The sequence below is a fragment of the Calidris pugnax genome, unplaced genomic scaffold, assembly GCF_001431845.1.
Source record: "Calidris pugnax isolate Ruff unplaced genomic scaffold, ASM143184v1 scaffold73, whole genome shotgun sequence".
NCBI classification, from domain to species: Eukaryota; Metazoa; Chordata; class Aves; order Charadriiformes; family Scolopacidae; genus Calidris; species Calidris pugnax.
This window is the reverse complement of record NW_015090806.1, coordinates 1076835-1131898: the sequence shown is the minus strand read 5'-3', so window position 1 is coordinate 1131898 and position 55064 is coordinate 1076835. Positions and strand designations below refer to the sequence as shown.

At 39.2% G+C, this 55064-nt stretch overlaps 2 protein-coding genes across 3 annotated transcripts; both read right to left on the bottom strand.

Moving 5' to 3' along the window:
- Positions 1-5613: 5613 nt before the first annotated feature.
- Positions 5614-32788, bottom strand: LOC106885813 (cysteine-rich venom protein TEL1-like). 2 transcript variants are annotated; one of them, XM_014938311.1, is made up of 8 exons: positions 32716-32788; positions 12108-12169; positions 10239-10373; positions 8840-8930; positions 8155-8300; positions 7464-7558; positions 6699-6787; positions 5614-6065 (listed from the first exon to the last, which is right to left on the bottom strand). In XM_014938311.1, the coding sequence occupies exons 2-8, from the start codon at positions 12165-12167 to the stop codon at positions 5938-5940; spliced, it is 744 nt and encodes a 247-aa protein (XP_014793797.1). In that variant the 5' UTR covers positions 12168-12169; positions 32716-32788; the 3' UTR covers positions 5614-5937. The 2 variants fall into 2 exon arrangements, with proteins under 2 accessions (XP_014793797.1, XP_014793798.1); XM_014938312.1 differs by lacking the exon at positions 32716-32788 and adding an exon at positions 14180-14277.
- A 6043-nt stretch (positions 32789-38831) lies between these two features.
- LOC106885815 (cysteine-rich venom protein pseudechetoxin-like) lies at positions 38832-48032 on the bottom strand. The gene is made up of 8 exons (XM_014938313.1): positions 47934-48032; positions 45327-45388; positions 43929-44048; positions 43364-43451; positions 42054-42199; positions 41138-41232; positions 40235-40323; positions 38832-39761 (listed from the first exon to the last, which is right to left on the bottom strand). Exons 2-8 carry the CDS (start codon positions 45384-45386, stop codon positions 39751-39753), a joined length of 609 nt encoding a protein of 202 aa, XP_014793799.1. The 5' UTR covers positions 45387-45388; positions 47934-48032; the 3' UTR covers positions 38832-39750.
- Between the last annotated feature and the right edge of the window lie 7032 nt (positions 48033-55064).

Below are 55064 nucleotides of genomic sequence, written 5' to 3'. Positions count from 1 at the left end.
GGAAACAGGCTCCAGGGAGCTGATCCCATAAGACCTCCTGCCATGTGTGGCACTTTCATCATTTATATATTCATCAGCCTCTCAAAAGCTGAGCTGTAATGTTCTTAGTGGCACAGCAGCGAGGTACCATTCAGTGGCAATGCATGAAATAATTGGTCTGACTGACACGAGGATTTGTCAAGACAGAGAGATAGTAAATATCTGATTTCGGTGACTCGATGAACGCTGCAAACTCTAAGCCACACCACAAGTTGAAACCCAACATAAACTGTGCATTTTGTACGTGTTAACAGTAATCCACAAGTTCTAATCAGTACGACCTTGGCACAAGTTGCAAATGTAGGTAGAACAATCAGCACATAAAAAATTCCTACAAGAAACTCCCATAGAGTCTGCATTTCCTATGTACAACTAACATGTCCTTCAGTTGTCTGAATATTAGGTAAGTAGGGATTTCTTTGTTTGTAGCCTGAATGCTGATCAAATAAAAGTCATTATTTGTGACTACAATTAATTTACAGGACTGTTTTTTAGTTACAAGGAAGTAGGTACTAAATCACCAAATAACCAGAAGTAGTCCTGTGCTATTGAACTGACAAGATGAATTTATTATTTCCTTGCAATGGGCCAAGCACAAATTCAATGAACAACTGCAACCCAACTTACTATCTAAAATACAACACCCCTTCCGGGACAAGCCAGCACTGGAGGTGCTTTAATACCTGCTAGGAATAGGGTTTAGCTGAGACAAGAGTGTACTGGATAACACCATTTCTGCATGCAAGAAGTCCATTCAGTATAGATACCTGAGGAAGGAGAAAGGGTAAAGTGTTGAGTTTCCTCCTCCAGGTATGGAAAGTGGTAAATAAAACTCTTTAACCTGTAACAACAGTTCTCTGGACAGTCACGAAACCACAGAATTCCAGGAAAGCCTGCCAGATAACCACCAAGTCACAACAATAGTGCCTGCTTTGGAAAAAATAGCAGGGAGGAGACTCAAAACCTGATTTAGATCTGGAAAGGCTTGGGAGTAAAATATGTCCAGATTTACCAAACTTTCAGATGTGAGTTGTTTGCCTCATTTCCTGCTATTGTCTCAGACACTCAGATTTTGCCTGGAACCAAAAGAAAGAATGCTGTTCCTACACTGCCAGAAGAGTTAGAATGTGTGCAAATTAGGTGCTCCCAGATCTTCATCTGGACCTTACCAGATGTTAACTGACTTGTTCTGACACACACTGTTGTCACAACCAATTATTAGGCTCTTCTACTTACTGGAAATATTTATGGCTAGAATCTTCTATCATTAGACCTTATCGATCAAGATGGTGAAAACAGAACTTGATTTTGAGTTAGTTTACCTGTAGATGAGAAGCCTGTATTCATACACCAGTGGATCATACTACCAATTCCTTCCTATCTGGATAGACAGCTCTTAGTAGCCAAAGAGCCTTTTTGGTGACATTTCCAGCACTAAAAAAAAAAATGTCTGATGAAGGACACTTTTTGCTGCTATAAGCTTCTGTGCAGTAGAACTTCTGCCAGAACACAAATGTTGGAAGGTGAAAATTCTTCACACCTTTGAGTTGACAAGAATATACCCATAAATCATTCTAACATTCAGACTGTGCTTAATTTGATCTTAGTTTGGCATCTTGAGTTTTCCTCCTTCACTTCCATAGCTTTATGCAGAAGTGGGAGAAGAGAGGAAAGCAGAGGAGCGCTAACGATGCAAAACACAAAGAGCGAAATGTCGTTCGGTTTGAAATGATAATTTACATTACTGTGGAAAACCCCCAAAATCTGACAATAAGCATTTTAAAGAGTCATTTTCAGTTACACGTGTTGAACACTGTGTTGTCCATCAGCAACATAATGAACGTGGGTCATTTCCTTAACGTATGTAAGAGTATTTCCATGCCAATCTGTTACTTCAACTTTTCCTAAAAATTGTCTTTTTTCAAGACTTGTTTGTGAAGGTGTCAGAATATCTCTGTTAGCCCCAGGGAACAATCCCATGGCTGCATCGCACAGACCCAAGAGCAGACAACAGAGCCCAGTGACCGGCTGGTGAACCGGTGGGTCGGCGCTGGAGGGAGTGTCGTTTCCTCACTTGTATCTCCTGCTGCCCCCTGTCCCCTTGACTGGTGGTTAAATTGAGATATAATTATACTGGAGGTGTGGCTACCAAATGTGATATTATAATTAACAGGTCTTAGTGCTTCAGAGGCTCTTTCTCAGCTTTCACTAATTAATCTTCCTTGCCCTGTCTGTGTCAGTTTATCTCTGTGTCGCAGTCAGTGAGACTGAAGCACGGAGGTTAAATGTCTTGCAGCTTGCAGCCCAGAGCGGAGACACTAGCTGTCAAGTAGCTTCTTAATGAGAAAGTCCATCTCCTGTTTTCACAGTTTAACTGTGGCCTTTACACTTAGAGGAATCCAGTTTTTGGCAGCCTGGCCCACAAGAGTTGGGAGCAACCCAGGGGTGGGGAACATCCTCGTCCTGTCCCTGCTCTGATGGCCGTTTGGTGCTTGCTCTTGCTCAGGCATCTTGCTACAGTTTTGTTCCTTGGGCAGCAATTGGATATTCTGACAACACAAATTTCTAATGGAATGTCAAGGTTTCCAACCCTTGCTTTCCATTTAGTATAAAATCTTTTCTTTATCTGCTTAACCTGTTGCTGTAGGTGTGATATGTTAAGGGCATGAGTGAGGGAAGATTTATGGAAGAGTTGTTCTTCTCTCCATAGATGGAGGAAAACAGAGAAAATTTAAGCCCATGACTCTCAGCAAGACTTTGTGATACTGAAAGTGAAACACCTCCCATTTTGCTTAGCCCAGAGGCTGATTCTCAGACAGCCAAATTAGATAACGTGACTACAGCAGTTGGTGCATTTTAAATATCAGACATGTTTTTTCTTCACAAGCTGTAAGACTGTTAAATTTACTTCACAACATTTGTTCAAAACTCTGTGTTTAAAGTCCTTGTCATGTGAGTTAGCTGCTAAGAGCTCTTACATCATTCTCCACAGATAAGACTTAGACTTGTGCCATAGTAGTTTCTCTTATCATCTCTCAGCATATGCCTGTGAGTGTGTCTGGAACATGGAAATTGTAAGAAATTCTCAGTGTTACTCGCTTCTTGCCTGAGCTACACATAAAAAGTAACACAATTCCGTAGATGTAACTTCAGCACATACCAAAAAAACATATGCTAATACCACAAAGGAAACAACTCTCAGGGCATCAGTATAAAAAAAAAAGTTTGTGAAAAATCAGTCAGAGAGTTGAGAAAAATGTTATTTGACATGCTGGATCTCAGTGAATGTCATATTGCTTTTACCTCACCTGCATATGGGAAACTCATATTCAGAAATAACTCAGCTTTCCCGGGACATGAACAACTAAGTGGAGTGTTCCAAGCTCTCCTTGAAGTCTGTATTGAGAAACAGGATCATCCAGGTAACATTTCATCTCACCTGCTATTTCTTCTATTCCACATCAATAGAGAAGCAGAATCTTTTAGAATTCCCCATGAAAAGAAGAAGGTCAATGCCTGGATTCCCTGCAAGTAGCCAAGCAGGATGCATGATGCTCCGGGGTTGCACTTCATGATGCAGAAGGTCTTTTCCAGCTACTGCTTGTGCCACACTCAAAAACCATAGCTGCATATTGAGAGCACAAAAGCTGCCTCTCTGGGGAGAGAGCTCTCAGAAATATATGACAATAAGTCCATTCCTCTTTAAATATTCACTGGCCCAGAGAGAGAGGGAGGAAAGAGAAAGTGTGTGCATGGAAGGAGTTTTAACACCCGTCTCCTTGGTTGCAAACAGAAATTAAATCTTGGAAAATATCCCAGAAAACACCTGAGAGTTTTACCAAAATTATGTATCCTCCTTATTAGTATATTAGTATTTTCTGAGGAAAATCTAGGTTTCTTAGGAAATTCTCACGCAGCTTTGGTTTGAATTACACTTTCTGCAAATGTTGCTGTGTTTGTGGGAAACTTAAATAGTGGCACACAGTCATTATGGTGAAATTGAGCTTCAGGCAGGCAGAAAATCAAGGCTACCAGCAGTAGTCATTGATACCCTGGAAGCCATAAATTACCTTCATTTGACAGTATAAATTGCTTTGATATGATAGTAATTTGGCCAGCAGAGACAGGATGAAAAAATGGAGAGGAAGAAACTGCTACCAAGCTGTTTCTATAGGCAGTAATTATTTATTCGTCCAGTATTAACTAAGAAAGTCTATGCAAGCAAATGTTAAAATCAGTCCAGGGTAGGTCCAGAACTTTAATTTCTAGTATAAGGAGGAGCCCTTTATACAGGTTATAAAAGGAAAAAAAAAAAATAAAGTGCAGCTGAATGTCTGGGTATGGTTCACCCTCTTGTGTTTTTAACCAGAATTGCAGTCCTATGGAGAAAATGATTTTTACTGGTCTAAAATAGGAAGGGAAGGTGACGAGTGGGATCAATCCCGCTCAGGGCTTGTGTATGTGACTCAAGAGCCATGGGAGACCAGCACCCATCTTGAGGGGCTGCTGGAGGTCCAGTGGGAGACCCTGGTGCAATCTGCATGGCACCAGGATGTATCAGGGGGCAGGTTAGAGGGAAGGTGCTTCTCTGTTCAGTGAGATGCTGTTCCAGATGTTTGTTGATTTTTTAGCATCTATCAAAACTTATAAACTGTAATCAAAGAGCTTCTGTTTCCTCTGTATGTACCTTTTTTTTTAAAGTTAGAAATACAAAGATCAGATAGAAGCTATAATATATTTAAAAATCCCAAACCCAAAGCTGTAAGATGATTCTGAAACACTGTTTTACAAATATAATAATATTGTCAGTATTTAAAGAGGCATGACTGTAACAGTGGCCCTCACTAAATGGTTCAAAAAGGCCAATGCCAATGCCACTGACAATGCCACAACTGCTCCAAGTCCTCAGTTCTGGGTCAATACAGATATGCAGTCCTTTGAACTCATGCCCTGCATTGTAAAGGGCCTGGAAAGATATGAAATAAGAAATTTACTCAGGAAATGTATCACTAGAAGCAATACACAAACTTCTGGGTACTTGGATCTGCTGCCTTTTTGATGTTGTTTTGGTTTGGTTTTGGTTGTTTTTTGTTTGGGTTTTGGTTTTATTTTTATAGAAGCATATTTTTTCTATATGCTGCAGTATGAATTCCAAGTGAGTGTGGGACCGACTTACTCATACAAATCCTTTTAAAAAGCTTCATATTTCTTGACTGTGGGTGCCGTATGAAAAAAAACCTTGTCATTTCTCACATGCATATACAGATATATCAGAAGCCTTGTGTTTAGGCCACAAAATAAAAGTTGCAGATTCAACATTTGCCTCTTATTTTGGCCATACAAAAAAAATGCATCACTTCTTCCCTTTGTCTTTCTTTTTCTGCCTCATCCCAGCTCACATGAAGTATCAAAAAGCCTCAAAATATCCGTAAGGAATTTTCCAAATGAAAAAATTGCATTATAAATAACTTCAATGAAAAGCTCTGTTTGTGAACCGGTGGTAAATCACATCTTTATTAGCAGGAATACATTCCATTGATAATCAAAGAAAAGGTAACAGAAGAAAGTAAAGTGGCATTTAACATACTTTGCAAAAAACCTGAAGTCTTTCAAAAGTGTGTTTTCCACTAAAAAGTAACGATTCAGTGGAAGTTCCACTGCAAGGAAAACCACAAAGTAACCCATTAGTAGCTTAAGCATTATTTCTACAAAGTCTAAATAACATCAGAGGTTATTCTGAGCTACTAGACTTATTTAGGACTGAAGTAATGGTGAGATTTCAGAAAAAAGTTCAGTAGGTCAATCTGAGCTGATGCACCGAGAGTGGATACACGTCACAGTGAGGTCTACTCTTTCCTAATCAGTCTCACAGCAGCTATAATCACATCCACCAGGACATTACATGATTTGAGTGGTGCATCTGCAGGTAGCAGGACACTTCTCCCTCACCAATGAATGGTTACAGCCAAACAAGATTTTCAGATTTCTGCAGTTTCCAAAGAAGTCTTGATGCTTGCAAGGATTAGCTAAAATATAAGAGAGAGAAACAAAGACATGAAGTATTAATTGAAAACCAAGTCCTGGTCTGATACATTTGCATTTTCCAGAAATTCCAAATTTTAATGTCTACAGAATCTTAGCACTTTTGCTCTGCTGTTAAATTATAGAAAATGGAATGCAGGTATCTTACAGGTCCCATCTATTTGTATGCTGTGACTTGCTCTACATGGATACCTGCAGGACCCAGGGGCCTGTACAGATCTTCACGTACGTACGGCTGGGGGAAACCTGACTGTCTGTTCCTGCCCTTGGATGTACATCAAGACATTTTGCCTTGAGCTTTCCAGAAGAGGGCAGAGGAAGACTGACGGTGTGATAATGCACCTATTGCCCAACAGCAACCCTTTATCACAGGGTTGTTGAGGTTGGAAGGGACCACAGGATGTCCTCTGTTCCAACCCCCCTGCTCAAGATTGCGCCTTTCTGGTGGGGGCATTTAATCCCTGTTATTTCTGGGGGAAAATGAAGGGGGCAGTTCTAGGATCATATTGTCCGGTTTAGCAAGAAGTAGCTACACAAAACTAAAATGCTAAAAGAAGCAATGATGCTATGGAAGGTAACCCAATGTTTGTTGTAAGTAGGAGAATACATTGACTTACTGCAAAGCCCTCTGTCACAGTGGCCGGGACAGTCTGCACATTTCGGTCCGCTTCTGTAAGGCGTCGCAATTTGCACTGCTTTATTTCCTCTGAAATTTGAAAGAAATACAACACAAAACAAGATCAAAGTACAGCTCTTGAGCCATTAGCAGGAGTTTATGTTATTTATCACAATGAAAGGCATCCAGAAGTTTTTGGATAAAATTATTTTCATGGACAGCCATGTTTTAGTTTCAGATATTCATAGAATATTCAAATTTGATTTTAAGTAAGAGGGGAAATAAGGTTCAGAGAAAGAAAATTAATTGTTTGCATTATATAACATTATTAGTTAAAAAAAAATCTTCTGTGCTTCTAGTTCTGCTTTTCTAATGGCTTTTAAGTGATTGTGGCCTATAAGGAAATAACCTCACAGATCTTTATCTCTGTGAATATTCATTTGCTGTTGGCTTTCACTTTGCATCTGGCTTTCTTGTCTGTGGTTAAAGTTATAGGATGACTTGTTCATGATGCCTGACTCTGTCAGAGACAGGCCTTTCTTTGTTCATATGCTAAAATTTCCCTAATGTATTTTTCAATGGGAAATAAAACAAATATGGTTATTTAACCTGATGTTAAACCCACAACTCACATCAGTATTTTCAAAATTATAAATGGTTAAAATAAACTGTAATCATTTTTTCGTACACGTGACCAATGGACTGCAGGAGTTTTTTAAAACATAACTGGGATTGCATTTTAAATGAGTAAAAAGGCAGTACATACGGAGGACAGTATCGGCAAACATAGAAGTAGTTGAACTGGTTCTTAGGACAGTAGGCAACTGCACATCCAAGCAGGTAGCTGTTGTACCAGATCATCTGTAGAACAAAAAATAAACACAGTATTTCAGAGTCAGGTTTTACTGAATTCTGATCAAAGAGTTCACGAAACATAAGAACCAGAAGACAATTTGGTTTGGTTTTGGTTCTGTGTTTGTTTTTTTTTTTTTCTATTTAGCTTATAAGTTTACAGTTTAGCTGTCAGAAAGAATAAATAGAAAAATGAGTTAACCATGTCCCCCAGTTTCCAAATGTTATTGAACACATTTCCTGGCAAGGTACTAAAGTTTGAAGTCAAATATTTTCATCACAGATATTTTGCTTTGACATTTCTTAATTGGGTATTTCAACATATATATAGAAAACATTTATTTCTAAATTAAAGATATTGAAATTTTTTCCTACAGACTAATATTTTTTTTCTGGAGAGTTCTTCCAAAATGCTGGTTCCATTGCTTCAGAATTAGATGAAAAAAGGTTTTAATTTATCATTCATACTTGGATCAGAGTATGAATGATAGAAAATGGTCTGATGACAGTGACTTTTTCTTTTTTTTTTCTGATGATAAATCCCTCTCAGCTGCCCTAAATGTACTCCTGTAATTCAAGCATATCATTGCAGTTTGTCTCCATACCTGAGTATAGCTCTCGATATTGACATTTTTCGAAATTGCTCCAAATCCATACTTGAAATTGGAGGACTGACTGTACCAGACTTGAATTGCTTCAGCCCATGTTCTTGGGTAAGTTGACAGCAATACATTCTCACCGCAGGTGACACCTGAAGTAGAAGTAAGTCTATTTTATTACTTAGGAGAGAAGCAAACTGTAGGGTGGGAGGTAGGGCAGAGGGGTTGTATTTACATCCTAAATAAAGTCTCTATGATGCCAACCTATTTGCCCTGTGATTTTAAGAAGAGGGCAGCACACCTGATCCCATGAAAGCTGCAGGGAATATTGTTCTGATTTTGGAAAGCTTTCAGTAACTTATTTGACTGCAAAATGTTACACAAAATTGTCTGTACTTAGTCATACCAACATGGTCATCTACTGTGCTGTCTTGCCTCCAACAGAGCCAAAAGTAGACACTTAAATAAAATTAAAAAAATAGGGCAAGTACATAGCATCCCTCTCACTCAAGTTCCAACAATTTGGCTTTCAACATATTTATCTGCCAAAGATGATGGCTTTGTGTTGAATAATCCTAAAAAGATATTATACAACAGATTAAAAGTTATCCTTTTTTCTAGTTCACATGCATAGGCATCATCTGCAAACTGTCATTAACCAATCAGTTTAGGCTTCATATTTGTCACGTACCATTAAAGACTCTCTGTTCTCTTGGACTGATTTTCATCCCACATTTATTTGCCCATTTCTGAGCACCTTTGGCAGCTTTATCACTCCACACCTGAAAGACACAAAGGAAGAGGTGTCCACAACACAGATAAGTTAGTGCAGTCCGTGAGAATTAAAAAAAAATAATGGGGAGACACTTGGGTTTATGCACTGAGTACTCCCATGGTCTTCAACCGAAAGCAGAGGAGTTTGTGCCAGTTTACACTACTGGGGCCTGGGCAGCACATTTCTTCAGCTCTTAAAGGCTGTAGGGCAGGTTACTCTGTGCAGTGTCACACATTCCTGGTCTCCAGATGGTCCTGATTAATAGGAATTTTATAACATACTGTTGCTTTCTTTTGGCTTTTTGTCTGAGTGAACTTTGCAGGGTGCAGCACACTAAATAGTATAAAACTGATTTTCAACCCTGGTGCAGCTGAGACGTGGTGATAGACACCAGCTGGACTTTGAACTTGGAGAATGTTTGCAAGTCTCACATGCAGACTTAACTGAAAAGCATGGACCAGCTCATCTCCTCATGGGACAGGGATAACAAAGAACATCAGGGGTGACAGGGATGGGAGCAGTGATGGGCAAAGCAAGCTCAGCTGAGGAAAAATGGCTATGCAGACCTAGGGGTTCTTTTTCACCCCCTCCCCAGAATGTGCAATTCAGAAGCATGCTGCTGCTTGTGCTCCTGCTCCACCTTCACTTTACATACTCTTTGCTTTATCCAGCGCACGTGTTTTTCTTTTTCTAAGGGAGCTGCTTGTCCCACAGTCTAAAGAGTGCTATCCATAATCCAAGGGCCATCACTGCATTTTGTACCTTATTCCTGGTTTAAATGCTCTCCCTGAAAAGGTTTGCTGTTGCTGTCTACTGCAGTGAACAAACCTAAGGCAAGAGGTTGTGATTCACTGTGCAGGCTCTGTTGACATAGGTTTGACAGCAATAAATAGATGTGTTTGGGGCAAACCTGTGTTCATGGTTCCTGTAGACAAATAACCCTAGGAATGGAATGGTTCCTATGTTGCTTAATTGAGTTTTTCTAAGTGGAGAAACTAAGACATGTTGGTTAGGAGAGAGGTTTCCTATGTTGCTTAATTGAGTTTTTCTAAGTGGAGAAACTAAGACATGGTTAGGAGAGAAGTTCTGAACAACACTTGTGGCCCGTCCGGAGACCTTTGCAATGGTTTTACAATTGCTGGCAGCATCAAAGTGTGCAAAATTGAGCATTAAGCCTGCAGAAACAAAGGGATAAAATTCTCAGTGCCAGAGCACCTTTCCTGCCCTCTCTGTTCACTGAGTGTGGCTTGTTTAAGAAGGCTACAATCCTCTGCTACTGATATAGAAAGCAGGGTAGTTACAATGCATAGCTTACCATCTTCAGCATGTTCCTGGGCGTGGGGAATACAGATCTCCGTATTTCATTGTGTTGGTCAAGGATCAGCTTTTCGTTGTGAAAAGAGAAATCGCCCACTTGTTGATACTGCATATTTTTGCTATACTGAAAAAGCTGGAAAACAATAAAAATGCAGTTCTCAGAAGTTTAATAAGCGAGATAAATTATGAGCTTCTTGTTAAAGTAAAACTTCTTGGAAATTCCCAACTTTCCTATATCGGTTTTTCTGTTCTTATAAATGCTGAATTTTTTTTTTCTTCCTTCCTTGATTTGAACTGCATTTTTCATTAGGAGACGTGACTCTAAATGAAATTTATAGTTAGGAATTCTACCTTCAGATGTCTCCACACCAAATATGGAGAAAGCTTAGCTCTGGACCCAAATCTTAAGATGGAATTTCACCTCTTGTGTGCACTAAAAATGTCCCTAGCTCATGTCAGCTGTAAGCCTTGGAAGTTTGTGAGCCTGGATCAGAAATTAAGGCTGTTTGCAGGCCATCTTCTGAAATATCTAAGGTCAAGAAAACAGTGAAGGATTTAGATTGTCTTATACATAGTGATCTCAGGTCATGAATCCTTGCAGAGAAAAAGAGTTGCAATGGTTACGTTGGAAAACAAAACATCCCTTGGGAAAATTTTCTTCCTGCTTAATGTCTGAAAATGAGACATCTCAATCTAAGCTAGGCACCTTCACCCTCTTTGTCATTACTGGAGAGGTCAGAGGTAGCTCAGCCCACAAAATGTGAGCTCCTTTTTAGGACTGGAAAAACATTCCCTGCAAGTACCTCTTTCTCCTGTCTTTGTTTGTAGGGTGCCTGGCAGATATCTGGACAATTAATGCTTTCATGCTTAAGCCAGTGAGATGAGTTCCGCCACTGGTGTGGTGGTCTCTTTTCTAGGCACTGCTTCACCTTATTTAATGTTGCATAGCTATACCATAGACGTAAATATTTAAAAGTCATTCAGTTTACCTTTATGGCCAATGAGAAAAGTGTAAAACGAGAGACACTAAGTTATGAAATGTTCAAGAGATAGGAATGAATCCCACTGATTTGACTTTGGAGCTCAATTCTAGGTTTTAAAGTCTGTAGTCAGTGGCTTAAAATGGCACCTAATGCCTTTGGAAATGCACAGACAGTCTTACCTAGCCTCAGACTGTTGCTCCAGAAAGGTACAGCTGTTGGTACAACTGCCCGTGAATGGCTTTGATACTCTGGAGAGTCTCAAGCTGAGCTAAGACATTTCTGTTTGGGCAGCTGAACCTACCCCACAAGGTGTCATACATCTTGTTTAGCTTAAGACATTTACAGTGATAGAAGTAAAATCTCAGCCAGTTATTTTAGACTGCTGCTATATTCAAGTAAAGAAAAGGATCAGCTTAGGACATAATTCACTCAAGATATATCGAAGAAAGGGAAGATTGGCATCCCTGAAGTACTTCTTTTCCTTCCTTATTAAGTAGGTCTCGATGAATAGCTCACGTTCAAATGTCTGCAGAGTAGATACCTACATCTTACAAGATTAATTCTGTCTAAGGAGAGGTGAAAACTAGATTTCTGATACTCAACTAAACTATTTTAGAATAGCTTCAGTGCATACTTTTTTGGGGAAAATGTATTTTTAAAATTATTCTTTTGAAGAGAAGAATATTTTGATAGGCAGAAGAAATATTTTAATGCAAAGATCTGAGAAAACTAAGAGTTCTTCTTTATTGTGTTATATTAACATGTTAACAATAGTTTCAACCCTGAATTTAAGGCTCTAGAGATCACTAGACCAGACTATGACATGTCAGATATCTATACAATGTGCTCAGATATGGCTCTTTTGCATAGATGAATGCTCCTACCTCTCCATCAGATTGGTGTAGCAAAGCAGCCAGGAAAACGATTGCAGTCAGTGGATCCATCTCTACAGAGGAAAGAAAAAAAAAAGCACGAACAAAACCCCAAATCCATTAATGTCTGTTGCATAAAGTTTGTGGTGTAATGTCATATGTGAGCTAGATACAAAAATGTTGCAAAGTGAAGCCTGCCACATTGCAGTCAGTGGATCCATCTCTACAGAGGAAGGAAAAAAAAAGCACAAACAAAACCCAAAATCCATTAATGCCTGTTGCATAAAGTTTGTGGTGTGATGTCATATGTGAGCAAGATAGAAAAATGTTGCAAAGTGAAGCCTGCCACACAGAAGGTTACTTTAGTTGAGACCTAATACAGTGGAATGTGCAGAAACTGTGTGAATGAGTGTATGGTGGTGTGTAGGCACCACTGCCTCCTCCAGAGAGAAAGCTGCACCTTGCATTGAAGAAGGGACTCTAAGCAGCATAAAGCTGTGTGTTTCTTGTAACAGAGGGATCAACCCCCTCTTGAATTTGCAACACTTCCTTCATCTTTGCCTCCTTCTATAAAAAGAGTCCATTAATTTGTTCAGTAGAGTCACATCAGTGTCCTGCTCTAGCAAGCATCATCCGTAATGGGAACTGGTATTTTTTAGTGGAGCACTTAACACATCAACTGTTGTCTCCATTCTTTTCCTGCTCCCATTTTTCCTTGTCAAATCAGCATTATAATGACTCTAGTAAATGGCAAGTCACTCTCAAGTTATACCTTACACCTTCATGAAATAATATTGTTATTGCTGTCTTGGTGTTAAGATGCATTATAGAAACAAACATCACAGCGTGTACACTCTCTGAAACCTTTCATATTCATGGGATATTTTTTCTACATCATAAGAAGCAATGGTTACATATCTTTGTATTATAGAGGATATACAGGAAATTATATCTTTTTAATTGGTAAAGATGTGGCAAAATCCCAAGGAAAAGTAACTTTGAGCTCAATGGATTATTTTAAAACAGACTGAAGCAAGCAAGGAAAATAGATCTAATAAAAAACATCAAACATAATAAACCTTAGAGCTGGCTTCAGAGTAAATGAATTTGGCTTTACTTTCAAAGTCAAAAGACGACAGTTCCCAGATAAAATTATCCTTCCATGTCAATAGTATTCAATCCACTAAACCGCTTTTATGCTTCTGAAAGACAAATGCTAGCAACGTGCTTTTAGGTAGCTCTGCTTCAAAACTGGAATTTCGTGCAAATTTGATTGAATGTAGAAAAAATTATATCTATAGCTAAAAAGCTAGAAACAAAGTTCTATTTGAAAAATACAGTCCAGACTTTTCGTGTGTGGTCCTGGTGCTTCATTTGTCAGCAGAGCCTTTTTCCTGCCAGCTGATAAAGCTTTTGGGGCATATCAGCTTTGAAAGTTTGTAAGAGTGGGAATATTCGTCTTTTCAGTTACTTTTATGTAGGTTTTTTCTACCTTCTCTGAGTTTACAACTTCAACTTCTATTTTGTAAAAAGAATATTAATTCAGCATTAAGAAAACACAATCAGCTTACTGCATACTGTAAGATATAATAAACATTTTAATACTCTAGATACCTGAAAGCTTGGACAGACAGTTAATGTTTCTAGATAACAAAATTCTGAGTTCAGCTGTACTGGTATATCCCAATACTCAAGTGAAGTAAATTCAACATAAAAATAATTCCAATGACATTAGAAAACCATTTCCCATGATTGACAACCCTCTGCAAAATGGATTCATTTATGTTCACATCTAAAGAATGAAGCAAGTAAGTCGGAGTGTTAACTTTTGATCTAAAGAAATATAGGAATTAAACTTCATTGAAGTCATATCACACAGAAGGAAGGTTTGCTTTCTAAGTAGAAGATACAATTTATTTTTAAATTCTTCCTCTGGGTCTATTATAAGCAAACATTTTCTTTTACATTGGTACAACTTAGATACTAACTATGTTAGCCTTTGTAGCACCGTGCCCAATCAATACTGACTAAGTGACTCTATGGATAAAATCTATAATACTGAAATTAAATTCTGTATACATTACCTATGTCCAGCCAGAATCCTTTTGTGCCTCAGGAAGAGTGGCAGGAGTGATAGGCACTCCTCACTCTAGGGTTGTATATATATATGGTCGTTCTCTTCGCTTTCCTTATCAATATTTATTGCCAATAAATGACATCAGCTTTGGGGCTGCACATTCTAGAAGAAAGAACTTTTCTTAAGGAACAGGTGACTGAAAATTAACCAATCCAACTGCATTGTTCTGGCTTTTTTTGCTTGTCTCCAGGGCAAGGGAGAGAGAAGATAAAGGGCCTGTCATTTTGCAGCACTTTGACTTTGCCAAAATACTTGCAGTTTGATCAGCAAGCTGCAGTGCTGATGATGTGTTCACAAAATGAAAGCTCAAGTTTAGGGGGAGATTGCTTTATAATTGTCTTTTCTGGCTCTGGCAAAGGAGTGGAATAAGTGTTTTGAGGCAGAGACGTAAGTCAGCAACTCACTTCATGGCCATGCGCAGGCAGACCTGCACACAGGGCAACACAGTGATATTTTCTTCCAAGTCAGTGCCCAAACTTCCATTTCCTAAATAAAATTTGTACCACATTAGCTCACTGAGGCCAAAAAGCCGTGGCACTAGGCACCATTGTACACACAGTTCACCCCTTGTGTTGCTCAAGAGTAACCTACTTGCAGAATGGCTACAGACGTGCACATCTTCCCCCTTTACCTTGAAGAGATGTGGGGATTGTGTTTGCTTTTTTGCTCTAGTGCAGCATTGCCCAGCTCACCTTTCTTTTTTTTGCAGAATCTTTGCTTTCACTTATTTGCAGGGCAATATCACCAAGTCAGCTTTGACAGGTCCTCCATGCTCAGCTCTGCTTTATTTAAACCCAACCTGTCTTGCATCTCTCCGTGCTACCTGTTGGCTTTCAGAAGGCATAAAGGGTCTGGACATCTCCTCGTTCTTTCCTTGCAGTTCCCTTCCACATCCTTGCTTTTGCTGTGATCTCTTGTATACTGAGGACCATTTTTGTTATGCTGGGTCGAGGTTTCTGTCCATAGCACAGGTCAATATTGTTTCGTTGTTTCCCATTTTCTCCAGTATTTCTGCAGCTCCATGCTGTTGCCAGCATTTTGATATTGGATTATAGTTCCTCTCTAACACAGCTGCTTTTGTTCTTTATTTGTATAGCGGGCAGCACTACGGGAAGTTGCTTGTGATAAGGTCTCCCATATCCTTCCACGTTCTGAGATAAGGGCAAAGGCGCTTTTTAATCTGAAAAGCTTATGGCAACTTTGATGAGACCAGGGTTATCACCATCAGAAAACCTACTAAACTGCCTACAACAGTTATTGAGGTTGCATCTCTATTGATTGTGAGGGGAGGCAGTCTAGCACCTCCAGATACTCAATGTCCTGGGAGATAGTTCCATTATTTTACCCCGTCCGCTGTACTCAGTAATTTTCATTAATTTGCCACAGTCACCTGAGCTTTATTTGCACTGTTAAAAAGAAATAATGCTACTGTAAGTATTTCTTTAAAGCTTGCCACACCTGTTTAAATAGTGAAATCAATTTGTTCTATAAAGAATGCCTATCAGATATGCTACAATTCATGGTCTATGGGCAAAATAATTGGGAAAAAAACAAAGATTAAGAAAACTGGCATCCGGGACCATGGTACAAAGAGCAATTGAGCATATCAATTCCCACTTCCTCATGTGGATTCCCTGAAGGGGTGGAGTAATTTCATCTTTTAAAAAATTAAAAATTAATTCCACAGGGTTCTGCAAGTGTATGTATTTTTAAAAGATAAATCTGTGTAAAGTTCTTTAGAAAAAAAAAGAAAAAAAAGAAAAGAGCTAGAGTGATTTGACTGTGGAAGTTCTTCTTCCAGCCCTTATATAAATCTGAACTACAAGAGTTTGATTTGAGCTCATGATGAAGGCAAAATTCCAGTTTCTTCAGTTCTTCAGTTCCACTGAAGTTAGTGACAATTTAACTAGTGCCTTTGATTAAAATTCATGCTGTTCTGTGTGGTTCAGGCTTTGCATAGATCTTTTTCTTAGCTGTACAAAACACCTGGCAGACCTAATCCTTTTGCTTTGCAAAAAGGAACGTTATTAATTTTGTCCACACAACCCAACTCGCCTTCCACTCTGGATTATTCTTAGGGAGATAACAAATAGGGTAATAATGCAAACATTTACTGTCAGATGGGGGCAGGTGCCATGCAAGAAAAAAGGCTAGCCCAGGAAAAGGCAAGGCACATGAATGCAGAAGCTACAAGTCTCTTAGGAGGCTATTGGACTACCAGAGATGAGATGCTGGGCTTAGGTGACTTGCAAACTGGAAATTTTGACTACAACACTGTTATAGTACTGCACTATTGCTTTTGAACTGGAGGAGGCATGTGTTCAGCCAGCAGGGCAGGTAGATTGAATGGAGGGCAGGTAGATTGAATCCACCCTCCTCAGAGAAACACACCATTCAACATCTTCTTTCAACCTTCAGAGAGAAAAGCTATTCACCACAGCTTTTCTCTTCCACCTTTCAGTCTAAGCAGCTGTGTTGATTGATGCCCATCGTGGCCCAGCTCTGGTCTTTATGGGCTGAAATGGTCTTTAAGAGTTGAAATTTGCTTTCACATTACAGAGGAAAGCATTTCAGGCACCATTGCTGAGTTTAATCCTCTGCTGAACATGGCTTAATCCCTGGCAGCAGGGAGGGACGAGTAACATCTGAGGAAGACCCAAACCATCTCCCACTACCTAGATTTGGAGACTGCTTCTCCGTCCTGAGATTGTTTTTGGTCTTGTCCTTCTAGTGGTTGCTACTGAGCTTTGTGTGCTTATATACATGATATAATGTGACTGACTTGTAAGTTTAAAACTACTGTGAATAAATATTGTTCGAATTATTTGCTCTCTGGCCAGTAGCAAGGAAATTCTCAACAACTGAGGCTGTAGACTAAGCACACACATAACTATGTCCAACTGTGCTTACCCAAGGTAGTGTTATTTCAATCACAGCTTCAGTTTACGTGGTTAATGACTTCAGCCATAACTACCTCCATGTAAAACAAGCTATATGAACTACTAAAGTTTTTAATGAATGCCTTTTTGTTTGCTAAATTTATTTGCTGGGAAAAAGTGTTTCTCTAATCTAACAATAGTGATGAAAATTTGGGGACTTTTGCCATGAATTCTTTGAAAAATGTTATCCCTAAATTCATTCAATGTATAAGCGTTTTAGCCTTCTCTTGCACTTGACATAAGAGTATACCAGAGGTATGGTAGATGACACAAAAAGAAGGTTGGTGTTCTTGTAACAGTGGCCGGTTAGTAAAAAATATTTTGACCTTTCTGAGATTAAAAATCATATTAAAATGTAGAAGAAGACAGGAAAATCAAATTTGCAAGTCAATGAGTTCTGCATGGACCATTCTATTGTGCTGGTTGCAGTAAGCAAAGGAGAAACACTTGGAGTGGGTAAAAGAAGCACTAAGATAATAATTTAAAATCATGGAATCCCATCATGTAGAATTGTTTGGAAATTATATTCCTGACTAGTTGCAATTTGACTCATAAAAATTACTGAACTAATTTCATTTGGCCACAGCCAAGCTCGTTTGTGGAGCTTTTTCTCACCTATTTTGTAATAGCATAGAAGTTAAAACACTCTGAAATGGGAAACTACTTGATAAAAGATGGATGTAACCTATATAACCAGAGGGCATATTACATACCCATTCACAGCATATCTTGACTGAGAGGGTTTTCCACATACTTTGCTGAATCTGAGCCATTCCACAGTCTAACATGCAGGAACCATAGGAATAGATGGGAAAACACCCAAGAGGAAATATTTAATTGTGTGAAAAAGGCCCTGAGAAAAAGCAACGTAAAGGGATGCATAGATTTCTGGTTTCTGCATCCTGTAATGTTTTCCCCTTTTACAGACATGATCTGATAGAAAAGGTACACAGAGCCCAGGAAGCAGAACCTGGAACACCCTGTTCTGTAATGAACCACAGAAAAAAAAAAGATTTCCTGACAGATACTGATACACGTCTTTTACAATATTTTTTTTCTGATATTGGAAAGTGTCCAGTTATTAACACTAGTATTGACGATATCTAAACATACGTGCTTACGTTAGTGCTTTCCTGTGATCCAGGCGGGGAAAAGCAAACACCTGTTTCTTCAGAAATGAATGGACTCTTTTGAAAGAAGTCATAAAATATAGCTGTGTCTAACTAAAAGAGTGTTTCTACATCTGAGCTTGTTATCCCAACAGTGGGAAGGAGTTCTTCTAGGTCAGCGGAGACCTAAGTCTAAATGTAGCAGGTTACATGGAAGCCCTTGGCACTATGTCATATAAAACAAGATGTCTAAGACACCCTTGCAGTTCTAAGGGTGTTACAAAGGACATATGGAAGACCTGCACCCTTCCAAATTTTAGCTGGAGTCTTGGCAGGATACTCTGGGGCATCGCAACAGGTTCTTGCCACCCAACTGAATTAAGCATTTAGATGAGACAATAAAGGATGTCTTGGGAGACACTTGTCTCGTGCTAACTGAATTAAGCATTTAGATGAGACAATAAGGGGTGTCTTGGGAGACACTTGTCTCATGCTAAAATGTCTACATTTCTTCAGGTTTGTTGCATCTCAAGTTCTTTTGTCTTCATTGACATAGCTCCACCAAGGAGAGGAACCCAGAGTAGTCTTCTGCACAAGCCAGCCTTGTAGATTCAGATGAATCTCCAGGTGAAAAACAGATGAGATCAGGAACACTCAAGGCATCCCTGCTTTTAAGTGTGTACTCCTGTACATTTTATTTCATGGCTTGCAATATTGTTGTTATAATTCCATGTACCCTTTGTAGCCTTCTAATAACTAAGGTAGAATTCAACATACTAAACTTTATATGCCTATAGTGTAGCTGCCCTCATCTAAAATTAGTTCACCTTATAGTTCCTGGAGAAAAGCTCCCTTTGGAGATGTGATGTGCATTACCCTAAATGACTCACCCTAAACAAGACCACATAGATCTGTGATTAAAAACATGTCTTTTTTGTCAACTAATGATAAAAGAAATTTGTAGCAAATAGTCTGCTTTATAGATATTTCAGTCCAGGATAAGTGAATCTCACCTCCTACTCTTCAGCAATGGCGTGTAACAGACTGGAAATATCTGTTATCTATGAAGAGGTTTAGTTCTGTAAAAAGAAAAAAAGCCATCCAAACCTGAACTTGCAGCAGCCAGAAATTGTTTTAGAAACATAGTAAATAAATATTCCCATCCTTCTGTTTTCCTTGTGTGTCTGATGTCTCATAAATCATGTCTATACTAATAAATGAATCTTCCTTAGAACAATTGCCTTCAGAGATGTGGGTCTGATGGCTTTGCTTCACCTACCATTCCAAATTAAAGTGCATTTAGTGACCATGTCTGGTTTAAATTGCCATCATTGTCCTGTGTTCTAACATTCTGTGGTATTTTATTGATATTAAAACTGGAATAGGGAGTACCTTTCGATCTGTTTTACCTGGCACATGTTTGGACATGGTAGAACCTTAATACAAACCATAATTAGCAGGAATTCTTGAGGAGAAAGGGAAACAAACGAGATGTCAAAAGAGAACTACACAAAAGGAAGATACAAGTACACTCAGAACAAGGTCACCTACAAAACAAGGCCATTGCAGGGCATAGCTACTGTTGAATTTGCATCCACGTGCAGTTATGCTTTGTGGAGAAGGTTTGACAGTGAGCTGCTCAGCTGGCTGGAGCTAAATGCTGCTCTATTGTACCCATTGACTGCACAATCAAACAAGAAATTTAGCAATCAGCTCCTAGAACAGCAGACACGCTTTTCTCTTCACGTCCACTGCTGGCAAGGAGAAGCCACCACAAAAAGTACCTGGATATGCAACGTGCAGAATCAAAGAAAGAGGTGGTGACTCTCTTTTCCTGTCCTCAGCTCTTAACAGCTTAATACCTTTGGCTACTGTCTTCCTTACATTTAGGATTTTGGGGATGGGAAATCCAGTTTAATTCCCTCTGTTTTAATAGGAAAGACATAACAACTCTTAGTTCTAGTTACTCAGACTGCTTCTTGCTATCTTTTTTTCTGAACATTATCAGCCTCACAATCACCTTGAGAAGCCAAGGAAGGTCTTTCAAGAGAGAAGCCACTTCATCGCTTACTGGAGCCATGTAATATTTTAAGTTATGATGCCCAGCTTAATTTAGCCAAGAATAAAGTTGAACTCACACATTCCCGTCCTGAAAACTGTGCCAGAATTTTACAGAAAGTGCAGTATAGTTATTAAGTACTGAGTCATCTCTGTAGTAATATTTGCATAATGATATATTAAAAATTTCTTTGTAATATTTGTACACCAATTTAGGACTTACCGGTGATGAACAAAGTGAAATAATTAACTTATAGGCCTTACTAACAGGAAAGTGGTTCAGACATCTGAGAACAAAACATGCCTTTTTTGATGTCTTATCCATTTTAAGGTTTGCGATCCTCCGGTTTGCGTTCATATACTTTGTTATTCTGTTGTCTCATCTTTTATTGGCCCAGATAACATTTCCAATTTATTAACTCCTTTTTTTTTTTAATTCCAGTCCTATCCCCTACATAACAGTGAACCACAATCAGCTTCAGTTATACAATTTTTTTAGAATTTAACTCCATGTTCAACTGCAGAAATAAGCAGTGAAAATAGTGTTTGGCTCACGCCGTACGGGAGCCCTCACGACCTTTACCTGATATAAATTCTTCATGTCAAAGTGAGATGTGAATTGAAACTTTTCCTAGTTTCAACTAAGTGTGTTTTTCCTTCATGGAGATGTAATCTAAACCTCATTTTCTTTCTCTATATGTAATAACATTAAGTCAATATCGAAAGTCTTATTAAAGTCAAAGTATATCTTGTGTGTTGCTTTCAGTTTACTCATTTTGCCAGTTATTCGCCTGTTACAGCTGAGGGTTGGTACTACCCCTTTGGATCAGACACTTGAGATTTAGCTTATGCAAACTTATCAAGGTGCTTATTGATTAGTGAACACACTTTGAGGTAACAAGCAAAGCAGCCATTTATATCCATCAGCAATCTATGGAACCAAAATAATCCATAATACAATTGGCAAAATAACAGGCTACTAATATTAATTGAGCGCTATATACTTATGCAGGCATTTATGTGCAACTATGAAACTATTAATTATAGCTCTAAATATATTTTAAGATCTAACTCCACTATTAAATTACAAGTCTGTAAATACTGTGATCCAGTGCTATTTCCCTCTGCTGTCAGGTGTTGACCTGATACAAACTACAGTGGGTTTTCCAATGGGGGACGTTCAGCTGGTGGACTCAGGTCTGCAGGTTGGCATCACTGCTGCTTGTAGGCATCCATGCTCTTGCTGCCAGAAGATTCGCTTACTGTTGTTCTTTGATTTTTTCCTTCCTTTTCCATTTTTCTGAGTTTGAGCCCACCTTTCAGTGCCCTCACACCCCATTTTCCTTTCTCAAACTCCTTTCAAATAAGCAGTCCTTTCCTAATTACATTTCCCCCTTTGAGCCTAGTTTTACTTTTAGTGTATCCAAAACCTGATATTTCTGATAGCATTCCCTAGCCCATCTTGCCCTTATATAGTGTTACTGGTATGGTAGGTGTGAGTGCCTCTGCAACCCAAAAAACACCCCTGTTATTTTCCAGTTCATTATGGTTGCATTTACTTTACCATATCCAGTCACTTGACATAATTATTCTACTTTAGCCTTCATTCTTCTGCCTATCTCCAGTTGAACACAAGCATTTTCTTTCCCATGTGCCAGTAGTTTGCATACCAGAGCAGCAGAGTAACTTGTTTCACATTTCTGCTTTGTGTACGTAAAGGGAAACACAGAAGTTCCCTTTTAAGGACTTAGATACTGTGAGGCCTCTTCATCTCACAGGCTTGCGTGGTGGAAATTTGAAATATGACGTGTTTTACTATCAACAGAGCCTCTATAAATGTATGCTTTGCCTTTTCAATAGTTTGATGCAGAATTTTTCCCTGGATCAAACTAGGCCAATGATTCAAATGCTCCTTTGGTTCCCTTTTTAGGCAGAAATTCCATATTTATCTTCCCAAATCTCTAAATCACTTCTTCTGCCAGGTGATTGCTGTCATTAAGTTGGTTGTTCATGGTTCAAAGATTTGTTCAATTAGTTCCTTAAGTCTTGGTGGTGAATTTCGTCAGACTTGACTACACCACTGCCATCTCACTGCTATCTTTAATCCTGCAGATGGATGTGTCCTGTCTTCCATTGTAATAAAGACAATTTACATGGAGATTTATTGCTTTTTCCCTGTATATGACTAGATGTTTAAATTTCACCACCTGGGTCATCCCCATCTCTGTGTAGCTGTAGGAGAGAAAGAGAAAAAAGCTTTCACAAGGTGACATTCTCATATGACAGATCTGCAGATTACAGTCTCATGGACTTTTGTCTTGCTTGTCCTTTGCTCTGTGGAAAGCAAACACTTTGGGTCAGTGAAGTACCACTCCCACAGAGCCAGAGAGTGTTTACCAGGAAACTTTCTGTTTGCCAAAGTAATTTTTCTTTAATATTCCATGTTGTAAAACCAGTGCATTTTTTCATTTGCTCCAAGAGTACTTTTAGTGCCAAGCAACAAATCACAAGCTCTGTTCAGCTTATCAAATAAACATGCTAATGCATATTTACCTTAGAAGAATGTCATCATCTGAAAGCCTGAGTTTAAGAGCAAGTTACAATTCCTTTCCTTCATTGTCCTTCCTAAATCTTTTTCTTTCTTTGTGCCTTACTCGTGTGTGAAAGACCTGAGAAAACACAGGGAAAACCATGCATAGTGACAACAATATTGGTCAAATGTGTGGGCCAGAGTGAGGGTCAGGTAGTTTGGAGGCAGGTTCAGTAGATGCCTCCAGCTTCCCAGTTCTTTGTTTAGCCACCTCTCTCGTGTTATGACCTCTCTCTTGGGTCCATTTGCTCTGGCATCTTTAGTCAGGCACAATCTGTTCAACCAAGAGATACAAAACATAAAGCAAGTATTTATGGCTTTATATGACTTTTGTCATATACAAAGGTGGCCATGGTCTGACAAGTTTTATTGCTAACAGGCTCACAACCGTGCAGAATCGTTGCTGGCAGAGCAGTCACCAAGGGGGTTGGTTAACCTCCCTAGCTTATTAGAGATCATCCTAACTGCAAGGAAGACAAGTTGTGCCAGGGCAGGTTTAGGATGGATATTAGGAAAAAATTCTTCACAGAAAGGGTTGTCAAGCACTGTATCAGACTGCCCAAGGAAGTACCTCCATCATCCCTGGAGGTACTTAAAAGATGTGTAGATGTGGTGCTGAGGGACATGGTTTAGTGATAGACTTGGCAGTGTTAGGTTGATGGCTGGACTCAATGATCTTAAAGGTCCCTTCCAACCTAGACAATTATATGACTGATTCTATGATCCCCAGGGTGCTCTGCATAGACACTGATAGCTCTGATGACTCACCCAAAAGTAGAGAAGTCCTGTGATTTCTGACTAGCTCCTGACCTGCCTCCCAAGCTTTTTTCTTCTTTTTTCTTATTTTTTTTCTTATTTTTTCATTTAGGACTTTATACATTTCCATGTTGATGTTTTCCTTTTCGAATAATTGAGCTACTAACAATCCTATCTCAACAGTCCTTACTCTCTCTCTGTTTTTCCTTTGCTGTCTTTCTGCAAACTTTCCCTCTGCTCTTTCCCAGCTGTAGGAGTTAAGGGTACACAACTCAGCCATGGACAATGGGAACACAAGCAGTACATGTCCTGGGGGAGCTCACACCTTGGACTGCAGACCAACAGGATTACACTCAGTATAAAATTCAAAGCTCAAACTATTTGTACATATATTTGTATTTGTACTTTTCTGTTGCAGGCCTGCTGAGAAATTCTGATTCAGTGGCATCCAGTGGTGATAATTTTGACAGCTGAATGAAGCTTTATACGCTGGTTTGCTCTTGCCCTCACATCCACGTTTGCAGCAGGAACACCTCATTGGTGAGGGCGAGGATGCTCAGCTGGCTGTCAAAGCTGGGCATCAAGTCAGACATGCAAGGACAGTTGTTAAACCAGCTGGAATCTCTTGTGAAGTGGAGGAGGTGACTGGTTTGGTAAACCCATAACGTTGACTTAAGGTCTCCCTTTATTTTGGCCTTGCTCAAATCAAAGGGGCGAATGAGAGGAAATATTCACATCATCTGCAGCTAACATAGCCAGTGAGCCATCCTAGACTTCATTTGCACAGAAGCTTCTCTGCAAGGCACAATGGGGCAGCAAATCAGAGTTGCTTCCCTAACCCAGCCCATGGAGTACCCTGTCCAAAGCTCAGCCAGCTGTGGTATAAGCTTCAGTGTGGTGGATCCTCCAGAATGGCTTAGGGGACAACTTCCAGTCTAAGTGGAGATTTTGCTCTAACCATTAATTGTAGTGCAGGTAGGATGCTATATTTGGGCTGCTGGCACAGAGAAGCACGTTGCACACCCAGCTACCCCTCCAGCCCTCAGGAATGACCAAACATGGTGGGATGAAACCCAGGCCAGACCTTTTACCATGGAGAATGCAGACACCACCAAATGTGCTGCTGAGTTTTGCACTAATAAGCAGTGCCAGATTGTAATTTTCCTGTGAGCATGGTGTCCTGTTGCCCTCTAATGGGGAGCAGATATCCATCCCCTTCCTAGACAGTGTGGGATGGCCACAGACATGCTCTGCACACACATGACAGACTTTCCCACATCTCTGAAAGCTCAGCCTGCAAGTTTTTGTGTGAGTTCAGTAGATTTGCTCAGGGTGTGATATCTGATTGTGGTTTCAAATCTATACGCATTGACATTCAGAGAGAAAGTCTTTATACTGACACTGATTTATTATACAAATACAGACCAGCTCCCAGTAGGGATGGCTGCATGACTGTAGGACATGTCAGTGCAACTGAAATAACAGCCTTGGTTTGTGCTGCTTTATTTTTTCATTGGGTGATGGCAGTATCTCTAGGAGCCCCCGGAGATTTGTCATTTTAATTTGAAGTATTAGTATTTTTTTCCTTATAGAAGATGCTTTTCATTTTTCTTTTAAGGCTTATAAACAAATGGTGAGCAATGAAAAGTAATTTTCACTTCACATAAACAAAAAATAGAGTTGGAAGAAATTTGAAAGTCCAAATGCAGAATCCATGGACCTAAAGCATTGCAGGCAGCTGTTTCCCTAAATTGGCTTTGCCTCTCTTGAATTTAGTCTCTGCTGAATTGCACCCCCACCTCCTCCCAAGAGATTTGTCTCAGAGTAAATGATAAAATAGCATAATATCAAACTTTAAACACAGTACTATACATTAAATAAAAGCCAATGCAGTTCCAGTCATTCATGCATTACAGTATGATGAACTGTGTGATATTTTCTTTCTCATTCATTATCTACGTAACTTTACATAAGGAAAGAATTTATATTTAAGATTATGTTCCTTCCAAGACAAAATTTCAAAAATTCAAGGGATATGAGAGAATGGAAATCTCTGCCTGAAGATAAGCTCAGTGCCAGAAAAGAGAGTCCTATCACAAAAATATTTGTTTTATTATTTTATCACTAATTAAAATTTTTCTTCCTCTGTGGAAGCTGATTGGATATCATTAGGACTATATGGTGTTTGTCGATAATATACAGTTATCTTATTCTATACAAACAGTGATTGATTTGTAGCTGGGTTGTATTTCTCATGAAAAACCTCAACTCGTTCCTTTCTTCTGAGTTTTCTTATCTTTGATTTCTTTTTGTATTGTTCTCTATAAACATTATAAAATCTGCGTTGAAAATGTAATGCCTGCTATTGTTTTTTATGCTTACTTGTCTGCTACTTATAATAATAAAAGAGAAGGGCCATAACTGTGCAGAACTCTCTGCCATACCTGAACTAGTTTCTAAGCACAACTTTGACAGAAGAAATATTTGACTGTACTGGCCCTGGTCCAGACAAATATTTAGGCATACATGTAAGTTAAAGCACAGGCGTTCTTATATTTAAGCCAAATGACCGAACATTTTGGAGAATGAAACTCTGCATGTGTGACTGTGAGCTTTAAATAAATAATTTTAAAATAGTGGGATGCCGCTAGATGTAAACCATTTCTCTATCACCAGGCTGAGCTGCCAATAGTCTAGTGTTGAGGTGGACAGAGGCTGTTTTTATGTTCTTACTGTGCTTGAGTGTGAGGAATTTACAGCCATTAAACAGGTACAGACTGACCCCTATTTCAAAATCACAAACAGGGGAGATTCTTCTACCCTGACACAGGGGTCTGTAAGTTATATATTTACGTCTAGGCCTCCTTTACGATTATCGACATACTTGCACAGGATGTTTAACAAAGTCCAAAACATTGAGAGTTCATGCCACTACCTGCAAGAGTAGTTTTTGTGGTATATTGACAATAAAAAATATTCTTTTGGCAGTCTCTAACTCTCCCATAGCTATAGAGAAAATTTAGTCACCTAAAACAGAGCTCCATATCCCACGAAAATTATTTATTTGATATAAAATGTGTTATGCTTGGTAACTGTTAAGCAAATTGTCTTTTTAAGTTTCAGGAGATGAAATATCAGTCCCTAGTACACCAAGAGGACCTGTGCTTTTATTTAATAATGCTTTTATTAAAGTAGGAGAGAAGATGAAATCTAAATCAATCTTTTTTTTAGAATAAAACAAATTTTCCAGGTTGCCTAAGCAGGGGCAACGTTTTAGCGAACTATCTTATTTCTAAGTGAAAATATCCAGTGATGTAACTAAGAACTGATCCGGGCCCTGCAGTTTCCTTTGGTTTGCAAGCAACAAAATTGCATGTGTTTGCAGTGGAGGAAAACGGTAAGTTTTAGAGTGTGAACCTTCAGATTCAGATGTTCAGTTTTCCACCAGAGGGCACTCCTATATTTTCAATAAAGTCAAGTTTGTGAACGATGGTGGGCAGGTTTCGGTAGCTTGGCGTGCGTAACACGATTCTAGTTGTGACACGGCAAGCAGAAACGTGCAGGACTGGATTCACCTCGTTGCACATCTGTCAACACCATGCATCATCTGATACCCTCCACCGCTAACTGATCATGCACAGCAAGTCTTCAGCGTGCCAGATGTGTCAGGTTTACGCATGTAAAATAAATAGTCAATCAGTTCACACACAGAGCATCTGATGTGGCCAAGGTATGACCCAGTTCAACCTGGAATTGAAGGAATCTGTGTCTTCCTCCTGGGAAAGAAGGAGGCTACTTGTGTCACCAGGGTTGATACCAGATTTCAGCATTTTCTCTGGAATATTCCATCCCCTACACTGTCCAGTGATTTTATTTTATGCACACTGTTATAAAAATCAAATCACTTTGACAATTGTTGCAGCTTGGGTTGATTTTCTAGCTTTGATTGTACCAGATTTCAGCATTTTCTCTGGAATATTCCATCCCCTACACTGTCCAGTGATTTTATTTTATGCACACTGTTATAGAAATTAAATCACTTTGACAATTGTTGCAGCTTGGTTTGATATTCTAGCTTTGATTCTCATTAAATTATATCAATATACAATAAAACTGAAATATCTACAGTCAAATCCATAGACATTGGAGAGTCTTTTAACTTAGCTGGACTCTGTCCCTGTCAGGAGTGATGTACTATAGGTTTTTTGAGCCCTTTTCAGCTTTTTTTCCTCATTTATCAGAAAAATATTATTGTAGTTAATGTACTATGCTTGGATGAAGAAAATATAAGTAGTTTGGATTTTGATGATAGAAGAAAAAGTGTAGCTTTTAAGGTATCTACATGAGGAAGCCAGATCTTTTTGAAGAAATGTCATAGAATCATAGAATGCTCTAGGTTAGGTGGGACCTTAAAGATCATCTGCTTCCAACCACCCTGGGACCTACAGATGTCATGTGACTGTGACCTGCTGGACTCGTCAAAGGCAGAGAAAATCACAGAGAAAAGCCAGGCAGATCTTAGTTACAAATGCACTTTGTTATAAGAAGACTTCCTCGACTGCATCATTCTGTGATGACACTTCACCCTGCTACCTCCTGTGCTCCTGCTAATGAATCAGTCACTGCCCGTTGTGGGCAAACTCATAGTTAAAAATATGAAGTCTCCTACAAACCTGCATTGTTACTTCAAGAGGAGACAGATTCAGGATTCAAATGTATCAGTCACTGTCCGTTGTGGGCAAACTCATAGTTAAAAATATGAAGTCTCATACGCACCTGTGATGTTACATCAAGAGGAGACAGATTCAGGATTCAAATATGGGGAATCTCTAACTAATTCATTTCTTGTCAACAACTAAGATTATAAAGGTACAGAAAATCATATCAGTGGTTATGCCTGTGTTCTGGCTCTCTGTAGCCTATCAATATAGATAGAGACATGGAAAAAAGAATGGATGGAAAGGGTTTGGAGGAAGATCTAGAAAAAGGTCTAAAGCTAAAAATAGATTCTGGTCATGCCATGGAGACAACATTAACTATTCCTACTGTAGAATGCCATCAGTGATAGACCAATAGTGTGTATGTATCCTCTAAAATACACAGGGAATTTGTTAGACTGCAATGGCCACGTGTAAGGAAGACATATCTGAGCTAGTTCACGTTTATTGGAAACAGCAGCGCAAAGTCACCAGGAAGAAAATCTGCTCCCAACTGATTCATCTTCTCATCGGTGTGTTATCTTTGGAGCCTGCCTGATGGTGTCTCAGTATGATCTGTAGGCATGATTAAAATGTGCTGGGTTTCCTCTGTGAGAAGCAATGCAACATTGCACTTCCCCACTTCTTCAGCTGCTTAGCTAATCACGATTGCCTTCATAGCTCTGGCATGTACACGTCACCCATTCCTGCCCTAGATCTGAGGGCTGCTTTTCGAGGACAGTGCAGTTGCTGACGTGTTTCCCAGTTGTACAGTCACACGACATCTGCTCATGATGATGGACAATGCTACACATACCATAAGTATTCCATATCCAGGTATGCTGCACAACTGCTGTTTTGTCTTCCAAACATGCCTGCTGCTTCCCCACAATTGAGGTCATACACTCGTCACCTGCATGGTGCACTTATGTGACAACTCCTGGCATGAAAAAAATTTGCTTTTCATGCAGATTCTCATGGAGCCATAGAATGGTTTGGGTTGGAAGTGACTTTGAAAGCTTATCCAGTTTCAGCCCTCCTACCACGTGCAGGAACATCAAGAGAGATGGTAAAGTTTTTATGGCTGTTGTGGTTTAGCCCTGGTAGGGAGCTAAGCCCCACATGGCCGCTCACTAACTCCCCCTCAGCAGGGTCGGGGAGAGAATCAGAAGGGTAAAAATGCAAAAAATTATGGGTTGAGATAAAGATAAAGTTTAATAGGTAAAGTAGGAGCTGCATGCACAAACAAAGCAAAGCCAATAATCCATTCACTGCTTCCCATCAGCAGGCAGGTGTTGAAACATTTCCAGGAAAGCAGGGCTTCATCACATTTAATGGTTACGTGGGAAGACAGACACCATAACTCCAGACGTCCCTCCTTTCCTCCTTCTTCAGCCAGCTTTTATTGCTGAGCATGACATCATGTGGTCTGGAATATCCCTTTGGTCAGTTTGGGTCAGCTGTTCCAGCTATCTTTCTTTTTCAGCTTCTTGCCCACCCCCAGCCCAGGTGGGGCAGTGTGAGAAGCAGAGAAGACTTTGATACTGTGTAAGCACTGCTCAGCAACAGCTAGAACACTGTTTTGTCACCAATCCAAAACACCACCAAACAAGCTATCATGAATAAAATCAATTCTATCCCAGCCAAAATCAATATAATGGCAAACAGCTTCACTGATTGCAAAGATAAAGACCCATAGCAATTGCTTTTAGAAGTTTTAAACTATCCCCTTGTTTTTCTGTAGATCCTGTAGAGTACCCACCAGCTCTATGAGTAGATTTTTGCCAACCCAGAGTATCACATAATGCTTCTGTTTGGGGAAAAAAAAAAAGTTTCCTATGAATTGTTCCATAAAATTACCAGTTTCTCTCCCTTCTCCCCATTAAAGGCTGTCAGTCTGACTAAACTGGGTGTAGATGGCTAAAGTCACTCAAGATGGATCCCACCCCCATATTGATATTCCTGATGTTTTAATGGGCGAGTTTATTTGCTTTGGTTGTTCTGGGAGCTGTGTGGTACCTCTTGGCCAACAGGTGTCTTCAGCGCCTAACCTGCGCAATCTTGTTTCTTATTAACTGGCAGTGATTGGACTGGCTGGCAGTTATGGCTCATTAGGTGATGGCTTAACATGAACAGACTTGTTATTTGTTGTTAGTTCCTTAGATGCAGCAAAAAGGGAACCTAGGTGTTGTGTATCACCTCCTGGCAGGGTGAGCCTCCTCCTACCACCCACTAACGGCAAAGTGGGTCCGTTGATGCAGTTCATAAAGCGAACAAAGACAGCCTGGGCTCAAGGGAGATGCTTTATGCAGAAGACGAGATCAGGCTGAGACATGGAGCTGCTTGGGGCAATGTATTATTAAATGCTATCTACTGATATGCTACTTTTGTAGAAGCTGATTAATGACATCCTACTTTATTATTCCTTATCTTTTATCTTCACCTTGTTTCGCAGATGTAGCTGGCAGTACACGGCACTAACCAAAGACCCGTGGCACTCATTAGGTGGTGGCTGCTCCTCACAAGTGCCACCAGGCATGCAATTCCTATTCACAATTTTGCTAACGATGCTGGTTAACACGTTGCTGTGTTGCTGTTCAAGCAATCTAGTCAACATGGTCTTGTCAGTCTTGAACTAACTTATCTTTTACTCATCATTTTCTTTGACACAATCCTCTGATAAGCTGAGAGATAAATACATGACAGACTCTGAAATGTATTCCCCCAGCACTATAATCTGAGCAGTAACACTATAGAGGGGTTTCATCTAACGAGTGCTTCTTTTGACCTGTTTTCTGTTTTGTTAGAGTGTTGCAGCTGCAGATCTTTAGGCACATTTAAACCAGAAACAAATTCTTTAGCCATTCCCCATGCCTTGGGAAGTTTTCTGCCTTTGTGAGAATGTGGATGTTTAATGCCAGCAGCTCAGGAGAGGTACAGGATGCAGGCAAGTCAAACATGTTAATTGCTTAAGGTCCTGTTTTGCATTTGCTTTGATGCTGTGATTAGAGGAGAAGAGTGATCGCCTCTAAGAGAAAACCAACTAGAGGAAGAATTTTCTGCTGGGTTAGTATGTTGATTTATCCCAGTAAGGGTTAATTAGGCACCAGGACACTTTCACCAAAGACAGTTAAAAGTTTCTTGGTTGCTTCTTATGGCAACCAGATGTGGATTTGGAGAGGAGGGAGAAGGCAGAAAATGCAGCTCCTTGTTAGCACTGGTCTGTCTGACGGTAATGGTGTGAGTCTGTTGTGTGACTGCACCATTGGCCTCTCCTTCACCCTGAGGCTGTGCCTGATCCTGGGAGCAACCCAGAGCTCTTGTACAAGCTACAAAACCTATGCAGGCCAGGGGATAAATAGCAGAGTAGCTGCACTCTGTGGAGCCGTGAAGGCTGCTGGTATTACCTGAGCTATGGCCAGGATAAAATCAGTTCCAAAATAACACTTAAAGCCACACGGAGTTCAGTCATTAAATGCCTTTCCTATCCTTTCCTTTTATTTCTTTTCCTTCACAACACATCTAAGTGACAAGGACTACAAGGACATCAACTTACTGTTGATGAGGAGGGATCATGCTGGTGTCTGAAGCGGGGAAACAGATGAAAGCAGAGAATAGTGGACCTCAGCCATCTCTTCTAAATATTCTGCTGGGATGCAGCTGATTTGGAGCCATCTAATAGTTTCCCACTCTTTCTGGGGGAGATTCTATTCCGTTCTGTGCCTGCATGTCTCAGTACCAGCCAGATCGTGGATAGTTTTCTGCCAGGTTAGGAAGTGGAATCAACCCAGTAACGCGGAAATGCAGCGGTGGCACTGGACATGATCCTTCTCTTCCAATAGTGGTAACCTGTGTAAGCCATCCCAGGTAACGTGGCTTCTAAGGTGTGGTCAGATTTCACAGCCAAATTGTTCTAGTATTTTTTTGTTGCTCCCTCATCTCTTAATTCCATCCCTAAAGAGTAATTCTCTTCACTTTAACAGATTATGCCTGAAATCCCACCCGTGAACTATACACAAAGTAACAGCATAGTTCAACATTTCCTCTCCCACAAAGCTCATTTCTGCCTTTTTACAGCCCCTCAGTTGTAACAAAAAGGACTTGATGTTGTACCTTATGGTGAATTGTGTTAGGGAGTTTATCCAGATTAAAAAGAACTGATTTCTGAGAAGTTATTTTTTACTGTAGTCCCCTCCCAAACAGTCAGAACAGCATTAACAGCAAAACTTATGGAAAATTTGGCAGAAATTATTTGATACAATACTGCTACTAAATGATAAATTTTGCAAACTATGGCCACAGCAAACTGTAGGCAGAGTAATAGCTATACTTACCGCACTTAAAGCTGAAAAAGTAAGAGGTTTATTCTTGACATATTACAGCAAGTGCTGGTTTGTGGACAGGCTGAGACTCAGATTAAAGGATCCCTACAGACAGCTCTGGGAGAAATACAGCTGCTTAAATCCAAATGTGTGGTCCTAACTGCCTCTGATAGTTCTCTGCCATGCCAAGGGAAATCTGTAACCCTCATGCATGCCACGGCACGGAGTGAGTAGGAGGATTAAAACCTTATTTCCTACTAAATTGCAATAGGCCACTCCTTGCTCAGTCTTTTGCTGCAATTTGCATCCCATTTGGAGACACTTACCTCTTGTGTAAGGCACTGTGCGGGGAGCCTGGGTGCAAAACAAAGGATTGTGGGTGTAAAATCCACAGCTGGATTTCAGGGCATAAAACATCAAGTTCTGGAGCATTGCTTGAATTAGCTCAGGGCACAGATGATCTCTGGCCCTCATCACATCTGAATGTGTATCACCTGTTGATTTCTTTTATTGCTGCAAAATGATAAAATTATGATCTACAGATATGCAAAACTATCTGTAGATTATTTCTGTTTTCTTTAAAGTTTATCATATATTTCTTACCTGTCTAGCAAGCTGATGCAGCAGAGCAGGTGGGCACACATGTAAAGTCAGTAAATCCAACTGAAAATGGCACAGAAACAGTTTTTTGTGCAACACTTACCTAAAAAGCTTACCTGTGGTTGACTGTTACAGAGAAAATGAATGAGGGTTACCTCCATAAAAGTCGAAAAGGCACCTTTCTGCTCAAATGATTAATATTTGAAGCACAACAGTCCCAATTTTTTTAAAGCCTTTTAAAGTCCATTGTATTTTTTATGATTTTTATGATTTTTTTACTCTTGCAGAACAGAATAAAAACCTGGCTGATGCAGACTGTGGACAGTCTGGTACTGGATGTAGCACAGTATGCAGCAGATGATGACTCAGCCTCTGAGGAAGTCTGTTTGATAAAACCATTCTTACATATGATAGGCTAAAAGTTAGACAAACAGCATGGAACGATGAACCAGCACTGGAAGGAATTAACTGGATGGGAAAAAAACCCCAGCATTTCTTGGTCTTGTGTAAATTCACAATTCCAATTAATATTTCTGTGTTTACATAATTATGTGAGAGAAAACGCTCCTGCAAAAATGTGGGAAAAAATGCACTAAAAAAATCAATGCATTTGTTTAATGTAGCAATCAAAATCAAAAGTGTGAAAAGTATAAATGTAACTTCATTATGGTAATACACTCCCAATCTTTGTAAGCTCACTCTGGCCTCTCTCTCATTATAGTTATCAACCAATTAGGTTCAGCTGAGGAATGGAAAATTTTATCTACCATGCAATTCCAACTACTTGTGACATGCATTTCAAAAAATCAAGCTGTCCTTCCATTCAAAGCTTGGGACTTTCTTCAAGACTGTATTTGAATACTATGGAATTTTCCATATTTTGATCAACGCATTCACATACGCCTTCATAGCAGGATGTTGGTAGCAACAGCAGACCCTACATTTCTTGGCTTCCTTAGATGTTAATAACTTATTTTTAGTCTGAAAAAGGGGGAAAAAAAAGCTGATACATTAAAAATAGTGTTCAGGATGTTAAATTTCATTAGCATATTTCAAAACATTAGTATTTTTCGAGTCTATTATCTAATGATGATGCTTCTTGCATCAAATACATTTTTGCCTTTGTAATACATGCCAGGCAGTGCTTTGCTGAAAGCTGTCAGGCAGATTAAAAAAAAAAATACAGTTCCTTCTTCAAATCTCAAGAAACTATGGAAAGAAAGTCACTGAAGACATTACATTATCAAAACTCAGTTTAAAACATTTTATATTTATTTATGAGATCTCTTGGTTTGTCATGCTTGCTTATATTCCTTATATTAAACCCATGTGATTGTCTGGTCACTTGCTCTGTCTTTTAAAAAGCTTTGGAGTTTGGTCCTTGGATGTTATTTGTAAATGAATAAAAAGGTATAAGCAAAATGAAGTGGGGGGGGAAAAAGCTTATTCATGTGAAAACAGTCTAACTTGCTCTGTCTTTTAAAAAGCTTTGGAGTATGGTCCTTGGATGTTATTTGTAAATGAATGAAAAGGTATAAGCAAAATGAAGTGGGGGGAAAAAGCTTATGTGAAAATAGTCTTGAAAAGACACAAAATGGGGTTATTTTTCTCTTGCTGTTGGTTACATGATATACAATTTATAAATTAGAATAGGTCTCACCAGTCTTTGGAATGCATTGCCATTTACTGAAGATTTACTTCTCTTATAAAGCTATTGTATGTAGCTATGCATTGTTAAACACTGCTGTCCTGCCACATGCCAACAAGTGCAAAGCATTGGCTTAAGGAAAGTTAGCTCTGTGATGAGGGTGTAATTTAAAAATCAGAGATCCTTCTTGTCGTTATTTTCTTCAGATGGGTACACACTTTGCTTCATGCAACTCCCTTTCACAGAGAACAAATGTTACTTTAAAGCACATACAATTTCTTTTTGTTGAATTTTGGAACAGAGTTGTTGCATCGTGTAGCCAGGAGAGAGTCTAAGTGAGAAGCAATCCACAGTTTCAGGAGGGATTTTTCAAACCCACCACACATAGCAAGACTTCACCATTTTTCCATCCTCACCCTTGAAACATCGTTGTAACACTTTAAAGTGTCAAATCAGTCAAGGCTCTAGGCACGCATTTAAAAGCGTATTGCGTGCTTTTGCTTTGCAGGTTTCAAGAACAGTTCTTCAAATTCTGAAAAAATAAGTGAATCAAGGACTGCAGTATGAGAAAGGTGTAAAATACATCCGTCTTGCAGCTTTCAGAAGGCTGCATACGTTCTAGGAATATCCAGAAGTTTCATAACTAATGATGACAAATTTTCAAAATAGCATTAAAGTTTCTGTTTCAGCACTAAGAGGATGTCATGACTGTTGGATATCAAATCTGGGGAAAGAGCAAACTCAGTTCTACCTGCCACTGGAATTTTCTACCTGCCATTAAAAGACATTATTTTTGTAATGGTGAGAGACAGGATACTGCCTTAGCTGAATTGGGCATATGATAAAGTTTTGCTGTTCCTGTTACATCAGTGCACAAGTGAGAATATTGTTGCAGTTGAGAAAGGAACTAGTTCTAAAGTACTCTGTGGTCAGGCAGTTGGACTAGGTGATCATTGTAGGTCACTTCCAACTGATTTCTATTCTATTCTATTCTACTCTATTCTATTCTGTTCTATTCTGTTCTACTCTACTCTACTCTACTCTACTTTACTCTAAACTGTGTACTTTTCTACAGTGAATCAGGGGCCATAATATGGGACATAATTCAAACACCATCCTAGAGCAGCCAGCTGTCTACAGGGAACTCCATCAGAAGTAGGTGAGAAAGAGAAATGGGAAATGATCCCTTTCCATGGGCCCTCCCATGGCAGCTTCTTTTCCGCTCTGCGTCCTTGGTAAAGGTAGGAAGGATTTCAAGGGTTTCACCTTGAAAGGTGAAACAACCCAAGAACAGGATGGGCTAGGATGATCTGATGTGGGGATCCCAGTGACCACAGGGAGCTACTGGGGACAAGGCACACCACCTTGCTGTACATTATGAAGTATATGTTACAATAGCTTTTAAGTCTTTTGCCAGCACTACCTGGTTGTAACATGACCATTTGGTACCAGACCCAGTCACTAAACCTTTCTCATGCCCAAGACAAAACAACGGCTGGACCCTGCATAAAGCAACTGTCATAGCCATCTCCCTTCCAATATATGTTTAAATGAAAAAAAGGTGTTGGTGGAGGTCTACTTTTTACCAATTTTCTTTGTAGCGAGAGAATGTGTCAGGGGAACAGGAGACCTGATACAAGGCCAGTCTGCAATAAAGCCAATGTTTATGAAGAAGGTACATTGAGTTCTAAGTTAAATGTTATTTGGGACAGGTGAGAAAAACATTCTGTACTTCACCCATCAAAGGTATGTTCCTTTGGAGAAAAAAAGACTATAAAATACCTTGAAGCAAACAGAAGCAGTTTAATGTCTCTGTAGCACAGCGCAGAACAGCTTGGTTTTCCTGCTCCAAGGGCTGTTTATACCATCATCGATCTATTGATTGCTATTACTTCTCCAGATCTTGTCTTTCTTAAGTACTAGTTATTTATTTTATACTAAACTGAACTGGATTAAAATTCTGGCATATTTCTTAGAATCATAGAATAATAGAATTGTCTAGGTCCGAAGGGGCCTTTCAGATCATTGAGTCCAACCATCAGCTGACACTGACAAAACCACCACTAAACCATATCACTAAGCACTATATCTACCCGTCTTTTCAATGCCTCCAGGGATGATGATTCCACCACTTCCCTGGGCAGCCTCTTCCAATGTTTGATAACTCTTTCAGTGTAAATTGTTTTTTCTAATATCTAATGTAAACTTCCCCTGGCACAACTTGAGGTCATTTCCTCTTGTCCTCTTGTGTTAGAATAGAATGAGCTCTTAATGTTCATTGGAAGTAATCTGGGAACCTAGAACATGTTTTTGTCCAAGAAAGTGCCCTGAATGTGCTTATGGCAAATGGAAATGTGGATCTGACTCTTCTTTAGCCAATAAGAGCATTCAGTGAAGGTTTTCTGTACCATTTCCATACCATGTCAAAGACAACAAAAGCTGTCTTCACCTGATTGTGGCTTGTGGCTGGGGAAGGTAGAGGATATCACACGTGAGAACTGTACTATTAGCTCTGGATGTGGGTACTGCCTCCCTGTGCAATGTCCACCTGCATTGCCAGAGGCCTCCATCTGTGCCCCCTGCCCAGGCATCATGGATGTGTGTGTCCAACAGCGTGTTATGGGCACGCGTGTATTAGTACTTTCACCTGAACCACATCTCCCTGGACTGCAAATGTCTTTTGCTGCTTTGTCAAACGTGCTACCAAAGCCAAAGTGACATCCACTTGTCTGAATTACTCATTGAAGAAGAAAGTTTGGTTTGGCAAGATCAGCTTCTGACAAATCCATGCTGATATTTTATACCCTGTTGATTACAAAATGGCTGCTAAACAACTTGCTCTATTACCTTCTAGATATTTAAATTGAGCTTATTGACCTGGGTCCTCATGGGTGAGCTGTATGAGGGCTGATTTTCACCTCATTACACAACTGCTTTCATCTTGTGAGTGACTGAGAAACCAGTTCTCATATTATGGGTTACGATGAAAAGGAATAGATTTCTAGACCTGCTACTCATAATAAATGGATTTTTTAAGGAGTTGGTGGTAATGGATCTACCCATTTCCTCACTGATAACAACACTGGATTAGCTATTGCATTATCATCATTCCTAATTGTACCTCTGCTTATTATTTAAGAGTGCAGTAAGTCGTGTTCCAGAGCTCACATCTATGTCCTGGCATTGTTTAACTTACTAGTAGAGAAGTACCCAAATGAGAGGGTAGTATACCAGGGAAGGAAAAGGTGGTGGCATTGAACGGGAAAAAGCAAACCAACAACCCAAACAATAAGCACTTGAATTGTGAAACCAGGCTTTTGGCTTAATGCTCATCTTTCATCCTAGAAGAAATGATTGAGTCAGAAATTTGTGTTGAAATTGCCACTGAAATAAATGAGTCAGAAGTGTGTGCTGAAATTATTCTGTGCCAAAGACTCTGGGACTTGGAATCTCAATTATGACAGCAGCTTCCTTACTAGAAGAAGACTGAAATGTGAAACCATTGTAAGGTGAGACTAAAATAATATTTCGTCTGACTCTTGATTGCACAGTACAACACTTTACTCCCAAAGGTCATAGAAGTGAGTACTGCATTTTATTTACATTAATGGTCATTCTCTCTGAAAGGAGCCTCAAGGAAAGCTGTTTGCCTGACTTCTGTTTTTGCCTAGGAAATCTTCATCTCTGAAAGGAGCCTCAAGGAAAGCTGTTTTCCCGACTTCTGTTTTTGCCTAGGAAATCTTGTTTCTCACATGAACTGTTTCTGCTTATACTGCTGAAGAATCAGGCTCCCTTCAGACCCTAATGCTGATAAAGTCACAAAGTTGGTGGAAGTGAACTGTATTTCACAGTAATAAGAAAGAAGGAACATTACAATGAATTGGTCAATGAAGAATGAGTAATTTAATGATTGATACAGCAAAATCATATGTTAAAGAAATAATTTTGGAAGACACCCTGACTTCTTACTAAAACCAAAGTTTCCCTATGGAGGGACCTTTCCCCTTGACTATCTGTTTTTGTGAGTTAAGCCTTTTTCTCAGACAGTTCTTTTCCATTAGAGGGCAGGTGTGGTTACCCATATTTATATGGGTAAGTGCAATCTTATACTATAAGAAAGATCATTAATTTAAATTAAATACACTTTTTTTCTTTTAAACTTTTAAATACAACTAAACATTTTACTGTAGAATGTATGTCAGCAAAAGATACAGACTCTAAAGCAGACTAATTCTAGTGGAAAATACACTACTTTCCCAATTACTTTTAAGAACTACGTAGTTCAGGTAACCTTGTTGATCTTCTGGTCCTCTTAAAAGTACAATAGTTCAAAATGTTGGTCAAGTTAAGATTAGTTGCATGACCAAGGAGATCTATATATTCTAACAACATATGGAACCACAGAACTTTAAACAATGCTCCTTAGATGACACTTTGGGAAAAGAAAGATATGAGAAGTTAACCATTAAATATATCCGGTACCCAAATGCTAAATTTTGAGTATGGCCTCCACTATGTTCTAGACCATTATATGAATAGAATATGTACATCCTTCTACAGCTTTTCTTAGTGTGAGTCACCAGAGTGAAGTTAGTCCTTCTGCATTGTTGGTAAGGCAGGATGGAATCTGTTTTTGTGGAAGAAATCACTAAAGAGATGGATGTCCAGGAAGGAAAAAGTTGAGCTTGTTATTTTCTTTCAGTTTTGCATTAGCAGGAAGCAGGACAGGGAACTTGATGAAGTGATGAATACATTCAGTACACTTTGCCATGGCAGTTGGAATAAACACCTTCAGGTTTTCAAAGCTTGGCTGAAAATTAATTGAAACACAAAATTAATCATAAATGGGAAAAGAGAATGTGCAGCATTTCTTTTTAGAATACTTTTTTTCACCAATATTTCTTTTCTCTTTATTTTTTTACCCTTTGTTGCCATTTACTCCACAGCAGCATCCAAAACCTTTGACCACACATACAAAATTCTTAGCTCTTTCAAGGAGATTTCTCACAGAATTCGCAAGGTGTTTAGAAGCTTTCTTCCTTTACACTACAGCCCGTGACAAGAATTAGCTCAATTCAGAAACAGAAGACTGAAATCAAGTCTTGCATTATGAGACTTAGCCCATAAGTTTTTATCTTCTGTTAAAATTCTCAGAACTCAGATTTTTTCCTGGCCTGGTACTTGAAGAAATAATTTCAAAAACTTTCAATTTGCATAAATTAATTGGGATTTTTTTAAAGCATCAACTTTATGCAAGTGACAATTAAAATGCTTAAAACTTACTGCATAATCCGTTATCACAAGCATTAGGGCAATCACCACAGGGAGCTCCTTTTTTGTAGGGCTTCGGAATTGAACTTCTGAGATTCCCCCTGAAACATCAACATTACCAACATGAGCTATAAAGTCACTGTACCATATCTGAAAATAAAACTTTATTAATTTGCACTCAGTCTTTAGTTATATGTCAAACAATTTTTATTTATGCGTTGGCGTTTATCTAGAAAGGTTTGGGGAGGGGGGGGGAGGAGAATTTGCAGGGGTGGCTTCTGTGAGAAGACACGAGAAGCTGTCCCTGTTTCAGACAAAGCCAATTTGTACCCACCACTAAGCCAAATTGCTGAGTGATCTCCCTGTCCTTATCTTGACTCACAAACTTTTTGTTGCATTTTCTCTCACTTTGTCCTGTTGAGGGGGGTGGTGGTAACAGAGTGGCTCAGTGGGCAACTGGTGGCCAGACAGGGTCAACCCACCACAATATATTACAATGTGAATGTGAAAATTAATTTTAGGCAGTTTATGAAATAATCACTCTGCCTTAAAATTCCCACTAAAGTTTCTGGTATTAACTATACTTTTCACTATAGTGTACCTATTGATTTGCCTTCCTGAACCAAGATTTCAAGTAGAAAGTGGAAAATACTTACTTGTGATTTATTATTATGAAAATTAGGATTTTTAGGCAAATGAAATTTAATCTGAAAATAAGTGTCACTTTTATGTGTTTTATGCTTTTTTTTGTTTGATAATTCTTTTAATGAATATGTTTCTATCTTTTCGTATTCCTTATACACTCTCCAAACCTGTTCCTCATCTATGGGTGCTGTGCCCTGTTACAAATTTCACCATCTCCTGACTAATTTTGATGACATAATAAGAAGTTCCAGAATCAGAATTAATACGTACGCGGGGCAGTAGTGGCAGACTTGAAAATACTTGTATTTACTGTTGGGACAGAAAGCGATAGCACATCCAATTTGATAAGAATTGTACCAAACCACCTGTAGATAGAAGAATAAAATCATGAGAGAATGAAAAATATACATATGAAAATCATTTAAGTACAATATGCATTAAAGAAACATTTGCAAACAAATTAAGCCACTCTATTAAACCTTTATAATAAAATAGAATTGCCACTTTGCTGGAAAAACTTTTTAATTTCTTTGCTTTCATCCCTGAATCAAAAAACATTTAGGACATAATGATAATTTATCATACACATATATAAAACATATGATTTAAGCTGTCTCAATTATATATATCTTAATTCAATTAATTTCTTTGCTTTCATCCCTGAATCAAAGAACATTTAGGATATAATGATTTAAGCTGTCTCAATTATATATGTTTTAATTCAGTTAAAACTGTTGAAGAAGATGTAGGAATTAGAATGTAAAATTTTTTTGCTGTGGTTCATGCAGGTGAACAGAGGAGGTTAGTATAAGCCATTGTCCAACTAGACACTCTCTGAGTCAATGGAATTCTGTAACAAACCTATTTATATTTCCTTCCTGATACTTTAATAACCCTATTCTTGCAGTGTCTGAGCAATTTTTAGATGTTATACAAACAAATAAGCTTCTTCCCTTTGTTTCTTCCTGAAGTTTTGAATACCAGTATCTTTAGTCTGTAAAGACACTTAGCCTATTATTTTCATTTTGATTCTGTTACTTTGAAAGTTTTCATCTTGTTTTGTCAGAATAACTCTCCTGCCTCCATTGTGTTTATTCTCTTTAAATATAACGAGAAGGTAAATGTTGCTTAACTAGCATATAGATATTTATCTATCCAGTCTGAAATATAGAAAAGTTGCATCTACCTGAGTGTAATGGCCAATCACAGCGCCTGGTGTTTTTGCTCCAACTCCATATTTGAAATCTTTCTCCTCATCGTACCAGGCCTGAATAGCATCTGACCATGGGAAAGGGGCAGTTGACATGAAGAGGTTTTCACCACATGGTACAGCTGAAAAGAGAAAGGTACTGAGAAATGCATAGAAGATACATGCGAAAAAAAGGCAGCAAAAGGTGGTACGATTTCCATGGAAGTTCTCATCCCAGGTGGAACCGAAAAGTGTTGGGTTTTTTTTCCAGTTCAGTGACATCACCCTTTGTCAATACTGAAGTTGTCACTTGAGCAGTTTGCAGCGTGGCCAGCCTGTTTGGCTAGTAGTTTGGTTGTTGACAGACCTTCTGCATGTCTGCAGATACGCCTGCACATGTGCACCACAGATTCATGACTGTCATTCTGCTATTTGAAAGTCAGCATCCTAGTCATTAGTCAGGTCACAGCTCAGTAATCGTGGGAAAATCCCAATAATCCAAAGCTTACTCCTGGCACACAAGAAGGTGTCTACACTGTCTTCACCTACTGTTTTTATTCAGGTCCAACCCTACTGCACATACATTAGTTCTCATCTGGGATTCACCTTAGCTAGAACCAGAGGATTTGGTTTTTAGGCAAAAAGTATGAGGACTGAAGGACAGTCCACGTCTTACACAGAGTATAGACAGCAGTCAGTCAACACCACATCGGGCTCTGATCACAGCTATTGTGAACACAGTATAGCTGTAACTTCAATATCCAATTTCTGAAGTATTTATACGAGCCTCCAAGATAGTTATGGGTTGCACATTGCCAGAGACTGAAAAACTATTAGTTTTAGAAATTATGCTTAGGACCACCAGCTGGTTTTGAACCTTCACCTTTTGCCCCCTCCTTCCCAGACAGTTTCATCCATCACACGCAGTTTGGTTTCTGCAGTAAACTGGGCTTCCCAGACAGTTTCATCCATCACACGCAGGTTGGTTTCTGCAGTAAATCTAGATAATCTTCTTTCTGATGGATATTTTGAGAGAATATGTTTTCTCACTATGATTTCCCAGAAAACAGGATATACCTATGCAAAACTGATTCAACTGAGATGAGAATGGATTTGAACTTTTCTCACTTACTGGACAGATTTATACCTAAAATTTTTAACTTGCACCAACAAAATTAAATTGAATATATACGGCATCTCAAATAAAAGAAACCCAAAAAATGAAACAGCCAAAAAAACCAAAAAAACTGGTCACATCAGTTTGACATTGTATGACATTATTCAGTTAACATTCATGCTTCACTTACTGGTTGTCCTCTTGTCAACAGGACTGTGACTTAAAGTACATTTATCAGCCCATTTTTGGGCATTCTTTGCAGCTGCAGGACTCCATTCCTTAATGAAAGAAGAAAATATTAGCCATTCAGACACTTACCAATTAATAACCCCTCATGAAGGAATACCATTTGAAAATTACACTTCAAATCTGAAAAAATCATATTCAAAATGCTTTTCTTCCCCTTTTGGGGAGTGTATGGGGGTAAGAATAAAGTCACTATGTACCCAGGAGAATAGAAACTGTAAAGACTAATGAAGAATGCACCAGAAAGAAATTAAAAATGCCATAGTTCCTCCATTTTCTTTTCCTTCAAAAGAAAGAGACATTATTGTTCATACAGCACAAAATTTTCCAGACATTTTTTCCCACCTGCCACACTTTACATTTCTCTTGGTGCTGGCCATGTTCAGTCTTTATGAAAGGTCTGGAGAGTGAATTTGTGGCTAAATAAAACAGTGTGACCTTGCAGATAGTCCTGTATCTCTCATAGAGTGCATTACCCATGAAAAACAGATTTACAGCACGTAACTTACCATCTTCATCATGTTGCTGGCAGTTGGGTTTACTCCTCTCCTGAGGCTATTATGTTTGTCAACAATTGCCTTTTGCTGATCTGCTCTGCTAGTTGACAGAGCATCGAAACTTGCGGGTTCCTAAATTGAAAGAACATGTTATATTCCTTTTATATTTGAATGTAACTAAATCCTGAATCTTTTCTAGGAAATCTTAAAATATCAAAATACTAATATTAACCAGAGAAATGATCCTTGTGACGGAGGAGGTACTGTGGTACACTTTGTCTCCTAAGTGTCTCTAAGGGTGCTTCCAGCATTTCCACAGCTTAGCAGTAATTACACTCATTCCTGCATCATATCTGCCAACCCTTTGTGGATGGCTGAGATATCCTGTAATGCCTCTTGTACCTGTTCATTCTTAAATTTACGCAACTGAATAAGACTTATTTTACTTTTATTATAGCTTCCTTCATAAGGTTTGGAGGAAACAGGATCTAAAAGTCAGCTGAAGATATGGATATGCTTATGATGAGTTCCCCTTCTTCATTAATTTAAACATGGCTATCAATGTTTTTTTTTATTGAAGGAGCCTGTGGTTTAATCACAGGATAGTCACAGACCTCTTGTTTATCAGGACATCCCCCTGAACAAAAAGGTGTGCCTATGTTTTTCATGCCTTACTTTTTCTTCTACTCCTACCAAAACTGATAACATTTCTTATAGTTTCATGTATTTTCTAATCAAAAAATACCCATGTGAAGAACTCAGCCTCCCTTTTACAACCATTCTCACTAGACTGCAGCACAGAGAGCAGAAATTGAAAAATTAGGGGGAAAAGTAGTGAAACCTTCAGTCACATGAGGGTTTCTGAAACAGAAGTTATAAAACTCAAACTTCACACTAACGATGGGTTGGGAGGAACCAGTCTAAGTGTGTGTTGCTTCTGTTCGTTTGGCTGTCTGAGGGATAAAAAAGTGATACATGTTGAGAGGGACAAGCAGTTATGTCAGGACCTCTAGGATTAGAAAAGGAGAAACTATGGGGAATTAATAGGAAGAGGGATGGATCTTCAGAAGATCCATATTGCAGGATCTGTGTATCACATCTTGTAGAAAATATAGAAGAAAATATGAATATATTTTTATGAACATATTTTTATGAATGTATGAACAAATAGAAAATATGAACCAACTCGTAAGTAACACTGACTTTATAGATGGTTTAATGTGCAAGTGTGGAACCAATCTACTGCTTTGAAACCAAATAGATGTCAAGGATAAACGCTTTCCAGATTCTATATCTCTAATCAGACTCTTCCCATGTCTCATCAGTGTGCACAGGAAAAGCCATGTTCAGTCAGACCGTCAGCCCCTGGGGTCCCACCCAGATTTTCCAAGTACAAAGCATGGATCTTACCACTCCAGTGGATGGAGACAGCACAGCTGCAAGACACAGGAACACCACTGACAGAATCATCTCTGAAAAGGGGAGAACGAGGATTTAATTTGTTTTTCACAGAGTTCTCGTTTCTCATGAATACACAGTGCATCTTTCTTTTGTGTACTTCCTGGCTTTTTCTCAATTAGCAAAGTAATGTTTTCTTTCTCTCCTCCTTCTCTCCTCCTCCCATTTTCAGAAGTTAAAACAAACTCATTCATCCTCTACATTTCCAAATTTCTATGCGTCAACTGCCTTCGTACTTCCTGCTGTAATCCTGGCTGAACACCTGAATTCACAGTATAGGAGGACACATGTATTTCCCTTCCTGTAGGAAACCTTCTTTTCACTGCCACACTGTGGGACAGCTGGGATGGGATGCTGCCTTTAGCTTGTTTCTGTGTCTGTAAGTCTGAAACTTCTGCTGCTCCCCTTTGCCTGCTATGACTGGATGCATTGGTTGAAAGGGGGATTAAACACTCAGCCCATGTCCAGACCTCTATGTTCAGGTGTCCCTTACTTTGTGAGCTGGGAAGAACTGTCTGGACCAGAAATGGACCAGCACTGGCTTCCTGCCAAAGACTTGTTTCAGAAAGCTTCTTATTTGTTTTGATTTTTTTTTAAAGACAGCTCTTGATTATATTACAGGTAGTGTAGAATGGCAACAGAAACAAGAGCCTTCTCCTGTTGAAGAAGTAACCACCAGACCCTGGACTTCAAGTCTCTGACTTGCTTAGGAGGTTCAAAGCACCATGGCATGAAACTACAGTGACCAAGGAGGTAATGTAGGTCACTTCAAAGTTCAGGTGTCTGCAATCAGTCATAGGAGTTACATTCAGCTTGTTTCTGCTTAGCTACCTTGGGCAGGCAAGCAGGTGACTAGAATGGAATTTACTTATTTTGGCATTTTTCCCAGCCTCCCACTGCAAGGGAATTTATGGGCGTGTTGCCACAGAGGTATATTATTAGCTTAACTTCTTATTTGATTTTTGAGGGGCTGCTGGTTTTAGTTTTAATTTATTCCTGGGGAATGGCCAATAGGATTTGCTGATCTTTCCATATTCCGCAAAGCCCCTTTACCTCGAGGCAATCAGTTTATATAAAACACAAGGTGCTCAAGCTCACAGAGAACGTGTGGGTAAGAAAAACTACCCTTTTCCAAATGGTACAGCAAAGCCCATTTTCCTCACCAGCTTGCTTACATTGCACTGGAGGTGACCCACAGTCCCCGGCCTGTAGGCCAGGGAGTTACTCCAGCTCTGCTAAAGAGCAAAGCCCATTGAAGTGGACTGTGACTATGGGCAGCTGTAGCTCAGAGGCCAAAAAACTGGACAGACTGGCCACATCTGTACAATTAATCTCTCTCAGCCTCCAAAACAGGGTGGCTTCTTCCAAGCACTTACACCTGAGATCTAATTGTTCTGGGCAAAAACCATACTGGTAATTAACAGTATAAGTCAATGATTTCCTGTTCTTAATATTGACTTACATCACTTATGTTTAATTTTGACATCACCTATGCCTCCCTGAAGTGCTTTGCATTCACAGAAGGTTTTCTTACTAATTTTTCTACTAATTATTTCCCAGAGCCATTACAAAACCTTGCAGTGTCTATGACCTAGTTGCTCAGCAATAAAAGTTTATACTCTCAATATCATGAAAAATTATTCTTTTCACTTAATTTCTAACTAAGAAATAAATAGAGGTGGGGGTTATTTATAGCTGTACTCAAGTCACAAGCAGAAATACATCTTTTGAGTGAAAAATGTGATGATATGCAAATAGAAAACAACCCTTTTTGCACCTAAACCAAGTATGAACAAATTCCCAGATTAAATGGAAAAATAACGCTTCATTGAAACAGTGAAGCTTTCTATTTTGCAAACCAAAGTGAAGAAGGTAACTTAAAGACATGTGCAAAGATTTCATTCACTGCAGCATTTTCTATGAATTAACTTACAATTAAATATAATTGGTAATTTAATACATGATACAAGTTTCAAAATGCTATTGGAATGCTTTTTAAGACCCAGTGGGTTTCCTGCTCCAAGATATTAACATACTTTTGGCAATACCACTGATTTCAACCAAATGCTTATAGTTTATGAGATGTAAATTTAATTGCTCTGCATTAATTTCTAGGCACTGGTCCTAAAATCAGTCTCTCTGTCCCCCTCCCCTGTTCCCCCTCAATCAAACACAAATCAGGACATGTGCCAAGTCTTACTGACTTTCCTATAACTCCATCTGTGAGCAGGGATCTGCCACCAAAAGATGGTGCTTTAGCATCCCTGGTTTGTATGAGTTTAGCAAACTTGTGTGAATATGTTTTTCTCATCCCTCCTCCTAAAAAAAGAAAGATACTGCTTTCTTGCATACAGACAGCTTTTCATCTGTTTTTTGATTGTTCATCAATTTTCTCCCCCTTTTCTTCAGCTTGTGTTACACTGCCTTATTTTTCACTGAATAAAATCCTCTTTCTGTGACTGCTCTAAATTGTTCAAGAAGTCTTCTGACAATAAGATGCATTTTAATATATGAAAAAAAATGCAATACTTTAAGCCAACAAATCAATCTGAATCTTACCTTTTGTTTCCAGGAAGATCGGAAGTTTCTTCTGTCCTTCTACAGGTGGTTGTGGAAGTGACCAGTGTTGTTCACTGGCGAGTGATTTATAGCTCTTCTGTTTCCTGATAGGACAAGGTGACTCAGCGTCACAGGTATTATACAATTCAAATAGTGACCAGATAGAGCAGAGTATTTGTCAAGTGCACATCCTTCCAAGAAGGACATTGTTTCCTTGTGTTCCGTTTTTATTTCCTCTTACCCCTTGTATTGGAAGAGATTAAATACTCTGAAATTAATTTTGTATATATTGCTCCTTGTATGTGAAATTTGCAGTCAATGTGAACGCCAGGTACAAATGTTCTCTGCTAATGATTGACGCATCCAGTTGTAGTGAGAATTGATCTTAATCTCTAGCCATGCAAATAAACTCAGCTGGCTACTAAGGTGGCTCCAGGCTGACGTTGTGATAAACAAGATGGAATCTTGCCTATTGATTTTCCCATGGGGTAAAGAAAATATTTGGTCAAGTTCCTGCTCCAGCTATGGTGTCTTTACATCAGTCTTACAGTATAAAAGTCAAAGAAGGAGACAAGGATATTTCTCTAATTGATACTTTTATTGGATAAAGAGTAAAATATTATTGTGTGCACTACCATTAAAACACATATGGTAGTTTGATCTGACATTTCCGGATACATGGAGTAACATGAGAACGGGTAGAAATACTGCCAAATCAGAAGCGTATTTTTGTGTGCACATCGACTGGTTTTGTTCACATTTAGTCTCAAGAAGTTACTGACCAGAATGTGTTTAGATAAAATGATGTTATTTTTCTATTTAAATTCAAGTCTTCCTTCCTCGTAGTCACTCAATTCCTACCCTCATTCCTTGTGAAGTGTGCCTTCAAAAAAGTCTTTTGATTTTTCAGTACCTGGGAAACCAACCTATTGGCTCTACCAGACAAAATGGTAGTGGCGTGATTTGTTGTTTTGTAATTATATGGAAAGGAACACACTGTCAGCAAGTTTGAGGTTGACACCAAATTGCAGGGAGCAGTCAATATGTTGGATATTAAAGGCTGCTGTTCAGAGGAATCTCAAAAAGCTGGGGAAGTGATTTGACAGAAATGATCTGAAAGTAAACAATTGACAGAGACCAATTGTCTAGGGAGCAGGTCTAACAAAAAGCACTTAAGGCTTCTTGTTGGACGACAAGTTGCATATGAGTCAACAGTGCTCCCTTGCAACAGTGAGGTCTAACCATGCACAGCACTGCATTAGCATTTTTTAAGCACTTCTGAAACTGTGTCTGGTTTTGGAGTCCCCAGTACAAGAAAATCATTAACAAACTGGAGTAAGCCCAACAAAGGGCCACTAAGCTGGCAAGAGGAAAGAAGAGATGGACTCTTTTAACAACATGGACATGAGGTAAGGACTACAAATTGCAACTAGATATAAACAAATACTATTTACAGTGAGGCTTGTTAAGCACTGAGGCAGATTGACTAAGGAGGTTGTAGATTTTGAATAACTGGAGATATTAAAAACCGGACAAGACCTAGCTTTCAAGTTGGCAATGCTTTGAGCAGGATGTTAGACCAGACAAGCTTCAGGGGTCCTGTACAACCCAAACTGTACTAAGGTTGTGTGATTTTCATATTGTTTACGCTGGAAAGGCACCAAATGAGACTTGTCTTATTTTACTTGTTGACAGATACAACTAATTAATTTTAGTGGGAACCTCTAATTATTACATGAGAAAGCAAGTGGTACTAGCGCAATGGTAATAACCATTACTAATGAAAAAGATTGCATTCAGGTGGTCCTGAATTAAGCAATCCATGGATCCAAAGGTAGAGAATAGATCCTATTATGCTCATGTCATTCATATCTCTGCCTAATGTCACTGAGACCTTGTGAATCATCTCCTCAGTCAAGTATAAGAGCTGTGTATAAACCCGAGCAAATGGTTCCGAACAACATCTTATCCTGTAACAGGGGATTTAAGGGCCTTTAACTAGAGTTGCCAGGGGAGGGGAACCTCTAATCCATCCCATTCCTATGATGCCAATGCCAGCAATAGATGTGCAGAAGCTGAAGAAGAGTCGCAGGTCAGCAAGAGAGTATCTGGAGTATAGCATAAAAGAAAAGTAGTCACTCCAGCCAGTAAATTATCTTCATCAGATGCCCAATTTAAATGCCTCTATGCAAAGGCACATGGCATGGGGAATAAATGTGTTGGTGGATAAGGGAAGAACAACTAACTTCATCTGCCTGGACTTGTGCAAAATATTTGACACTGTCCTGCATGACATTCTTCTCTCTAAACTGGAGAGACATGGATTCGATGGATGGACCACTCAGTGGAAAATGAATTTGCTGGGTAGCTGCACTCAGAGTTGCAGTCAATGGTTCAATGTCCAAGTGAAGACCAGTGATGAGTGGGTTCCTCAGGGGAAAGGAACTGGGAACAGTACTGTTTAAAATCTTTGTTGGCAACATGTACAGTGAGATTGAGTGAACCATCAGCAAATTTGAGGATAACACCAAGCTGTGTGGCACAGTAGACACACTGGAGGGAAGGGATGCCATCCAGAGGGACCTGGACAGGCTTGAGAGGTGGGTGTGTGCAAACCTCATGAAGTTCAGCAAGGGGAAGTTCAAGGTCCTGCACGTGAGTCATGGCAATCCCAAGCACAAACACAGGCTGTGGGGAGAATTAATTGAGAGCAGGCTTGAGGAGAAGGACTTGCAGATGTTGGTGGATGAGAAATTCAACATGAGCTGGCAATGTGCACTCGTAGACCAGAAAGCCTCCCACATCCTGGTTGCATCAGAAGTATGGCCAGCAGGATGAGGGGGGGTGATTCTTACCCTCTGCTCCAATCTGGTAAGACTCTACCAGGTCTGCATCCGTCTCTGGGACCCCCAACATAAGAAGGACATGGACCTGTTGGAGGTCCTAGAGGAGGGCCACAAAGATGATCAGAGGGCTAGAGTACCTCTCCTATGAGGACAGGCTGAGAGAGTTGGGGTTGTTCAGCCTGGAGAAGAGAAGGCTTAGGGGAGACTGCATAGCAGCCTTCCAGTGCCTAAAGGGGGCATATAGGAGAGATGGGGAGGGACTCTTTTTGAGGGAGTGTCATGATAAGGACAAGGGGTAATGGTTTGAAACTGAGAGTAGGTTTAGAATAGATATTAGGAAGAAATTCTTTACTGTGGGGTTCGTGAGACACTGGAACTTCCCGGAGAATTTGAGGATGCCTTATCCCTGGAAGTGTTCAGGGTCAGGCTGGATGGGACTTTAAGCAACCTGGTCTAGTGGGAGGTGTCCCTGCCTGTGGCATTGTATGATTCTATGATTCCATGAACATTTTTGTGAATAGAGATTCTGTCATGATGCTTCATAAATTTTTCCTATAGTTTATTGTCATAGAATCATAAAATCATACACTAGCTCAGGTTGGAAGGGACCTAGAAAGACCATTTGGTCCAACCTTCTATGGGAAAGGGAATCTAGATGAAATTATCTAGCATCCTGTTCAATTGCATCTTAAAAACCTCCAGCGATGGGGACTCCACCATGTCCATCATGAGCTCTCCTCAGTTTACTGTGTCCTGTTTTGTTCTCAGAATTCTTCTTAGTGTTACGCTGAACTGAAATGTCTTGTTATTCCTAACCAGAAAATTCAGTATTAGGTTTACTGTTAAAATAAGCTCTAAGACAGACGTGTAAATACTCAGTGTTTAGTAAAAGTTGATCTACTAGCCTCCCTCACCCTGAAAATGTCTTCTTTTTATGCTTGGCTGGTCATTTTCATTACATTTGGGAAATTAACTTCTTTGATGTCATTGAAGCTAGTCAAGCGCATCTCCCTTGATAGCATATGAAGAAAAATGGACACTTCCAGGATGTGAATAATTGCATCCTGTATTACTTATCTAAAATAGATTATAGCCACAAAAGCCTACAAATGTCTGTTTTATTTCATTTTCTCTAAATAAAGCCTAGAGCAACTAACTCAGTGGTAGGTTTCTATACTAAAGATGTCTAAAGGCTGATGAAATAAATCACATCCACTGAGGAAGCGAAGTGGTCATGCACACAGAAAACATGATTATCTAAACCTCACTTGTCTAGTAAATCACATTAATTCTCAGGCATTTATAACATGTCTGTATGCCTGGCATTGTTAATATAAATACAATTCCTTATTTTTCTTAAAATTTGCATGCTAACTCCATCTCATTAGTCATAAGCTACTTGTTTCCAGTTTTCAGATACGTAAAACCCCTCTCTGGCTCCTGACATTTGTCTTTCACTCATTCCTCAGGTTTTGACCATGGCTTCCTCAGTTACTGGTGATGACTTTCACCTTTTAATTGATAAATTTTCAGGATCTTCAGTGTTGTTATATGGAAAGTGTTCAGTAAACATTTGCAGAGTTATTTGTGGATCTTCTTTGCTTTGATCCCCCAAAATATTTTGTTGCAGTTAGCTAGCCCTCATCTGTGGATATTGTCTTACAAATAGGTCAAAACCATTTTATTTTTTCCTTAGTATCTCCATTTATTATTCCTGTTTATCTGTACCCTTCTTTTATCTTGCCTGGTAGCTAGTTATATACCCTCTTGGAGGAAAAGCATCCATTTGTTCTCATTTGTACCCCATCTTCTAAAATGGTTTCTTAGCACAGAACAGGGTCCCAGAAGCTCTCACAGTAAGAACAAAAAGGACTAATAAACTATATAAAGAAACATACTGCAGATTCCTCTCACCTGTCTTTAGATGTCCAGGCAGTATATATCGAGCACATATGGAGTTTCATGCCTATTAAGCAAATGGAACAGTCAATAAATGCATTTCTTCTAAAGGCCAAAGAGGCTTTCTGGCACTTTTCCCACTGGTATTTTAATACAGAATCGGCCACATTCTTTTCTCCTGCTCCATATGACAAAAATGTTCTCATTATTTGAGCATATCATTTTTTTATTACCCTGAACAAAAGTGTGCTCTTTTCTGTGTATCATCTGCATTTATCTCAGGGAGTTAATTCCTTTGTAATCAGTGTAACCTCAGATCACATGCTTGATAAATATTTTGAGTCCATTATTGAGATTCCAACTTATATTAACAATCCAAAAAGAAACTTAATGCCTCGGTTTCTATTTCTAGCTCACTTTTGTGTTTCCCAAGGCCACAGTTCTGCCAGTAAAGTGATGGAAATACTGTGCCATTAAGTGCAACCTTTGGAAAACAGCAGGCTGAAGGCTCTACTAGATATCTCTAGGAATAGACTGGTTGTAAGCCAATCACACAGGCACAGTGCTCCCATCCTAAAGATGATACTGTTTCTTTCAAGAGTCAGTGTCTCTTTCTTCCCTCTCCATCATCCCTAATTTCATGCAGAGCACAAAACCCAGGCTCTTCTGTAGCTCTTCCCAGAGTACTAAAGCCAGTAACTCTAAGCAAACATGACTTAGAAGAAGGTTAAACAACTTCTTTATTTAGTAACTTCAGACTTCTGCCATAGCAAATGCATTTAGCAACAGTGCATTTATTTAGAAGGATTATGTTTCAAGGATCTACTCTATTAGGGAATCAGACAGCAAAATGCAACTACAAATGAATTTAAACATCCATAGTTTATCTGAAAGAAGTGGTTCCATGTTTCAGGTGAGATGTTACTTGCCAATAATTTAGCAGTATAGCAAAGTTGTGTAACAAATTCTTGTACCATAGTGTGCTTTTCAATAAGGCCTCATTTATATCTTTGGTAGAGTTTGGTACCTACCTAGAGGTTAAGTACCTGCTGTTATCAATTCTGATTAAAAAATGTCAAGAAGAACATGTTAGATGTCATGGAAGTAGATATTTGGGCTTGTAAAAGATGATAGAAAAGGATCATTCTGTGGATTTTTATAAATGTCCAATACATATTTCTTAGCCTGTGTGAAATTGGGTTGTTTAAGGAAATGGTACGTCCAAAGATGTGTTCCAAAATGCAGTATCTTCACTGAGTGCTGCTCTGGACTAGTAGAGCTCTTATTTCCCTTCTACCCAAGCTGATTATTTAGGTACAGTGTAGCCTGGTCAAACCCTGAGGTGGTCTAAAACAGGAATCTGTTATACAAATAGCAAAGTCTTGTGTTTATGATCAGTACTGTACTTTATTAAGAAAATAGCCTTGGAATTAAAAAAAAATAATTCCATCGAGGAATCTAAGTGAAAGGCAATCCTGTTGCAGAACTGTATTTCTGGTTTTCTATATTCCTGTATGTGTTTATTTATCTCTCCATGGCTCAGAGTAGAGAAGAAAATCTACCGGGGAAGACGAGGGGTGTGTTCACAGTGTAAATGCATTTTGCTCCAGCACCTACAGTTCCCCAAGCACTGCAAATCAAAACAAATCTTCAGATCATTTGGACTGACTCAAGACAATTTGGTTGGAAATTCAGTCATTGTTTCACTGGCTGTGGGGCTATACATGTTATCACATGAAATGACCCAAGACCTTCTCCTATGGCAAAAGCCAGAGTGTCCACTCAAACCTGAACCCCAACATCTTATTTGATCTCTATTATGTTCTTCATCAATGTGTAGGACAAAAAGAGAGCTCCAAGAGCCAAAAGTTTCATATCTTTTTTACTCTTCTTTTATAATTAGTTTTATTTAAATAATTATATAAAGACATACTAAAAGTTTCCCTCGTTAAACAGGTGTAGCAGAAGCTGAGGAAAATGGGAGAAGGAAGGGAATGGAACATTCAAAGCTGATGCACACCCCTGGAGAGTTAGTCTTTCCTGTTCTTTTCTTCTCTTTAGAGGGAATGTCTAGAATTTCTCTTTGGCTTGTGTGTGACTTTTTATGATTTCTCATGCTGGGGAGGTCACTTTTTTGAAAACAGTCACAGTCAGGGCAAGGGGAAGAGGATGTCAAGTGCCAAAACGTGTAAGAGAAAGCAAACTGTTTGTCATTAGATGAAGGTTTAATTTATGGAGGTCAAGAGGGACTTTTTGGTGCTCAGAAAGAAAGAAAAATAAAAGGACCAAAGAGGTTGAACAGAAGTGAAAAAGTTCAGCATTGTCAGGAGATAAGTCTGATTATTATCTCTCTGTCAAGAAGCCCTGGAGATTCTAAATGTTTCAG

Bases quoted from the DNA above. Each gene is read 5' to 3' on its own strand.
- LOC106885813 (XM_014938311.1), bottom strand. From the start codon at position 12,167: ATGGATCCACTGACTGCAATCGTTTTCCTGGCTGCTTTGCTACACCAA. The intron at 10,374-12,107 runs GTAGGAGCATTC...ATTGTTTTCCAG, and splicing joins TACACCAATCTGATGGAGAG to CTTTTTCAGTATAGCAAAAA. The intron at 7,559-8,154 runs GTATGGAGACAA...TTTGTTCTACAG, and splicing joins ATATCGAGAGCTATACTCAG to ATGATCTGGTACAACAGCTA.
- LOC106885815 (XM_014938313.1), bottom strand. From the start codon at position 45,386: ATGATTCTGTCAGTGGTGTTCCTGTGTCTTGCAGCTGTGCTGTCTCCA. The intron at 44,049-45,326 runs GTAAGATCCATG...CTTTCAATTTAG, and splicing joins TGTCTCCATCCACTGGAGTG to GAACCCGCAAGTTTCGATGC. The intron at 42,200-43,363 runs GTAAGTGAAGCA...TTCTCTTTTCAG, and splicing joins TGTTGACAAGAGGACAACCA to CTGTACCATGTGGTGAAAAC.